At 45.1% G+C, this 54,982-nt stretch overlaps 2 protein-coding genes across 2 annotated transcripts, besides 4 other annotated features; both read left to right on the top strand.

Annotated features, from left to right (window-relative positions):
• Nucleotides 1–8,236: 8,236 nt before the first annotated feature.
• On the top strand, nucleotides 8,237–39,160 carry LOC307243691 (FERM and PDZ domain-containing protein 4-like; the record flags this gene model as incomplete). Its single annotated transcript, XM_080018601.1, has 17 exons — nucleotides 8,237–8,280; nucleotides 22,341–22,457; nucleotides 27,261–27,421; nucleotides 27,609–27,711; nucleotides 28,435–28,480; nucleotides 29,381–29,485; nucleotides 32,277–32,384; nucleotides 32,548–32,679; nucleotides 32,990–33,109; nucleotides 33,311–33,447; nucleotides 33,767–33,893; nucleotides 34,133–34,222; nucleotides 34,335–34,517; nucleotides 34,745–34,880; nucleotides 34,971–35,966; nucleotides 36,374–37,576; nucleotides 37,911–39,160. 17 exons carry the CDS (start codon nucleotides 8,237–8,239, stop codon nucleotides 39,158–39,160), a joined length of 5,058 nt encoding a protein of 1,685 aa, XP_079874727.1.
• Nucleotides 39,161–40,857: 1,697 nt separating this feature from the next.
• Nucleotides 40,858–40,891: a sequence feature (Protein overlapping with rRNA (ACYUW0_016631, ) was converted to a misc_feature.).
• Nucleotides 40,892–40,997: 106 nt separating this feature from the next.
• Nucleotides 40,998–41,091: a sequence feature (Protein overlapping with rRNA (ACYUW0_016631, ) was converted to a misc_feature.).
• A 94-nt stretch (nucleotides 41,092–41,185) lies between these two features.
• Nucleotides 41,186–41,303: a sequence feature (Protein overlapping with rRNA (ACYUW0_016631, ) was converted to a misc_feature.).
• Nucleotides 41,304–42,931: 1,628 nt separating this feature from the next.
• Nucleotides 42,932–46,117: a sequence feature (Protein overlapping with rRNA (ACYUW0_016631, ) was converted to a misc_feature.).
• Nucleotides 46,118–47,228: 1,111 nt separating this feature from the next.
• On the top strand, nucleotides 47,229–50,270 carry tlr8a (toll-like receptor 8a; the record flags this gene model as incomplete). The annotated part of the gene is made up of 1 exon (XM_080018847.1): nucleotides 47,229–50,270. One exon carries the CDS (start codon nucleotides 47,229–47,231, stop codon nucleotides 50,268–50,270), a length of 3,042 nt encoding a protein of 1,013 aa, XP_079874973.1.
• Between the last annotated feature and the right edge of the window lie 4,712 nt (nucleotides 50,271–54,982).

The following is a 54,982-nucleotide window of genomic DNA, read 5'->3' as shown; positions in this document are numbered from 1 at the left end:
TTTTTAACACATAAATCTCCAAGAAGCCTGATTGCTGTCCGGTTTAAGGCATCGCGAGTAGTTTTTTCAAGTCCCGTAAGCGCCAGCAATGTGAACAAGATACCCAAATAATGTAGGTTTCTCAACTTTCTCAACGGGACAAACCATTGAAACTGACATCACCATAGATTGGAAGTAGACTCACACTTGTGTGCTATTGTCATGCCTCATATTGCAAGACTTGGGGGATGGGGGCGGGGGGGGGGGCGCTGACAAAAGCAGAAAAGGTGAGATGGAACCGTGTTGTCCGGACTTCACAGACATTCCTCCACAACCCTGGTCAGTTTTTGGGAATAGTTGGCATGCGGCGCCATGGGAATGGGCCTTTCCTGTGGGGGCTCTGGGGAAGGGACCTGTGTGATAAGGCGACATGTGAACCAGCACTGTACGCCGGCGATAGCGGCTCCAATCAGATACGCCGCTCTGCCAAACAGACAGGGGAAATGGCGATAAGAGCCTCTCCTCCGTTTGATCCACTTATTTGGCAGCGGAGGGTTTTCCGAGCGAACCCTCCCTCACTGATTCCCATCGCACTTCCGCTCATGTCTTTTCTTTCGCAGAGGAACCATCTCCTCGGGGATCCCACTTCCATTGACCTTTGTCAAGCACCAAGCACCAAGAAGGAGCGTTCTGGAGGAACGGTATGGTTCATCTGTTCTATTAAACCGTTGTGTCGGGATATTTCCTCAAGGAAAAAGCAAGCGTTTTGTCAAGTTTGTTGGTTTGTTTTTCACCCGTATCACCCGTATCTCTTCCTGGCGCATCTAATTGCCGCCAGCGGGGCGGGGCCCCTTCTTGCATCCAGCCCGCAAAATGGTTTTCTTGTTTGTTCGGATCTAGAAGAGTTGGACTTTCTTATTTGGGTTCATGGGCAGAAGTCCAGCTCAACCCACCAAATATGTCTTCCAAAGAGACTCTCACATTATAAACAAGTTCAAACAATGGACCAAATTGTAGCTTAATGAAGTTACTGAGAATTGTTATATTCATTTCATAAATGTCATTAGCGCTGGAATTTTCTTTCTAAAGTTTGAAACATTATGGGTAAAGATTTTTCCTAAAAACAACTATTACAATTTTAGGTACTACTGGGCTTTGAATAACATTTATTGAAACATCTAATGGACAAAAAAGTATGTATTTAGTGTTTACATGCTTTTATTACAACGGATAAGTGTGGAGGTACCCTACAGTAACAGCTTGCGACTCCCATTACTGTAATCAAGTAGATTAATTTTCTCTTGGATCTCGGATTTTATTCATTCTAAAGTATTAAGAATCAAACGTAATCTACTCACTTTTTTAAGTCACTTTTATACCATCTTAGCCGTCTGTCCTCCCCTTAAAATGTAGTCTGAGAGGAGTTTGCGCACACTATCCAACAACAACAACAAAAAAACCCCAGTGAACTACACAGCCACAGTCTTACCTCTGGAATTAAGTTGCTAATTGATCTAATGTCCTATTTCGTGTGAATGTCACGGTGCGATAATTCTGCTAATTAACATTTAGGATTTGACTCAAGGCAGCACCCCGTGAGATTCTTTTCTGTTGGGCCTCTAGCTGTCTCGGCGGTGAGTAAACAACCTTAAATTGCAATACATTTCCCGATTGTTCCTCCCACTGCACTGAAATAATTGATAAAAAAAAACACGATAAAAGCGAATTAATAAGGATAAATAATTGTTCTATGTTTATCCTAACCTGTTTGTCGCTCTCAGTGGTAACGAACATATAATTATATGATATAATTCATAATCCACTTCTGGGACTGATCAAGATCAAGATCAAGAGATTATTTGTCACATACATATGCATACGGTCATACATATATGCAGTGAAATGTCATGACACCTGGTGATTACGCACAATAAGCTCTATAAGCTCTAGAAATACAAAAAATACTTAAATGTGCGAAATCGACACGAGGGTGTATTGATACTTTCAGTGCAATTTAAGGTTGTTTTTTCAATGTGTAAACAGATATAAGAGCAAAAACACTAGATGATAGTACACAGTGCTCAAATGGTTAACATATAAAATGCACTTTTATGTTATGTTCATGTTACTGCTGCAAGTATTTGATTATTAACTGTAACTTTTTGAGCTTGTACTCATATGAGTTAGTACTGCCATTGATACTTCCAATGGTGATTAGCTACGATATCTGACAAGTAATAGTATTTCCACTGGAGTACACATTTCCCAAACTCTCTCATCTCTCTGTGGATTGAGAAATAAATGCAATCCTCAGTGCATTTTGTTTTCTTTCTAATAAAGTGGACATGTACGTATTCTCACCACTAGGAGGTGGTAACAGTACACTGTTTTTTTTTAACCCAAACTTCAGACGCAGGGAATGAACCAATGACGTGTTGACTGAAGAGGGTGGCAATGTAGGGAGAAGAGAGAACCTTATTAATGTATTCATTTAAAACTGTGTAACAAGAACAACTTTATTTAGTTGGGTCATTTTGATAATTACAAGATGGCTACCCTGTACACTTCAGATAACTGTAATACACACATTATATATTATAATGTAATCATTTGATCCTTGAAAGAAAAATTGTAAATGCCTGCAAACACAAGTGTGTGTGTGTGTGTGTGTGCATGCGTGAGTGTGTGTGACGTGTCAACTATGAATAACAATATATGAATCCTATTAATCCTAAAATAGTAATAATAATTAATGCTTTGATATGAATGGCCACCAAATAAGCCTATCTTGTTACTCTCCCCTTCTACCGTATTCCCAAAAAAGCTTTGTGCGTCATCTCGGATATCTCATTGTTCTCCGTTGTTAAAGCAGAATTAATCAAATCTTTTTGACGTAGAGCAGAACAAAAGCACAGTCATTCGCAAAGAAACTGGGAAATTCTGTCAAGGAAGAGTCAACCCTCCCCCCCCACCCCCCCCAAACAGTCTGGAAAATAATATCCTTATTTCTAAAGCATGTTGACGAAATCTGGCCCACATCAAAGCTTTTTTTTTTTTTTCCTGGGCCTTCCACCATAATTGCTTCAGGGTTTTTGCCGAGTGTGTGCTACAATATTTGATCAATAAAGGAGGTGGTGGTGGTGGAGGAGGGGGTGGTATTTTAAACTGGCCCGTGGTATAAACAAACTAAAACTAAATGGAATCGCGTTGTTTCATAGTGTTCCCTGCGTCTGTCTCAAGGCCAAAAGGCCAAAAAATGGTGTTTTCTCTTCACCAGTGAGTCACGGGAAGCATTCAGACGTTGCCGGTTCGTAAAGAGTCATCTGCAGTCGGATGTTTCCCGATGAGAGTTGAAGGGCGGATGGCTCAGATATACTCTATAGCGATCCATGTGTTATGTCCCTAATTGGAGTGAGTTTCCCATCTGCCCAAATGCACGCTGTTCCACTGCCGAGGCCCCGACGCGAGGAACAACGCACTAGCTCGTGAGATACGATGACACAACACAATTTCTTTCCCTTTCGCGAAGTGTGCGATCGCAGGGAGCTATCCCCGAGTCGAGTGCTGTGATTACTCCGATTACCGTCGCTCACACTCCATAGCACACGTCTTCTGTAATGAAAGGAGGGGGGGGCGGTGGTGGAAGTAACAGCAAGAGCCAAATACAATCTGGACGCCGAGCTCCGCGTCAGCCTCCTTCAGAGAAGCGACCCGGGCGTTAGAGGTGCGAGAGTGCGGGCGTCTCACGTTTCCACTCAGCCCCGCCCCGTAGACATAACCGGGGCCACTCCGCCATTGATTTTTCCCCCCTTCTCCTTAATCCCCTTTGGCCGCTGATAGAATTTATTCCAGACCGGCAACAATTCAAGGAGCCCTGGCTCCCAACCCCTCGCTGCTGGAGTCTCCACCGCGGCGCCAAGGGGAGCAGTCTTAGTTTGCCCTCCATTAGCTCTGCTGGTCACCGTCGACCTGCTGCGGCGGGGGGAAATATGGAAATTGAAAATAGAGACGAAAATAATGGCCATTTGTATTTGGAGCGAGGGCAGCAAAAGTAAGTTGTTTTTACCAAATAAAAAAACCTTTCTACGATAATTAAATTGAAAATACTGAATGGGTGAATGAATTAATGTTCTATTACAGCTATTGATTTTAGTTTTGGCTTAAGTGCTGTTTTCCACTTCCACATATGTAAAGTAGTTTGCAGTGCGACGCATGTAAGTGCATTATTCTAATTGTGTCAATTGGATGATATTGGGATTTGCTCCCATAGGTTTTCATTATTATCATTATTTTATTACCATGAATACTCATCGGTACTAATAATTATTAGTACTAACGACTGGTACAAATAGCCATTTCTATTAACCTCACATACTGGAAGTGCAATCTTCCATTCCACGAAGCTCATGCAAATGAAAATAGAAAGTCTCTATCTGTGCAGATCTTGAAGCCAATGCGCAGAGTAATCCATTGTGTTTGTGTTATATCAGACAGTTAACTAGTGAAGCGCTCGCGGTGCCGCCCGGAGCTCGTTCCTAACCACAGCATCTGCTTGGTGACCTTAGCAGCTTTCCATGGGCACATTGATTTTCCTCCCACATTACAGATAATTGCTGGATGCTGTGAATCCTACCCTCCCAGGGCAGCGGGGAGGGGCTTCTCCAGTGCCATGACATGAGAGGCGCTTTCTGACGGAAGGAAATATGATATGCCCAAATCCCATTGACTGGAATCGACTCATGTTTACTTCCTGTCTATGGTTTGGGTTAAGATGGCATGTGTTTGACGCAATAGTGAAATGAAATTCCATCATTTATTTGATGACATAATTGGTGATGCACAATATTCTGTAAAAATATATATTTTAGAGACGGACAGACAGACAGACAGATAGACATAGACAGATAGATAGATGGATAGATAGATAGACAGATAGATAGATAGATAGGTACATAGACATAGATAGATAGATTGCTCTGTATAAACTACCTGCTATGTATTTTAAACTCTATAGACATCCAGATGGATTGATTGATATAATAATTATTATTTTGTTAATTGTAATTAATAATTTGATGATTATGATAAAACAATAATAATAATAATAATAATAATCATAATAATAATAATAATCATAATAATAATAATAATAATAATAATAATAATGCAATTAAAGAGTCAACTGAATGTAAAGACTTTGAAGTTGGTAGTTGATAATTTGTAATTACTTTCTTAGTGACGGCAAAAGTCATTAAGTTAAGGAATAAATACATTCGTAACTGTGTTGAGCCTTAGCTGCTATTTATATATTTACACCAGTTTTCTTGTTCTGCATGGAGCAACTCTCATCATTTTATGTAAATGATTGCCTCCTCTGCTTGTTATGCTCCATAAAGTCTGTCGTCTGCTGATGAGGAAGTCACTTCCTCCTCTTCTAATATGTCACGCACACAACACCGCTGATGGGTGTAAATCACGGCATCTCGTACTGGAGCCATTCTCAACCCTTTTCACATCAAGGACCCTCGATTTGATACACATTAAGGCCACGGACCCCATTTGAAATGAACTTCTCTCTGCATATACCACAATCTCAGAAGATTCACAATGTTTTAGATATGATTTTAGTCCAGGCCTCCATACCTGTCCTATTCTTGGAGATAACAGTGAGACTAGCACTTGTACATTCTGTGATGGTGCCAGCGTCTTGTAAATTAAATTATGGTGATGAACGGTTAATTATTAATCATCTTGCCTAAGCCCCCCTGGAACCCCTTGGAAGACCCCAAGGGGTCCCTGGACCCCATGTTGAGCACCACTGCCTTACAGCTTTGCACGTTTAATCTCAATTGTGTATTAAAAGTAGTATTATTCTGTACTACTATCTATTTTGGACTATTTTAGAAATAGGTTATTTTATGTATACTGTATTTTTTTTTAAATTGATTTACTATGGGGTTTTTTGAGTTAACGCTATAGCAGAAACTTAGTGCTGTGTTGTGCCATCCCGCCAGCTGGATGCAATATTTTGCTCACGCAGAACAACACATTGCATTCAACAGACTAAAGACAAAAACATGCACGTCCTATCAAGACCGCTTGAAATCACAGTTGTCGAGCCCTGAAACGAAACAACGCGCTAAAGATGATTACACAACACACAGCATTCCCCCCCGCCCCCCACTATCCCTGTTGTAAGTAGTGTGCACTGTGTGCCGTGGAAAACAGGCCACTGATGGAGGGCATGGCGGGCCAGGGGCATAGTCCGACCACATGACTGGGTGGGTTCATGTCAAGTATTTATGTCACGGGGGAATCTCTCCGTTTTGTATCTGCGTAAACCTCACTGAGCCGTTCATTTGTGCCATATGGTGGTGTGTGCAATAAAAATGGAAAAATAGAAATGTAATTGTAAGGCAAGGGGGCGTGGGAGTGGAACCAAAACTGGCCAATACCCCCCCCCCGTCAAAAAAAATCATATAATGATTAATGAATAGGTAATAACTGTTATAAAACATGATAATATTTTCGTTTTTTGTTCTCTCAATTAAATTTTCATTAGCAAGAAAAAAAATCCCTGCTTTTATAATAGCGTGACTGATTTAATGCTATGCCGCTTCACTAGTTGGGATGTGGAAATAATGGTTTTTTTGTAGGGTTTTTTTTTTGTTCCCCCTAAAACCACCATTTAAAAAAAATATAAGAATAATAAAAATGATCCCCGTGTCCCTCCAGGATCTCCTTAGAAGAGGGAAAACCTCTCTGTCCAACCCAAAGTTACGCCCTTGATTTGAAGAGAAGAGTGTTGTGTTGGATATTGTGCTTTACTAGTGTTACTGTATGTGTTGGCCAAACACCAGAGGGACTGATCCACTGAGATGCAGGGGGGGGGGGGCATCTGTCTGCATTTGTACGGTGTGTTGAATATCTACCTGTCCCACCGTCCCTCCGTGGCAGCGAGCATTATGCAATGCGTTGTCTTCACTTGCAGCAGAAAACACACGTGTCTTGGTTCATAACGGAGGGACTGCGGATACTGTTCATGCATGAGAGCAACTCCGCCGCATAATCCTGCAGGAAATTCTGCCGTCTAAAATGCTGCGGTTTTATGTGAGAATAACCTTTAAAAAAGAAAAACAAACTGCAAACTGAACATTAGGTAAGACATCATATATTATTCATGAACAGACTTCAATGCCCAAACAAATCAGCTTTTTTTTTAACAGAGGGTGGTCGAAAAGCACAACGGACTAAAAGCCGGCTCCGTCGTATCAAATTCAGGTTAAGATCTAATTCCGTGTTCTATGGGATTTGGGTTTGGCTCTTCGCAGGGCGAGAGTTGGCAGCTGGAGCTACACTCATGATAGAATTTGGATTATGCTTGAAGCTTAATTTTAATCCGCCGTGGATGGTAAAACACATGCCGTTTCCAAATATCTTGTAAAGAGAGCAGATTATTGGTGAAGATAGGTCTACTGTGTTTTTGGCTGCGTGATTTATACGAGGATAGAAAAGCGACGTGCAAGGTACGACGTGGAAAGCTGGTAACATTTCGTCGTCAAACTTTCAATGGTGTTTAGATAGTCTTTTCCCCTTTCCTCTCCATTGCTTTCATGCGTTTATCAAAATCGGGGGAGTTTATCGGCCAACATTTCTACATTGTGTCCATGTGGGTTGAAGATGGGTTGCTTTGTGGTTCCCAATTGGGGGGTTCCACAGAGGTTGCCCAAGTAGGTTGTGAGTGGGTCTGGGTTGCGGTGGGCATTGGGTCCACAAGGTCCCCATCAAAGTTAGCCCGGTCAAAACCCAGTCAAAACCCACTGGGATCTATACATTTCAAGCAACCAGACGGATGTTTTTAAGTGTGGCCTCCCATCTTTACGCGCAAACATCAACCCATTTCAGTCCAGCTGTTCAGCATTGAGCCCCCCCTTTCCACACACACACCCACCTCCACCAAACCCCCACCCCCACCCCCACCCCATGCTTTCTGAAGCACTGGCCCGGAATGTGATGCTGTTTCATTACTGAGGCAGAAGAGAGCTCAGTCTCTTCCCCGAGGGTATTGGCCGCCCGCTCGGACAAGGGCACAGTATGTGATGATAGCTGAATGGCAGGCGCGCTCGGTCGCTGACGGAGCTCCACGGCCAGCGAGCGGGAGCGCAGAGGAGCGCCGGACGAGTGCACACATCCGCGCGGGGAGGCTTCGCCAGACCCGGCCGAGAACATTTTGAGACAAGCGCTCTTGTCATCCGCGATGGACAAAGACGACAATGAACTCGGAGTCTTCACTGTCATCCAGTGAGTACAGGCAGCCAAAGACGACTTGTTGTCTCCTTCATTTACAAGTGAATCATGACTTGATTACTCACAAGCGTCCTGTCACCAACAGGAAAACAATTGTACTGAATACTGATAGGCGCGTGGCAGCAATTGGCGACTGCAGATGAGGCCTTGTTTTATTGAGGGAATGGATTTACGACAGAACGGTAAATTATTGTTGTTTTGCTAATTCATCCGCCTTTTGAAAGTATTTTTTATGAGTATATTTTTGATTGACTTTTGGCCGATGTTTGGTTTTGTCAAGCTTTTGCAAATATATTTAAAGTGACTTGGCCATCAGTGAAATTATATGAAATGTATCTGCACATAACATTTGTGAATTTCAGGTAGTTCACGCCAATCTTACTGTTACAATAATCCATATTCCCTACAGCACCCATGCTCCTTCCATCAGCTGCCGGCTGAGATTTTAGATCTGGACAATGTGTGTGACAACTTTTTTTTTTTTATTCATCATGCACTGGGAGTGCTTTAGCCTCCGTAGTATCTCTTCCCACTTCAACTTTATCAGCAAGCCTACTCAAATTGGCAAACCGAATCCATAATCTTTTGAAAGCATAGCCGAGAAACTAAGCCAGGTAACATTTCACTCCTTATCCCAATTAGTCACAGCTTATGAATATTCATGAAATACGGTTATTCATTTTTTTGAAACTATTTAATTCACTGAATAAATCAAGAGTGTCAGGCATAATTAGGCATTTACAGATTGGAAATTCTACATTTATTCGGTGCTTCGGAGGGTGGTAGATGTTGACAGGTACACAAACACCCAGACTCCAGCAGACTGCAGAAAGCAGCAGACGCTGTGGAAACTGGCGTCACAGGAAAGTTTGTTATGATGCTGCTGACACGTGGTCAGGTTGGGGCAGAGGGTAGAAATCTTACTAAATAACACTTTTCAATGCACATTAAGATACAAATTACGAAATTAATGAACGTAATTCATAAAACTGTAGGTTATAATAAAGCCTAATTCTGTGTTTGATTATATTTTGCAGAGTGCTGGCATTTCAGGAGGATTTAGTAAGACTAGACTTCATTGGTGTTGAGCAGAGTGACCTATGTAAGCAAAGTGATTATGTCCTGCTTATTTTAGCTTTGCAAAAGGAGAGCAACGTGATCCAAAGTCTGGACTTGCAAAATTTAAGCACTGGTGGGTTTTAAGTTTCCAAGCGTGGTCGAATGACCGGAATCAGCTGTTTTCCATCATATGCGGGGAGTGGGATTTTATTGGTCAAAGCTTTAGCAAAAGTCTCTCTATATCTCCCTTCTGCCTGACCCTAATATCCTGTGCCACTCATGCAGGCCTCTGGGCCACAAGCCCAAACAGACAAACATAACAGGCCGGAATACGCTGAGTCTCTCAATCCCACCACCATAGGACACAGCGTGTGCAGTCGGAGCAGACTGTCAGATATGTTCCACTCAATCACCGTGTCCTACTCAATGCCCTTTTTGTGCTCGAAAAATGACGGCTGCCTTTACCAAATGGATCGTCGGTTGCGTCAATGATCGCAAGCCAAATGTTTAATTGTGGCATGTGAGTGATGCGGCATTATCATTCGGGGTGAGATGTCCCTTCTTGTGTTTTTTTTGTTTCTTATGTGTAACCGTTTTCCTCTCGGCTTAAAAGTGAGAATCAATAATTGCGTGCAGACATAACCAAAACCGTTGTCATTTGTGCCGCTGTGCTGATCGTCTTAAGAAAGGGCAAGTGGCTGTTCTGTATTTTAGTGAAGCTATCTCATTGATGACAGCAAACAAATCATTACCCTGACAGTCCTGGGGTGGAAACGACAGCGTTCTTTATTGCATGTCTAACTCTTAGCAAAGGCACATTGAGTCACCCTCTCAAGGCTAACAAGTTGTGGCATTTTAGTATAGAATGCTTGCTATTTGTGTGGGGAAGCAGCTACATATCATAGCTTTGGATGCCTCCACCCAATCCCCAGTAGAGCTATTCCCTCTAACGTTTCCACACAGAGTGACGTTATTGATGGGATTGATATTCTGTCAGGCCCCGGCACAGAATCACACACAGTCTCTAAGGAGCATGATTGGATCAACCAATAAGTCCCTTTGGAACCCACAGATTGTGATATTAAAATATTGTTTTCACGGTGGGAAAAGAAACGATGTACTGTACACAGCACCATGAGTGTTTGTTGGTTGCGCTCACTAGCTAGTAACAGTGGCATAAATCACAGATAGTATAGATATGCAAGGGGGTTTAACCAAAAAGGTGCCTTTTACTGTGTTGTTCATATTGTGGATGGAGATATAAACTGTTTAGCTGGCACGTCACACACTAGGGTGACTAGATACGTTTGATTTATTACTGGGAGAGCTTCCTCTTATCACAAGATCTGAAGCATCACAAACGCTATCAAAGAAAAACCTAATTGATTCCTGGTCGTTTTTTGAGGGTTCCTGGTCTCTATTCTTTGATTAATGTGGGTTGATTTTTCCCACGTTGCTTAAAAAACATGCAGTAATTCATCATTTAGGTCGGGGGCTGTAATTTTTGATTATACAACGGGGAGCGTTTCTTTGGTGGGTGTCTGTATGAGTTACATAACATTCAAAGAATTCAACGCCTTATGATAAAACATGCAGGCAGTGTCAATATGAGTTCTGAAACAAGCTTCCACCACATGCTACGAAAATGCAGAAGCTTTTGTAATGTATGTGAATGCAGAGGAAATTAGATCCTTGAATTGTGCCTCTAATGTGTAGCTGATGAGCTGAATAGCTATGAATCACAGCAGCCCTCCTCTCCTCTCCCCTGAACATTGATAAATCACATTACTCAGTTCCTATTATCCTCCACGGAATCCCATATTGGTGGCCATCGAGCAATATGGCCAACAATTCTGGTAATTATTTAGAAAGAAAGCAGTGCTGATGGTGGTTTTGAGTTTGATTATGTGTGTGTGTGTGTGTGTGTGTGCGCGTGTGCGCGTGTGCGTGTGTTGGGACCAAAACAAACTAAACCCGAATTAACAAAGACCAGAAGAGAGACTAATCAGAGTTGCCCGACTGTCGTCCCTGGGCTAATCTTTGCTGTGGTCGATCAGTTCTCTGGTTCAGTTCCCGTAAAGATGTGGAAGTTAGAAGCGATTCTTCTTGATTTGGGAACTGAGCGTTTATGCCATGCTAATATAAGTAGATTGGTTCCCAGTTTGGATGAGATTTGGGCCGTCCTCCGTGTCTGGGTGCTGCACATCTCCGTTTTGTCGTGCCTGATGGCACTGACGGAGCAGCCTTGTATGAGACCCTAAAGGTTCCAGCTTTGAACCCCACCTGATGCAATAATGCTTGCTGAGGAAGATGGCTCTGAGGCTCGAGGAGGCCTCTGCCGATGCAGTAGCCCAGATAGCGCATCTCATTTTGTCCTAGGTAGAACTTCTCAGGATTTGTGTTCAGGTCTGCTTTCTCTATTGCAGCCAGCACCTTCTGCACCTGGTCCAGGTGCTCGTCCCAGGTCCTGGAGTGCATGACCACATCATCAAGGTCATTGGGCTTTGGAAGGTGGCCAGGGCACATGAAGACCAAATGGGAGAACTCTTTACTGGAAGTGGCGCGCTGTCAGTTGTGATGAAACGGGACCAACCATTCAATGAGCTTATCTTCTTGTAGCATTGGATAGCCTTCAAAGACCGCGGCTGCATTCAGGCACCTGTAGTCATGACAGGAGTCAGTTGAGCCAACAAGGAACCATAAGGGCCCTTCATCTGCTCCACTTCCTTCACAATGGCATTCTTACCTCAGGTGGAAGGAGGTGATGTCTCACCAGCATTACGGGGTTTTGAGAATCATGGATGGCTTGCATTGGAGTGTCCCAAAAATCTGTGAGGGTGAGGAGGGGCTGAGGTCCGTAGTCACCTCTGAGACAAGCGCATGGCTGGTGTGCCCAGCCCGTGTTCAGAAGGCATGGGCTCACGTGGGTTTGTGAGCCCGGGGTTCCATAGCGTTGAAGATAGCTCTTGATGGGGTGGGGCCCCACCTTTATTTTTACCAGTCACTGTAGCTTTGCTGTGGGCCCACAGCATTTACTGGATTGACTTGACCCATTCCACCAGCTCCACCATGGCAGCTATAATATAGAAACATGTTGATCCACCAGTGGGAGGGGTTAGAAGTCAGGTGAGGCCCTGCTATGGTACGCAAATTTTGTGTTTAGTTCGTCCGAAACCACGGTATGCTTAAACAGTATGTGAAAAGTACCAGGATGACATGCTAGATCTGGTCAAATATCATAGCATGCAAACGTGTAACATGCTGAATGGAAGTGGTGCAGCAATATGATGATGTAGCATGTCTGAAAAGCCATCGTTGTGTTTTGTCACATACTAAAGTACACTGGACAATAGCATGAGCATGGAGTATGTAGTATGCCATTTGGGGCACAGGGCAGATTGTGGAAGCACAAATGTTGTAACGCCATCTATAAAATCTTCATTGAAAGTCATTTTGAAAAGTCAGACCAAAGTTTTGGTGCACTGTATTGGTCCAGGGTACCCTGACGATGGGACAATACATGTCCAAATGCTATCTTTCCAGCTGGTTCCCCCTGCGACAGTGTGCTTTCTTGTCTGTAAGCATCTCTCTCTCTCCCTCTCTCTCTCCCCTGTTGACTCCATCTCTACGTATTCTTTCATTCTGAAAACGATTGGGGAGTACAATTATTTCCTGTTGTCTCCACACCTCCTGTGCCCATGTCACCTGAGCCACTCCAAACAAACACACACACAGACACATTCCCAGCGTTCCATTCCCTCTCTGCTTCCACTGTCACTCAGGTTCAGTGTGTGTGTCCCCCTCCACACTCACACCCACTTCTGTCCACCCACTTCCCCCACACCCCCCTACCCCTCTCTCTCTTTCTCTCTCTCTCTCTCTCTCTCTCTCTCTCTCTCTCTCTCTCTCTCTCTCCCTCCCTCTGGAGCTGTTTTTACTGTGTGGCTCCCGCACATTATTCCACAGCGAGGGAAATTAAATGAAGGTGGCTTAACGTAGCCAACAGAGGCATGCTTTGAATGATGTAGCTCAGCGAAGCCGCGCTGCTGGATCCTTTTCCATGGACTGTGGATTTGCGCCGCCGAGGCGAGGACACAGCAATCACTCAGCCATGCAGAAGCGCAGACAGCGGGACTAATCTCTCCACCTGACTCGTGGGAGCTCTGTGTGTGTGTGTGTGTGTGTGTGTGTGTGTGCGTGTTTGTGTGTTTTTTCCCTGAATTTATTTATTCCCTTACTGGTGAAGACAGTGGAACGATGGAGCCAGAGTGAGGTGGATGGTTGATTTGTAGCCTGGACTGCAGTCTGCAGCACAGATGGATGTGTTCAGCTTTGTGAAGATGCCGAAGCTGTCAGGGTGAGTCCCGTGAATGCCGCTGTGTGTGTGTGTGTGTGTGTGTGTGTGTGTGTGTGTGTGTGTGTGTGTGTGTGTGTGTGTGTGTGTGTGCGTGTGCGTGTGTGTGTGTGTGTGTGCCCCTGGACGGAACCTATTCATTTAAAAACTGCTGCGTTGCATTTTCAGAGCCCTTGTTTTGATGGAGGGACAAGAATTTGATGGACGTACGGAATGCTCATTTTGATGAGAAACCCACATACCACAAGCCATGGAATGACTAAGCCAAATATTAATGTTGTGATTTGCAGTTCTATGTGGAATGAATGAGCAAGTTAGGTAGGTAGGCACTAGTATGCTTCAGAAATTTTTCTTTTGTTGCATACTGCAGTCTTAGTTTTTTTTACATATATTATATTTTTATTTAGTTCTGCTTACAGAACCACAGCAGTGAAGTTTCTTTTGGGAACCTAAATTGTTGTTTTGCATCCCATATGCCACATGTAACTATCATAACTTTCTGTTATGCAGTAATAGTATCTCATAGACATCAGTCAGTGGGTGTGTTTCACTACAAGCCCTCAACAACATGGATTTTATTGGACTAAGTTCTTCTGTAGTTATATTATATACAGTACATTGTCTCATACATGTGGTGCAATAAACCCAGGTATGGGGTAAAGGCGTATCAAGTTGCTTATACTGTACATAATGACCATTATAAAAGCTACCTGTCATATAGTTTATATTCAAAGCCTCCATTGCAGTTTGGGAGAGAATTACAATGGAGTCTTTCTCTGTAATAACAGATGATGGGAGGTAAATGAGGTAGTGTTATGGTGCTGATCCTGAGTAATTCATTCATTTGCCAGGCAGACAGCTCACCTTATGCATCCATGGGTCTGCTAGATTGTGTTGATCTGCCACGGTGGGCAGTAATCCTCCTAGGGGATTTGGCTCTATCAGTAACACCACAGGCCATTGGCCGTGAATTCAGTCTATCATAAATGGGACACCTTTAATCAGATATAGACAGATCAGCCACAACATTAAAACCACTGACAGATGAAGTGAATAACATTGATCATCTTGTTCCAATGGCACCTGTCAAAGGGTGGGATACATTAGGCAGCAAGTGTCAGTCAGTTCTTGAAGTTGATGTGTTGGAAGCAGGAAAAATGTCCGAGCTGAAGGATCTGAGCGATTTTGACAAGGGTCAAATTGTGATGGCTGGATGACTGGGTCAGAGCATCTCCAAAACAGCAGGTCTTGTGGGGTGTTCCCGATATGCAGTGGTTAGTACCTTCCGGCAACAGGGTCATGGGCGCCCATGAGCTTATTGATGCGTGTGGGGAGCGAAGTCCAGCCCCTCTGGCCTGATCCCACAGAAGAGCTAATGCAACACAAATTGCTGAAAAAGTTAATGCTGCTATGATAGAAAGGTGTCAGAACACACAGTGCATCACAACTTGCTGCATAGGGGACTGCGTAGCTGCAGAGCGGTCAGAGTGTCCATGCTGACCCCTGTCCACCTCCGAAAGCACCTACTAATGGGCATGTGAGCGTCAGAACTGGACCATGGAGCGATGGAAGAAGGTGGTGCCTGGTCTGATGAATCATGTTTTGTTCTACATCATATGGATGGCCAGGGTTAGGGTCCCATCCAATCAAACATCTGTGGGATGTGCTGGAACAACAAACCTGATCCATGAGGGCCCCACCTCACAACTTCCAGGCCTAAAGGATCTGCTGCTAACGTCTTGGTGCCAGATACCACAGGACCCCTTCAGAGGTCTTGTGGAGTCCATGCCTCGATGGGTCAGAGCTGTTTCAGCGGCACGAGGAGGAGCTACACAATATTCATGGATATTAGTGGTTTTAATGTTGTGGCAGATCGGTGTACATCATATATCATCTGTTTCTTAACGCAATGTGTATCCCTTCATTCATGGATCGCTCACCTGAATGTGACGGGTCCCCGCATCAGATTACTCTTTTTACCGGAACAGAGCCGAGAGACATGAGTCATTTACCTGTTATGGTGTGGCTGATTGGGTGTTGTGCCTCAGCATGTCAGTGCTTTTCCACTGCTTGGTATTGCCTTTTCTGATGGGGAAACAACCCCGCACAGACGGTAGGCAGGGCCGTTTCATCGCACGACGGGACTTAAATGGCATCTGTAAGGATGTGACTCTCATAGGAGCACACCGACGTTAGTGCATGCAGCTCTGATTCATGACGCCACCATCACACATTTCCTAATTCCCGGGTATTCATTTATTGCCAACCAGAAGCTGCGTCGGTTGACAAGGTGCTATTTTCCCACGGCTGGTGGAACATTTTAAAGAAGAAAGCACGTGTATTTGGTTTCAGAGACACAGATGAGCCGAATTCCCTCGTCTCATCTGCTGTGTCTCCTGCCGAACACCACCAGACGATTTCAGTTCCCTTTTTTGATTTACTCCTTTCCTCACTCTTTTTTTTAATGCCGTCAGTGAACATGTCCCCCTTTCCCCCCTCGAATTGATGCGTTGTTCTTTACACCTGAGCGATACTTACCACGCGTCAAGATCTGAAGAGACGCCTCAATTGCCTTGCCGTGCTTGTTTAAGCTGCATTTTGATCTCAGCAGCCTGACATGTAAAAGGGAGGAAGTGTTCTCCTAAACCTCCTGGAAGTTGTAATTCGTATAAACAGTATAATTTGAACATTATACCATTCATATCATACATTATATATTGTAATGCTATCATTTGATCCTTGAAAGAAAAATTGTAAATGCCAACAAACAGAACTGTGTGGGTGTGTGTGGGTGTGTGTTTGTGTGTCTGAGATGTGAGAGAGAGAGAGAGAGAGAGAGGGAGAGAGAGAGAGAGAGAGAGAGAGAGAGAGAGAGAGCTATAATACATAAAAAGTATGCATTTAAAGCTAACTTGCAGTTCAATGTGTGTCTCCTTTAGTTGGAAGCCCTTACTGGGATCACGTAAGAAGAAACCGAAATGCTGGTTGGATGATCTGTTTGTTGTTTAACCTGTCAATATGTACATTTTAGTGAAGTTCCTAAACCCACTCCTCCTATAGGGGTTAAGGCCTAAATATTCCACAGAGCATCAGACAACTACAAGATGTGTCTGACATCAAAACTTCTTTTAGGAGGACATGGCTTTGGGGGAAGCACTGGGGGCTGGCTGGATGCTGAATGAAGGAAACCGTTTTATTTCATTTTTTATTCCCATTATAGAGCTTTTAGCATGAAAGCAATGAATAGCACAATGGTGTGCGACAGAATTCAAAGCTAGCTCAGTGCCCAAGGGGAAATTTCATCATTATATTCAGTTAATACTTTATAGGGAGAGCTCTGCAGCAAATCAGGCCTGGGGAGGTTGGCGTGTGATAATGAATCAGGAGATTTATGAAAGGACACAGATCGTCTCCTTTACATTCACAGTGTGTGCTCTGTGTTCGAGCTGACTGTATGGTCTCTCGGTATAAAGTAAAGAGAATCTGTGTGTGTGTACAACTTTGATTAACCCTGCGTTAGAGGACACGCCGCCGAAGGAAATATATGGCTGGCTGAGGAAGTCGTATGAATTTAGCTTCAGCGGAAAACGTGTGTGTGCATGCTTGCATGTGTGTCTGCAATATTGATTTGAATAGCACGGCGTATTGTGCTGCCTCTGAGCAGCAGGGTGATGATTTTTGCTATGCATCAATGAAGAGTGATTTTTTTGGGGGGGGTTTTGAAAGAGGAATCTATCATTTCGTCGGGTGCCGTTTGCAGCCGTTTCCCATCAGAGCTGCAGCGGGGAAGACCCATGTTTGATGTCTTGGGTCTCTTCGTTTTACAGGTAAACTACGCTAGCGGGAATCGCTTAGTCACTTCATGAAAACCAGGACGATTACAGTCGGTGGGTTGGTTCCCAAATTATCTCTTATTTTTTTCCACCGACACAGGAGCGAGACTACCGAGGAAAAAAACCTTTCTATTGAAACACCAGAGCGCTGCTCAGGATAGTACTGTTGCCCATGGCAACAACATCAGCACTTCCAAAGACAAATACGGAAATACAATATTCTGAGCTTTAGACCCATTGCAAAACATTACACAGCTTTATCCAGAAGCAGATTTCTATTTCCAATGCATGTCAGATTGGCAAAATCTGTGAACCTTGAATATGATGAATCATCAGGTAACAGGCAACAGGTTTAATTATGGTGGTGTAATAAGTAAATCTATGATTATACGATGACATTGTGAGTGTCTCAGCACCAAAAGCACTTTAAATGACAGCAGCATTATTATGGCTGAATCCATGTTGAACTCTTTGCTCTTCATCTCCAGTGAATTGGCCCCAAACGTTACCCTCCATCTCTCCGGATACTTTAGATGTGAGATATAAATAGCCCTTGTCTTGTCTTCCTGCCCTCTGTTTGGCGAGTCAATCCGAGGGCAGACATTTGTGAAACAAATGACGGCACTTTCCTGCCCCCACCAGGATGCCGGCAGTGGCAGGGGGAGCGGGGGAGCACTGGATGGCCTTTTAATCAGGACGCTTTGTCCACAGATTACCCGTCCAAACAGAACCACCGCCTTCTCCACTCGGGTCCATCTCACGTCAGTGCAGCGGGAGCGGAGCGTGACCGGCACCGATGGTCGCCCATTGTCGCGGCGCGCACGCTGTCATGCGACAGACACTGCAGGAATATGGGAAGGTCTTTGCCCCGAGGCTGAGGGATGGATGAAACGTGGGAAACGTTTGATAGGGAAGACGGCAGAAGTTGCCGTCGCTCAGCGGAGTGACAGACAGTTTGAAAAAAACAAACAAAAAAAAAAAAACAGCCTGACAGTGACATCCGAGGGAACAGCTCCCAGAACATAACGGCTTCATTATACTCCCTCTGGTTAGTTATTTTTCAGATATATATATATAAATAGATAGATAGATAGATAGATAGATAGACTAATAAGATAAAAAATATAAATGATTGGCATAATGCAATTATAAAAGTCGCAGTTTAGAAGTTTGAGTATATCAACCTCAAATGCTTCCCATATGTTCACAATCTTGAAGATTGGCCGTTTAATTATAAATATTAAATTGTATTTCTTTGTATTTGTAAAGGCACCATGTCAAGTAGTAACTTGAGCTTCAATGAATATGAATGTTTTATTTCTCTGTTTGATATTAGTAACAGACATTAGTAACTGCTATTTCCAGCAGATTGATTTGGTTATTTAACAAGTAAAAAAAATCAGGCAGAAATTAAAATCTCTGCTTGAAACATGTAATGAAGGATCTGTGACAGAAGAGATGTGCTAAAACAGCGTGGTTCCATTTCACCAATACCCGTGGATATTGTGTATATAAATGATTCAGACTGAGATGACGTGTGTTTGTGCTGGGATGCTTCGTATATAAAACATCCTCACTTCTCTCTCCTCTGCACAATGTGCTCAGCAGCCTCTTTTCTCCGCGTCGCCTGGGCCAAGTCGTGAAGACAAGGCAGGAAAGTGAAAGTGCCGTGATAATGCGGGGATCAGATTCTTCATTCAATTTTTTATAAGTGGCTGGAAAGCGATCCACGTTCTTGGGGGAGACGCTCAAATGAGGCGACGGTTTTCAAAATGACCGTCATCGATAGGTTTGGAGGACACTGCTGACAGAAGGCGACACCTTCTTAAAAGACATTAGAGCATATTATGGGAAATAATATGTTTGTTCAGTCACTGAGTCGGATATTAAGTGTGTGTTGTCTGTTGTTATTTAAGGTGACTTTTATTGTTATAACTCTGAATATCTATTGCGAGATGAGAGATGTCAATGAAGGTGAAGTTGGATTTGGTTCTGTATTTAGTTGCATGGTTGCAACTGCCAGATCCAATATATGTTGAATGCACACATTTGATGAGAAAACAACAAAGCAATAATGAATTTTTTTTATTGCATTTTACTCTCATAGGAAAAAGTTAATGTTGAAACAGCTGACATAAGGAGCCTAAATATGGATGGGTTTCAAAAAAAAAATAATCCCAAATTCCTTTAATTCTCCTCCAAAAAGTTAATTCTCCTACCTGTGACTCTTGGGTAAACTGATCATGAATTGTGCAGTGTGCGCCGCTCACTAGGTGCCCCGTTACTCAGACCTGAGCCACGGTTCGGGCATCATTTATTAATGTCTGCCGAACGATTCGGTTTCACCGGTCCGCCGCTGAACTGAAAACCTCCAGCTGCTCTGTACGCTGTTCACACTGTGACTCCATGGCATAACGCGCCTCCCGCCCTCCATTAAAGAGCGAATCAAAGATCACACTGTCCACTGCTGCCGCTCCATTAAAAAGAGAGAGAGAGAGAGGAAGAGAGAGAGAGAGAGGGCGGTGGAAGGGGGTGGTTGTCGGAAGAGAAAGAGCCAGGATGGATTTTGTGGAGCGATCTGTCAATTGGGAACGCTGTATGGCGAGCACGTCGTCTGGAAGTGTGAGTAGAAAACTCCATCATCCTAATGACTTCTAGGAAGGATTGGCGGAGCCATCAGGGGGAGACCCGTGTTGTGACAAGAAAGAGAGTCTTAGATTAATATATATTTAAAATTTGTTTTAAATGTATTCATTATTTATACTTTTTATTGTCTTTCATTGATTGTAAATCAGATATTAGAATATGCTAATTTGAATGTTCAATTACAATTAATTAATTCAATATACAGTTATAACAACTAATTATTATTATTATTATTATTATTATTATTGTTATTATTATTATTGTTATTATGATTATTATTATTATTATTATTATTATTATTATTATTATTATAATTGATGATAATAATAATACAATGTTTAAACATGAAGAGAAATGAGTGTTCTCATACAAGTGGAACAGTGAGACAAACATGCCTCCAGCAGTGTTGGACAGTTATGTGGGCAAACACACACACACACACACACACACACACACACACACACACACACACACACACACACACACACACACACACACACACACACAGTATTTTAGCTGCAGGACACATGTTCTAAATATATTCTTATACAGTAGGGCTGCCCGGCGGTCAGATAAATCCATATCCGTGTGGAAACACTGATACCCCTCAAACACATTGGGAGAGAAATCAGATTGCTTGGTCTGTGCAGAACACAGCATCAACTTAGCCCTGAACTCTGCTGTGCAGTTGTATAGAAGGAGGTAGAATTATGAGTGAATCATCTATTTACACATATCCAGATTTTTTTTTTTTTTTTTTTTTACCTCACCTTACCTCACCTGCTTCTCTGATCAGCTCAAGTGACCTCAAAAAAGCTTCTCTCAAATGTGTGTCAATGAATGGTCAGAAAAATGGACACGCACCTCACATGCAATAATTGCATGCGCACACGGGTTTCGGTGCTGGCGTTATTCTCAGTGGTACACTAACAGGGGAAACATTAAGAGGGAAGGAAAGAGGGGCTTTGAATAATAAATGCAAAGAGCCCTGTAACACAGCAGACAAGCCTTTGAAATGACATAACTTAGAGCCAGGGCTTTCATAGCATCGTCTCTCTGCAGATAAAAAAACAGGGAGGGACAAAAAAGAGGGACAGACAGCGAGAGAGTGTATGTGTTGAATGGGCAGAACGTCAACCAATTAGTGGGTTTATGCGCCGTATTCCAACCTGAACCGGTTTCGTTCCATGAGAAAGAACGGCCATGAAAGTGAGTCTTATTGGAAATCAACAGTTTTTCTTTGAATTCCAAAACGCAGGACACAGTCAGTGACTCTCTCACCCGACGGTAAAAACAGCTCATTCTGTCTGTCCTCCATCAACTCAGAACTCTTTGTGGCAGAGGAGTAAATCAAATAACTCCCCCTATTAGATTGTTTGTGTCAGCTTGTGGCTTAATGAAGATTCTGCTGACACCCGGCAACAATAACTAATTTCATGGCTCTCAAAGCGCAAGAGTGAGACACGACACCTCTCTGAGTGTCTGGCTTGCTGAATTGATTGATTTGCATTCATGGATGAATTGGTGCTCGTGAAACATTGCTTGTCCATTGCAATCAGTTATTCACCTTGACTTGCTTCAGCCTTTTGGACTTTTATGTTCACACATGTTTTTGGGGTTTATTTTTTCCAGCAAGTATTTCTTTAATTGTTTTTTTATCAGAATGAAGAAATACTCGACGCGTGGAGAGTAGAAGCTGTTGCAATTATGACATAATCGCCTTGATCGCAATTGTTTTGCATTTCAGTTGGGTTGAGTTGAGGAAAACTTTCGAAGTTTTCGAGAATTCGAATTTCGAAGCTCAGTGACAATAAACGGCTCTTCTCCATAAGGTGGATGTGTGTTAGTACACTGTTATTACACTTTTATAGGCCTAAACGATATAATACAATGATAATGGTATAAATGGAGAAAACACACAGTTCGATTATAAATCAATTATTTGTTTGATAATTAACCATAAACTACACTTTCACGATGGCGACAGTCCTATGTTGAAGAAAAGCGATTTTGGAAAGTGAATTAAGTGAATTATTTTGTTTCCTATTGACAGTGGTGGTGTGGACTGTGGATAGCAATCACAGTCTACAGCCAAACATTACGGCATTGGTACCGCCACCTCTGATCACCAACGCGTAATGCCCCCCTCCCTCTCTCTCCAGCCACAGAACCAAATCCTCGGGCTGGCCCCCTCCTGCAGGGACCTGGAGCTCCGCACAGGGACCCCCCAATGGATGGGACATGGGCTCCAGTAGAGAGGGGCGGGACTGCTACATCAAGTAAGCATGCAGAAGGCTCCGGGTGCTTATCGCCTGGTCGGGGGGGGGTCGGGTCTCTATTCTCTCTCTCCCTTTTCTCTCTCTCTCTCTCTCTCTCTCTCTCTCTCTCCCTCTCTCTTTCTTTCTTCCCCACATGTTTGGGAGGCTTTGGCAACCTGTGATTATTCTTGCCACGTCACAGCTTGCACACTTTGTCTCCATCTGTGCATGCCGAATACTGATTCCCTGCTCCTTCCACTGCTGCGCAGCTCCCGCCACTGCCCGCTCGCGTGCACACACAGACACACACACACGCGCGCGCGCACACACGCTCGCAGAGGCATACACACTTCTTGCATGAAGCCGCCTGAGCTCAGAAGAGCAGAGACGGGCTTTGCGAGGGAGAGTGTGTGCCGCTGCTGCTGCCGCTGCTGCTGCCGCTGCTGCTGCTGCTGCTGCTGCTGCTGCTGCTGCTGATGATGGAGGGATCCCCTGCAACAGGGACTGGTTTGGATGTGACACTCTCCGTCTTTTATCGGCGTCGTGATTGATCCACAGGCTGCTGTGGAGATCTGTGCGGACAGGTAAAAATAAACTCTCTTTTCATCATGCAGCATTTTATTTCTCTCAAAGTCATCTCTCATTGATCAGCCGAATGCTGCTGAGATGGTCCGGTGTAACAAGTGAGCGTTATTGTTCTGCGTTGTGTACAGCTGGATTAAGAAAAAAATACATATTCCTCTTGTGGTATCTTAAAAAACACTGAGGCGTGAGTATGCATTCACTACAGGATCTAAAAATATTTTGGCCTTCATGCACCGCCTCCAAATGCAACATTATTTACTCACTCGTTCCCCTTTTGTTATGTTGATTTCATGTGCAGTTCAATTTTTTAAAAAAAGAGCATTTTTGTATTATTTCGATTTTTTTCTTTCTATACATCTAAGTGGGAAGGAATTGTTTAGTGTGTGTGTGTGTGTGTGTGTGTGTGTGTGTATATATATATATATATATTTATATCTGTGTATGTGTGTGTGTGTGTGTGTGTGTGTGTGTGTGTGTGTGTGTGTGTGTGTGTGTGTGTGTGTGTGTGTGTGTGTGTGTGTGTGTGTGTGTGTGTGTGCGTGTGTCTGTGTGTGTGTGTGCGCGCGTGTGTGTGTATACATAGATATATATTATATTTGCTTTTGTCTTCCTTGCACAAGCGGAGATAGGAAAGTTGTCACACACGGGTTGGAGCATGAGGAGCGTGATGTCAGAAGGGTTACATAAGAGCGGAGGAACAGTGGCTGTGCTGGATGCTCAGCGTGTCGGGACGAGGCAGATCATACAGCCTCTTGGCTCCGGCTTTCTAAATTTAAAGAGCGCTCGTAAATAATCGAACGCATACGTGTGTGTACGTTCGTTCCGTTTGTCTGTGTGTGTGTGCGTGCCTGTGTGTGCGTGTGTGTGTGTATGGGTTATTGTTAGTGTGTGTGTGTGTGTGCGTGTGTGCGTGCGTGCGTGTGTGTGTGTGTGTGTGTGTGTTTGTGTGTGTGTGACTGAGCACATGTAGGCACATGAGTTCCTTGAGGATCCAGTGTAAATAAATTGTTGTATTTCTTGATTAGGAAAAAGACTAGTTTGTGTGACAGTGAGCCAAAAATAAAGCTCACCATGCACATTGGAGTTTTGGCACTCGGCAATATCAGATTTAATGGTCATTCATGGTGGGAAAATGTTGAGCAAGCGTGAAAAATGGTCAGAAATCTCCGTGTAGTGTGTTATAGTGCTCTTTAACATGGACATTCAATTTATATTAACATTATCATTTAAACGATCCTTTGAAAGTGATATTTACTTCCATGTATAAGTATATAAGCCCAGTACATTCCACACAGAGGAGTCTACATGGGAGGTATTAGATCCTCCAAGCAGCAGATCATGTCCAGGCCAGTGAGGAGGAATGACAAAGCCAAAACACTCAATCTAAAATGGCTGTGATCCACTGAGTGCAAAACAAAGCTTCTTTTTTTTCTGACTTGAAGCTTTGGAAACATGAAAGCAGCTCCTCAGGATCCTTGTCCGCACACGTCGTCATCAGATAAACCCAATGCAGCGTATAGTAATCTGTTCCCATGTAAATATAGCTCTATAGATGGAGTCGTCCTATAACAAAGGCTCCTAACCAGGGTTCTTTCTGAATCCTTGTTGGTGCGTGAAGCGCTTGCATTTCGTGCTCAGAAATTTAAGTACTGGAATACCTTGATTCAAATTTTTGTGCTGAAGGTGTGTCAAGTGTACTTGAAAGTCCTTGAGTTAAATTTGCAAGAATGAACGCGTAAACAGTAGATCTAGATAAACCTGGGTAGTTTCTAGTGGCTGCACTGGGATGCTGAGGGCCGTGAGACGCAGGGCTGTCGCTACGTCAGGAGGTTGGCCATCTTTAGCAGGTGGCCATGGTTGGGTACACTTCCTGCATGCGCAGCCCCATATGGCTCGCATTGCTTTGCAATCTGTCCTAACGCCAAGTGATATTAAGACGCCTAGTGAGATTAAAACCAACGTGCAAATCCAAACTGAATTATGTCTGAGAACCACTCAGTGAAACTCAAAGTCGTGTTGTGCCTTATGCAACACTTTTCTTTTCATTTTTAATGCGGTAATGCAGAAATGCAGTCGTGCAAGCAATGCATTAAGTTGTTGGACACAGGAAGCATCATATGGTTAATTTAGCCTTATTTTACCCCACAGAAATACATATATATTATATAAGATTTATTATAATTGTTTTTATTATAATAATAATAATAATAATACCTATTATTATTATTATTATTAGTAGTAGTAGTAGTATTAGTATAAAAACAATTATAATAAATCGTATGTAATTGTATTTCTGTGGGATAAAATAATAATAATAATAATAATAATAATAATAATAATAATAATAATAATAATAATAAATTAAAAAATAAATAATAATAATACAATTTAAATCACTATAATTGAAATAATAATATAAAAAATATAATAATATATTAATAATAAAATATAATAAAATATATGGTATATAATTCCATAGATTAAAAATGATAGCAAAAAACAATTCAATTGTATGAGGAATTAAAAAAATACAACAAATAAGACCAAAATAAACAATATAGAATGGGACTGTGTGTGTGTGTGTGTGTGTGTGTGTGTGTGTGTGTGTGTACGCACGCGTGCGTGTGTACACACATTCACACATTGCTCTATACCGCATAAGAAACTCTTTAAAAAAAATAGTGAACTTTATGATTTATTTTTTTGCTATTTACAGGTTTAAGCAGCCATTTTAAACAAACATACAGATGCCATCATAGGGTACAATTTTCTTAAAGACAACTACCAAAAAACTCTTGGAGTGAGAAGACGAGCAATGTCTAAAAATAGGACTAATTTAAAAAACTGGGTTGCTGATAAAAAGTACTTGAGATTATCATTATTTTTTAGTCTCTAGTGATTCTTTGCAGGATTGAATTGTCTCGGAGTTGCACTAAAGTTATTATCTTGCTGGTTTGTTTATACATGTAACCCTGAATTCCTTGGTTCAGTTTGGCCCAAAAATGTATTTGTTTGTTTGTTTTTTATTTGGTGCCTGCTAATCAGAGTGGACTGCGGTATGTATATTATATCATTTTAAAGCTAAAATATCTAGCACAAATAACCTAATTAATTTTGTTACGTAACTTTGAAATGGGTTATTTGTATGGACAGAAGCTCAGTCTTCAAACAAGGTAACTTTTGTTTTTAAACATATAATTGATAGAAACCAAATAATAAGTAAACTCAACACGTAATAAAATCCAAAGATATAGTATTTCAAAAACACTCAATGCAAAAAAAAATTCTAAAATAGGCGGCTATATGATTCAAAATAGTTGTAAATTGAAAACTCTTGGGCATCTTGACACCCAAGAGAGACAGTAAGATGGAGAATACAGTACATCCCTTATTGTATGAGGCCGGGTTTGACTGTTGGATTTAATAATAATAATATTATTATTATTATTATTATTCGATTTTGAATAAAAAATGAACTGTATTCCATTAGTACTGTATGGCAGGCTTCTGGAATCTAGTAGAAACCTCTTCCTTCACATATCTTGCAAGTGTGCCTCTGCTAAAGGTGACCACCAGTGTGTGTGTTCATTATCCATGCAGGCATCTCTCTCTTCATGCCTTGAAAGATTAATTGTTGGTATTTAGTGGCAAACAGTACATGTGTCAAGAATAACTGTGAATTACACACTGCTTTGTCTGCCCACGGCCCTAATTAGCTAACACTGCTGGCACCATGGAGAGCGGCTTCTGCTGCTGCTGCTACTTTGCTGCCAGATCGTAGACCAACACGGAAAAAAACACGCAGATCGCACAACACATAAAAACACAAACGTACACAACTAATTATAAGATCTCAGAGCTATGGTAAAAAAAAAAAAAAAAAAAGGAAAACTGAAATGTGTTGCTGTTGGAGCACGAGGTGAAGACAAGGTTTCAACCCTTGAAAAGAATATTGGTTTATTTCCAGATCTAGGTGGCGGGGCTCCTGGCATTGGATATTTTTTTCATGTTTGGTCTTGTTTAAAAGCATCAAATTCACTGCTGTCCCTTTTCTATTGAAAAGACAGAACACAACATCTGTTGTGTGGCCTCACACAGTTCAATCCCATTGCTTCAGAAAATATGTTTTCAGAGACAGTGTTGTGCATAAGCATATATGTATGTATATATACAGTATATATAAATGTATATATATCCGTACAAACTCAGCTATAGGAGTCCCTGTTTGTTTCCCTGCAGCCACGTCTCCCAGAGCAGCTCGCTGGAGGAGGTTCGCTTGGACGGGGACAAGTTCGTACCTCCCGCCCCCCGGAAGGTGGAGATGAGACGGGATCCGGTTCTGGGTTTTGGCTTTGTGGCAGGCAGCGAAAAACCCGTGGTCGTCCGTTCAGTCACACCAGGTAACTTTAAAAATCCGCCAGGGAGACGTGGGGAAGATGTGGATGGAGGAGAAACATGCTGGGGGGGGGTGGATCATGGATTTTTAAGAGTACCTGATCTGCCTCGGGAGCCTTGGGAATAAGGAGTAATGCTCTGACCTTGCGTCGTTTGTACCACTTAGCCCCCCTGTGTGCTGTGCGTTGGCAGGGGGCCCCTCGGAGGGCAAGCTGGTCCCAGGGGACGAGATCGTCATGATCAACGATGAGCCAGTCAGTTCGGCGCCCAGAGAGAGGGTCATCGACCTTGTCAGGTAGCATGACCGTCCAGGCGATGACAAACCCTTTTTGGGTTGAAGATTATTCACATGCTGTTATTCAGTGAATTGCGCATTATAATGCTGTGTTTTAATTACGCTTTTACTGGCCTTTCATTTCTCACGTCGTGGGTATAAGCCGGGAACTCCCCAGTATCGACTTCATAACTATAGCAATTTAAGAGGTGATATAAAATAAATGTCACTGATCAATAAAACATTTCGTCATTGAAGAGTCGCTCTTATCCAAAGTGAGAAAGTGTGAAAAGATATTAGTTAGTAGTTAATGAGCATGTATTGTAAACAACTGCACAATTTGCCGTGCCAGCGTTCACGTTATTCATGCGTCTTATCGGATTCACGCCACTGACACACGTGAAGGAGCGTCTGTGAGCGCTGGGCCCCTGCGTGACCTGCGCTACGGCTCCATAAATACTGGATGAGTGTAGTGGAAATAATGCCCACGCGGCGTCGACTCCATCAAAGTTCCCGCGGCCTTGACTGCAGCGAAGTACTCCGTAATTAGTTCTCGGAGTTACATTTATCGCAAAAAAAACCCCAAACAAACAAAAGAAAAAAATTCAAAGATTGTTTGAACTGAAACAAAATGTATTATTTTTTCCTCCTAATTAATCGCTAGACGTTGTCCGATAAATCACATAGACAGAAAGCGTAATGATGTTTTTTCTGTTTTTTTTCCCGTGCCGCCATTTCCTGCAGGAGCTGCAAGGAATCCATAGTGTTGACCGTCGTGCAGCCGTACCCAGTGAGTTCCTCCGTCGCATCGATTTCAGAGACGCAGAGCTGTTTGAATGCAGGGGGCTCGTGGAATTTTCGGCTCCGCGAATCCAACACAGTTCTAGCTGTTCTGACGAAAAGAGGCTCTTCTCACACTGTACTATCACATCCTCGGATGAACTTTACCGTGACGCCGTTTAAAAAAGAGCATGCGATGTGCCAGATGGTGCATCTCTCCTGACACTGTTAACAGTTCAGGAATTGGGTCAGTGGAGCTCGGAAATGTGTGAATAAACCACGAAATGTAGACGATAACTCTTCATTTTTAAGATTGAAGCGTGTGGGTGAAATATCCACGCGACGACTGGTGTATGTTGTGTTCGTCTCGCAAAACAAGTAAAACATAAAATGAAGTCAATAAATGCTCTCTAAGCGCTGATATTTTAGAACTTTTGGATTGAATTGTTTTCAAAAGATATCCCTGCATCCTTCATTTTGATCCGCCATTTTCCTCTGCGTCTCAGGGTCGTTGGGGGGAGACTGTGAGATTGAAATTTTTTTATAAAAAAAAAAAAAAAGTTTTTCAATGACAAAGGTTTCAACTTGAGAAGTAGTTACTCTTTGAAATGGGTTTAGTTTGCAGAAAAAAAACAAACAAAAAAAACTTTCTGGCATCCCAATAGGCGCGGGGGGGAATAAGGACAGCGTCTCCTCTAATCTGGCTCGTAATTGCTCCTATTTACCGCAAAGCACTTTGCAGGCTCAGCGCCGCACAATCACTTTAATCACACCTTCGCCGAGCGGAGAAGAGAGCTCCACGTGAAAAAAAAACAAAGATTTGGAACACGACTCATCGGCCATGACGAGTGGTCGAGCCTGTGATACTGATCATCTCTTTGTTCTGCCTTCTCTTTCCTCCTTTTGCAAGTCGCCCAAGTCAGCATTTATCAGCGCAGCCAAAAAGGCCAAGTTAAAGTCTAATCCGGTGAAAGTCCGCTTCGCCGAAGAGGTCATCGTCAACGGCCAGGTCCCGGTAAGTCACAGCGAGCGTGGGTCGGCTTAAAGGATTCTTGTTTTGAGCACGTTTCGACGCGTTCCCCACGTGCGTGGTTATTCTGCCAAGTAATTCACTTTCCTTCCACTGGCAAAAGACAATTTGGGTTAGTGGAAAACTGGAAACTATCTACAGGAATGAATGGTGGTGTGTGTGTGTGTGTGTGTGAGTGTGAGTGTGAGTGTGAGTGTGAGTGTGAGTGTGAGTGTGTGTGTGTGTGTGTGAGTGTGTGTGTGTGTGTGTGTGTGTGTGTGTGTGTGTGTGTGTGTGTGTGTGTGCGTGACAGCCTGGATGAATCATCCTCGTAAACGCTAGCCGTGCATGACCATTAACGGGGCAAAACGGATAAAGAAAAGTAATCATTAATTGATGACATGAATAGGCTCGCTCAAGTTTTACCATTTACCACGACATTCCCGCTGAGTCAGTGGAGGTCTCTGTGCTGTTTGTCTTTCAGTCCTTTCAGCTGTATTGATGTGGAGCAGTGCAGCGGGGCATGATTCACAGAAACACACAGACGTTCTCCCTCAGGGGGCTTTTTAATTTGCCCGTTCACATAAAGCAGCACGTTAATAACCAAAATCTACAACTATCCTACACACGCTTCTGCTTTTTTACTCTTTGGAGGAGCCGTGACTATTTCTCGCGCACCGGCACGTCTCACAAGCTGCCGGTGTCTGTTCTCCCCTCTCAAGTCGACAAATCAACCGGATATATTGTAAAATATGTCATATTATATTGAGTCGGAGCAGACTATTTTGTTTTATTATCATAACGGACAAGATGCGAGCTCCGGTTCGGGGTTCCCATAACGCCGTTGACCACGGGGGACTGGCAGGGGATTTCTTTAGATCGTGGACCTCCTTGGTTGCGCTTTCTATTTTACACATTTTTGGTGTAAACAGCTGGTTTCCCTCATTATCTATCCCTCCATTTCTGTCCTCTCGTTGGTATTTTTCGAGCTTATGGAGCTTGTGCGTAATCACCGGGTGTCATGACATTTCACTGCATATATGTACGACCGTATGTGTATGTATGTGACAAATAATCTCTTGAATTTGAACTTGAACTTAAAGGCTGCTGCCCGCGCTCGCTCTCACAGGAACTCGGGAATCTGTCATTCGAGTCGGTGGTCAGCGTGTTAACAGAACATAAAAACGACCGTACTTCAGCGAGTACTTCGAGACGACAGTAGGCGTGTTTTTAAATCCATACAACGGGAACGTTGCTCACCCTTCAGCGGTGGGCGCCACCATGTCGTCGTGACGTCAGGTCAGTTATCTTGGTAAACTCAGGCGCGAGCGGTGGGCCCTGAAATTCCAAGAAAAACGCCCGTTCCTTTACACTCTTCAGAGTACGAGGTTGGATTTTTCAGAGTTCAGACTTCAATGGAACGCAGCATTAGCTGTTCTACACACATGTGAGGAGCCTTACTTTCATATAGACTGATCAGCCACAACATTAAAACCACTGACAGGTGAAGTGAATAACATTGATCATTTAGTTACAATGGCACCGTTCAAGGGATGGGATGTATTAGGCAGCGCGTGAACAGTCAGTTCTTGAAGTTGACGTGTTGGAAGCAGGAAAAATGGACAAGCGTAAAGATCTGAGCGACTTTGACAAGGGCCAAATTGTGATGGCTTGACGACTGGGTCAGAGCATCTCCAAAACGTCAGGTCTTGTGGGGTGTTCCCGGTATGCAGTGGTTAGTACCTTTCAAAAGTGGTCCGAGGAAGGACAACCGGTGAACCGGAAACAGGGCCATGGGCTCATTGATGCATGTGGGGAGTGAAGTGTAGTCCGTCTGGTCCAATCCCACAGAAGAGCCACTGTAGCACAATTTGGTGAAAAAGTTAGTGTTGCTATGATAGAAAGGTGTCAGAACACACAGTGCATCACAGCTTGCTGTGGGGCAGAGTGCCCAATATCGACCCCTGTCCACCTCCCAAAGCTCCCACAATGGGCATGTGAGCGTCAGGACTGGACCATGGAGCAACGGAAGAAGGTGGTGCCTGGTCTGATGAATCACATGTTCTACATCATGTGGATGGTCGGGGTTAGGGTCCAATCCAATCAAACATCTGTGGGATGTCCTGAAACAACAATCACCTCACAACTTCCTGGACTTAAAGGATCTGCTGCTAACGTCTTGGTGCCAGATACCACAGGACCCCTTCAGAGGTCTTGTGGAGTCCATGCCTCGACCGACCAGAGCTGTTTTGGCGGTACTAGGGGGAGCTACACAATATTAAGTTCAAGTTCAAGAGATTATTTGTCACATACATATACAGTAAATACGGTCATGCATATATGAAGTGAAATGTATTCGTGGTTATAAGTGGTGGTTATAATGTGATGGCTGATCGGTTCTTTATCTTCTTTCGTTCTATATTATAAAGCAGATTTATAACCCCCCGCCAACATGACTAAGGGGGGTACCGGCACTTTTTTTTTCCCCACTTCAAGCACTGATCCTATTTTATTTCAAGGATGTACTGTACTTATTTACTAATACATTATTTATTTTAAATAATAATAAGAAGAAGAAGAAGAAGAAGAAGAAGAAGAAGAATTTATTATAATGTATAGTATAAGATTAGATAAAATAACATAATAATTATGTAATATATATATAATAATAATTCCCCGGGGAATTACAGTATAACAATTTACACCCCAAATAAGAGTTATTAATACCAAACATGCACTTGAATATGGAGTATAATAATGACATCTCATTTGTGTCTCCCTTCCATTCCCTCTCCAGGAAACGATGAAAGACAACTCTCTCCTCTTCATGCCAAATGTGCTGAAGGTGTATCTTGAAAACGGGCAAACCAAATCCTTTAAATTTGACAGTAACACGTCCATTAAGGTGAGTCGAGCTACGTGGCTCACTTTGAAAGGTTTCGAAGAGAATTGCAAAATCTTAAGGTGCAAAAATGTTAAATGTAAACTGCCATATTATTCCCAACCGTCTGTAAATCAAATATATTTTCATGTACAAATTGCATTGTCCATTTCCTCTCGTGTGAAAGGACGTGATCTTGACCCTGCAAGAGAAGCTGTCCATTAAGAGCATCGAGCACTTTTCCCTCATGCTGGAGCAGCGAGCCGACGGCTCGGCCAGCAAGCTGATGCTGCTGCACGAGCAGGAGATGCTCACTCAGGTGGGGACGGCTTTTCAAGTTTCCCCGTTTTTTTAACACCGTAGCAGCGACAAAGGCGATTACGCCGAGAGATAAGACACGGAGGCCTCTCCCCGTGCTCAGGGGAACATTAATCACTGTGACATGGCAGTTTGTCTTCACCTTCCTATCTTTATAATAAAGCCGACACGACATGTTTAAATCAACCCCCCCTGTTAAAAGTTTATCTCGGCCTAATTGTCAGCAATTTCCCGCACTCGCAAAATGAATATACTGTATATATTTTCCGGCGACCGATGGGATGTCACTTGTCGCCCTCTCGTTGCTCCAGGTGACACAGAGGCCGGGGTCGCACAAGATGAAATGCTTCTTCCGCATCAGCTTCGTGCCGAAGGACCCGGTCGAGCTGCTCAGGAGAGACGCGGTAGCATTCGAGTACCTCTACGTTCAGGTGAATGTCCGGACGACGCCCGCGATTTCCCTGAAACGCTGCGCCCGACGGCGTCTGCGCCGCTTTCTTCGGGAACGTCCGTAACGTGGCTATAGCCCCTCATGCCGTACTGTAGGTGTTGGATTGCTTTACGCGTGATGGCGAGCGGGACGATAAGTGGCGGCGTGATCCCTTCCCCGCTCATCTCTCCGTCTCCTCCAGAGCTGCAACGACGTGGTGCTGGAGAGATTTGGGTCAGAGCTGAAATACGACACGGCGCTGCGTCTGGCCGCCCTGCAGATGTACATCCTCACCATCAACACCAAGCAGTCGCAGAAGGTTTCCCTCAAGTACATTGAGTGAGTTACACATCGTGACATCGGGGGTTTTTTTTCTCGATTTTAATGATGCTCCCTTGTCTGGCATGAATATAAATATGCTAATCATCTGCCCGCGCGTCTATGGCTTGGCTGGATTATTATGCCCCGTTGAATGATTACCGTTATCGCTGTTCCTTAATCGATGCTCGGCCTCTGCCTGAGCGAGGTTATTAATCGCTGTCGGGAAATGATGAGTTGACTTGTCTTGTGTTGCTCCGGAGTGAAAGATATTTCTTGTGTGTGTATGTGTGTGTGTGTGTGTGTGTGTGTGTGTGTGTGCGCGCTGTGGCTCCTGCAGGAAGGAGTGGGGTCTGGCATTGTTCCTGCCTCCGGCGGTGCTGTCCAGCATGAAGGAGAAGAACATCAAGAAGGCCCTCACTCACATCCTCAAGACCAACCAGAACCTGGTGCCGCCCGGTAAAAAGGTACAGAACCACCCCAACCACACCTCTCCCTCTCTTTCTTTCTCTCCCGCTCTCTCTCTCTCTCTCATTGATTATGTTTTTCTGTTTCTTTCTCTTCCTTTTGCGCCGTTGCACTGAAAAGACTCATTACTGCCACCTAGAGGAATACTTAGTTGGGGCTCTAAAAAACTGCTGTTACCTCCACTGTCTGTCAGTCCGTCTGTCTGTCTGTCTGTCTAACTGTTCACTTTCCCTTGCAGCTTACTGCGTTACAGGCGAAGGTCCACTATCTGAAGTACCTCAGTGATTTGAGACTTTATGGAGGACGGGTGTTTAAATCCACACTACTGGCAAGTTACTGCATTTCGTTATCTCGCCATATTGCTGTTGAAATGTAATTGTGAATGTTTTTACTCGTGAAGTGGCTCTAATCCCGCTCACCTCCCTCGCCTGGGTCCCCAGCAAGGAGAGAAGCACAACGAGGTGACTCTGCTGGTCGGGCCCCGATACGGCATCAGTCACGTGATCAACACCAAAACCAACCTGGTGGCTCTGCTGGCGGACTTCAGTCACGTTAACCGCATCGAAATGTACACAGAGGATGAGAAGATGGTCCGGGTGGAACTCCATGTTCTGGATGTGAAGGTGAGCTCGCGGTGACCGTGCTTGATTTTCAATCAGCTCAGCTTATGAACATTTCCCTCTTTCTCTCCCGGATTGCTTTTGAAATAACAAACAAATAAATAAATAAAAACACTACTTTCAACTCCCGAGTCTATATTCTCTGCCCCTGTCACTATCACCTTATTCTCGGTTCTGCTCTCACATCCATCGTATGCTCATTGCTGTCTGCTTATCTCCCTCTTTCACAGCCCATAACTCTGCTAATGGAGTCTGTTGATGCCATGAATCTGGCCTGTCTCACGGCTGGCTACTACAGATTACTGGTGGACTCCCGGCGCTCGATCTTCAACGTGGCCAAAAGCAACAAAGAGAATACGGAAACAAGTATGTCTAAAATATTCCAAGTGATAACAAATCATTCTATACGGCGTGTTATCTCGGCACATTATGTGTTTTTTTTTTTTCCTTTTTCAGGTCATGAGGCGAGAGTGAAGCAGAACTACCAGGCCATCGAGTGGACGTACAGCACGTCCTACAAGGAGTGCACGGACAGGGGCGGCCAGCGGTGCGGCCACGAGTTCTCTGACCACGAGTGCGAATACGCGGAGCACGGGAGATGCGAGGGCGAGCCGCCGCCCGTCTACATCACCGAGATCCACCAGCCCCAGCACGCCATGCACGTGGCGGAGCGAGTGGACCGCTGCAGAAACCCCCACCCGCAGCCCCCCTATCTCAACGTCCCCAGGCCCAGACCCCAGGACTCTCCCAGGAGCGCCAAGGTCTCTTTCATTTTCGGGGATCCTCCCTTGGGCAGCGTGAATCCCCAGAACCTGGGCTACCAGAGACTGATGGACGAGAGCCCGGAGGTCGCGGACCCTCACGGCCCCGTGTACAGGCGTCTGGAGGAGGACTACAAGATGATGGATGCCATGGAGGACGGGGAGGGCTATCAGTACAACGCCAAAATCTTCGGCCCCACCGAGTGCATCGAGGAGCCGCTACTGCGGGACATCTGCTACGCCGAGACGACCGACGACGCCGAGGACGACGACGACATCAGCTGCGAGGAGGACGCCATCATGAGCGACATCGAGAAGCCCACCTTCCTCTCCCTCTCGGGCTCCAGCGACGACATCATCGACCTGACCTCCCTCCCGCCGCCGCCGGAAGGCAACAACGAGGAGGACAACGACGTGCTGCTGCACTCCCTCAACTTAGCCATCGCCGCCCCTCCCCCGGGCTTCAGGGACAGTTCTGACGAGGAGGAGCAGCAGCAGCAGCCGGGGGCCGGGGCCAGAGCCCACGTGGCCCGCGGGGATATTCCTGTGTCTCTGATTGACTCGGTGCCGACCCAGGGGGCGGAGGGCCCCGGGGAGCCCCTGGACGCTGCCGTGGTGTCCACCCTGCAGGCGCTGGAGGCCCTGGCTGCCTCTGAGGAACAGAGTCCCGTGCAGTCGGAGAGCAGCACAGGTTCTTCTTACACAATTGTAACATTTATTCATTAACACCGTGTTTCAAGCCATTCATTTTTGATTTGTTCTTGTTCATTTTTTTTTCCAATAAAGACCATTTTGTTGTATGTTTCCATATTGTGCGAGTTTCATTTCATTCTTTTAAGCACTTTGTTGCTGTATCATTGATTTTGTTGTGTTTTCTTTTTTGTGCATCTTTTTTTTTTTCATAATTTTAACATTTTGAACACTCATCATAGTTTTTACATAATGTTTTTTGACGTTGTTTCATAATTACTACTAATATAACAAGTTTTCAGATTTTTCAAGACTTACCTTGGCTTTATTGACTCTGTACTCTCTTACGCTGGTGATGCGTCTCAGATAAAGATGTTAATTGGGTGTTTGTCTTTCTGTGGCACACAGGTGTAGAAATTTCACGCGCGTTTAGTCCCGAGTCGTCCTCCGACTCTGGCAACGAGACCAACTCCTCTGAGATGACGGAGAGCTCGGAGCTGGCTTCCGCTCAGCGACACTCTGAGAACCACCTGCGGATGCACGTGGTCATGGCAGAAGGGTACCACGCCCTGAGCGAGGAGAAGACAGATTTCTTCACGCCCTGTGAGAGCGGAGCGGCTGCCATGCCTTACAACTCCCAGGACGCTCAGGAGGACAAGGCCAGATCCTCTGCCGTCTCCTCCTCGCAGATCCTCCACTCCGATGGCGGCGAGATGGAGCCGGAGACCATGGAAACCAAGTCGCTCACCGAATACTTCACCAAGATGCACATGGGCTCGGTAGTGAGCAGGCAGACAGGGAAGCAGAGGGAGGCAGACGGCGGTAAAACTGTGGGAGATTCCTGCGAATCCTCCGCCAGATCCCACATTAATCCGCAAGACTTGAGTAAAGAGGAGCTACCTCATCTAGTGGGGAAGTACAACGCATTCACCGTGAGAGATTCTCATTACATGAATCGGCTTGATTTGGGGCGAACTCACTTAAGGGAGCGGCATCAAAAATGGCAGCAGGTGCCCGGAAACAAAATGGCAGAGAATCTCTCCCCAGAATGTGTGAGTGACTCACAGGCTTCCCACACAGAGAGGTTGACGGTGAAGGGAGAGAAGCAGGACTTGGATGAAAGGAGCCAGCAGTTAAATGCCCATCTACGCTCTCCTTCCAAAGGCCCCCTCACTGCAGAGGACTTGCAGAATAATGAGCAGCAGCAAATCAAGATTGCGTCAACCGAGCCCGACATCACGCGGTTGTACGAATACCATCTGAACAAGCGCATGTCGTCCATACAGAGCGAGGGCGTCCACTCCCTCCAAAGCTCGCAGTGCTCGTCCATAGACGCCGGCTGCAGCACGGGCAGCAGCAGCTGTGCCACGCCCATGGATTCTCCCCTCTGTGCCACGGAGAACATGCACATGCTGTCAGAGTCCCCCTTCAAGGGGCTGGTGTACATGGCTGCTGAGGAGAAGGCCTATGGCCCGGCAGGCCAGAAGAAAGCCGGTCATCCCATAGATCCCACCCTTCTGAGGAAGATTCATGCAGCTACTAGTGCTGAGCCTGGTTTTGGGACCTTGCGCGACGGCAGCCATCGGATGCCCAAGATAAAGGAAACCACAGGTAAAACTAGACGGGATCTTTTCTGTGTGCCTTTGTGAATATAGCCAACACAAGTGGAAAAGGTTGTGCTCAGTATGTAGTAAAGTATATTAAGAAGCAGCTGCCAGACAGATGGTATTTAACAATCACTGACAAGTCATAGTGAAACCCTTACCTTTATATACTGTATAGTATTTACAGGAAGTAATGCAGTTTGCGTAAGAATGACAATTGTGAAATACTCTTGTCCTATAGATTATCTAGCCTAGAGGAAATATTTGGAGGAAGCAGCACTATAGTGGTTTTATAAAGATGCTTAACAATTATCTTTGTTTCCCTACTACCCCTAGTGTAGCTCGCACACAGCTGAGGAAGGCTGGGGAAGAAGACCCTTCCTTAGCTCATGAGACCAATGCAGCCACCACCACCACCACCACCACTTCACCACCATCTTTAAAGAGTAGCACAGAGCCCAGTGGGCAGATACAGGGCTGCCTAGAGGCCCACCCCCATGCCCAGTTTTATTCCTCAAGTATACTCCCATGTGAGCCTACTACTGGCAGCCTCAGGAAGCCACGCAGGGTTCGAGTGTTGAGGAGAAGCTGGAGCACCGTTACGCCAGGCGTAAGGGGCTTCGAAGCACTTTTAGAGAAGACCAAAGCTACACTCACGGGGAAGAGGAGTGGGCACGGTGTCCACTGTCAAGATCCGCCAAAACAACAAAGGCGATTCTCTGCCAAGACCTTATCCAAACTCTGGTCCCAGGGATCAGTTGCCTCCAACCCCTCTGGCAGAAGGCTCTTCAGAGGGTCCTCTGTTATGCTACCCTCCTCAACAGTGCCAAGGATGGATACCGCTGCGTGGAGGTGCAATGGACCATTCAGCCACTGCTTCCTTCGGAAGAATATGTACACTGATGGTGATGATGAAGAAGACAGGCAGACATTACCACTTCCTCCGCTATCTGGAGTCCAGGAGCAACGGCAACCTTGTGAGGAAAATCTTGCCATCTGGAAGTCAGAGCAAAAAGCTGAGCAGTCCGCCATGGCCACTGCTATAGGTGACATGAGCCTTAAAGCGAGGTTAGCCCGTGTGAGCTCGATGATGGGGAAAACCTACAGTCTGCCTTCAGGGTTAGCGGCTGCGCGCAAGGATGCCTTAGAGATTATTGGCTTGGTGCGGTGGAGCGTGGGCCAGTTGCACCGGGGTGGTGAGGCCAATGAGGCTGAACTGGAGCAGTTCTCCCAGCTGCTGCTGGTGCAGGCTAAAGCACTGGGTAGCGCCTGCAGTCAGATGGCCCTGGAGCACAAGAGTCCGGAGGAGCTGCTGCTCACTCTGACGCACAGCTTCCATACACTCTGCTGCCTGACACAAGCTTGCATGTCACTGGTGGAAGGCTTGAGCGCTGGCAAAGAGCGGCAGGAGGTGGTGGCCAAGGTGGACAAGATTGTGATGAACTATGTGTGTCTTTTAAAAGCTGCTGAGATGGCTTCAGGAAGCTCCTGCAATGACCAAAGTGTGAATGCATTGACACATCACTCTGCCACCATGTGTACTGTCGTCAACTCACTCACTCACTCTTTGAAAACACTGCTCTACAAATAAACTGTCGTGCCGTTGTTCCAATTATTGATTTCAAAGCCATACATAACGAGACATGGGTTTAGCCAACCAATGTGAACTGCTGTGATAAACTTTGCCTTGTGTATACAATATTTTAATATGTAAAGCAGAAAAAAAGAATGAATCATATTAATTATAATTAATAATAATGAATCTTTTAAAGAATTATATGAAGAAAACCTCTATAGAAAAAGATATTAACTTCACCAGTATATTTCCCTTTAGTATGTGTTCCCTGTTTCATTGAATCACCCTCACACACACAAACACAGAAATATACAGTATATATATATATATATATATATATATATACACATATATATACACATATATACATATATATACACATATATACAGTTATGTATATATACATATGTACTGTATATACAGTACATATGTATATACATACTGTATATATACTGTATATACAGTACCTATGTATATATAAATATACTGTATATATGTATATATATATTTACACAGTATATCTCATAACATTTTCAAACAAAGAGCTCTAGACAAATCATTGCAAAAGAAGCGATGTGTAAAAAAATAAATAAAAACAAGAATTGTGCATATGATCACAATATTTTTTATTTGATGGATCCACTTTGATTTTCTGAATACTTTGCACATGGTCACTGTATTCTTTTCTCCTCTTTTTTGTCAATCTAATCATAAAATATTAAAGGTTTTAAAAAATATTGCAAGTGATTCGTCGTTTCCTGGTCTTGCTTTGATCTGATTATGTCGGATGGCAGCCTCGTCACCAACGGAATTGCATTTTCATTTTATGTTTGTTTGTTTTTCTGCTATCAAGGTAATTATTTAATTATTTATTTCGCCTCTGAGGTTCGAGCACCAAAGAGCTGAGAGAGTGAACACAAGTTTGCTCTTCAAATTGCATTATTTATACTGAAAACTTGCCTTGACCCATGTTTTGTTTTATAACAGCATTCAATAATTCAGAGTATTTCACCGTTTACTCAGGCCTGGGTGGCGGTAATGCTTTTCTGCATTAATGATGATGATGATGGTCTGTTTCAGTCCTGGGGGCTGGGCAGCGTGTCTGCACGGTGGCATCAACAGTTCGATAGAATGGCCGAGTGAAGTGCACAGAAAACACAGATGGAATACACGGTGCATACATGTAACAAAGCCACAGACTCCAGCCAGCTTCACAGTCTACACAGGCCAAAGGTTTTAGGAAAATTCTGTTTCTCCTTGAAGACATTGACACTTTAACACCATTGTTTGGACTGCCCAGACACAGGACCCAGTGGTCAGCACTGTTAGTAAGTGGGGTTCAAACCCAACTGGGGCCAGGTTGACCAAATGGGGCCTTTTTAAGGGGCAATAATATGTGACACAGGAATTTTTGCTACACGCTCCTTGATACAGGCGGCTGGATTGGTCATATGGCAAATGGGCAAATACCAGAAGGACAGCCCCGCCCTTCTATGAGCCGCCAAATCCCTGCCCATCAAGCCGGTTGCGTGAAATGTGGCGTATGTAGGATCCTTTTCCCGGTGTTGCCGTGGGGGCCTGAGTCCTTCTGATTGAGGCTCACCCCGTGGACGGTGTGACGACCCTCGTCACGCCGGGGCGTGGTCTTCCCGGAGTCGGGTTGCTTGGGAATGCAGCCCAAAGCGGGTGGTAAACTCGGGCTAAATACCAGCATGAGGCCGATAGTTGAGGTACCAACAAAGTACCGTGAGGGAAAGTTGAACAGAACTATAAAGAGAGCCTTCAACAGGGCTCTCAATCCGGCAGGTTAGGCTCGGGGGATCCTCATATGTAAAGAGGATCCCCTTGTTAGGGAACTCCGCCCGGGCCCGATCGGCCCCTGTCAAGCGCATTTCCTCCGTGGCGGTGCGTCGCCAGCGGCTCTGGGTCGCCTTAGAAGAGCTCGGGTGCGAATGTGCCAGAGGGCACCGCCGACTTCACCACTTCCGGCGCTCGCCGCTTTCGCTTCGAGTTGTGTCGCTCTGGGCTCTTGTCGCTCAGAGGGTCTCACGAAACCCCGCGGCGCAACGAAAGTAAAGGCCGGTGCTTGCTGGCCGAGGTGGGATCCCAGCTCGCCGGGGCTCGGGCACACCACACCACCGCCAGGTCCATCAGGGAGGTGAAACTTGAGCGCGTGCAAAAGCTGGGACTCGACACTCGCGGTTTTATCTGGTAAATTGCTATCTCAAGCTTTGTATTTTAACATTTGGGTGGGGTTGGTGTTGGGTTTAAAAATAGCGTCTCCCCAAACGCCCGGGCCATTCTTTTAGTCCGAGACCGTCACTGATCTGGATTAAGCATTGGTCCCTGGGAGGGCTGAGCTGTAGTTGACCTACAACTCCCCATCTAGCATGGGGTCAAAATCAGAGGACGAATTTTCCCCACAGGGTTTTAATAAACACAGGAAACATAACAGACAGAATATGACTTTGCTTCAATACTCATAATTCTTCAGAAAACAGAAGAACTAATTTCCGCGTGTTCCGAGTACTATTTTGGAAATAGTACATTAACCAAGTACCAACCACAGGAGAAGTTGTGATGCCATTTTGCTCGACTTAAAGCTGCTGCTCTTCAGAAGTGAAACAGGAGCCGTTATTTCCTACTAAAATCAACACAGCGCATTGAATAATACATAATTGCCTATTCTATATACATAAGCATATTCCCTCTATCTATTTCATTTTATTTCATTTTATTTTTATTGTATTTTATTTTATTCTATATATTTTTATTTTATTTTATAAGTATTCGACTTGCTGTATTACGTTTTAGGAGTCAGTTAGTTGGGCAATTAGAAATTTTGTGTGTTATCACCGGGTGCGTTGCATTACATTTCACTGCATATATGTATGAAAGTATGTACATGTATGTGACGAATAAAAATCTTGAATCGTGAATCTTGAATTTTGAACTATAGCTGTAGCTATACCGTAGGATTTGCCACCAAAATAAAAAGCTGCACTCACATCATTGTGGAATACGGCCAAATTAATTGGTTTAACGCTTCATAACAAAAACTATTTCCATTTCGCAATAATAGGGAAGTGATAGCGTGATTATAAATAATCTCCATGCAGCCACAGGCACCTGCTACTTTCATGTCATCCCTCTGTGCGCAGCGCTGCATCACAGCCTAATGTCATAATTCTGCGAGAACCCATTCGTCTTAACAATAGAGTGACTGGAAGACCCCTTTACACCTCTCCACACTGACAATGGTCCTCATGGTAAGTGCCAATATGAGCAAAAGCCTTCACATTTTTGACACATACAGAAATTCTGCATGGCTTGTTCAAATCAAATCAAACATCTGTCCCCCCGCGTCCTTTCAATTGAAGTTAAGTGTTCGTTTTTCTCATGTGTTGGGTGTGTGCGTGTGTGTGGGGGGGGTGCAACATGGTGGCGTATAGAGTTGTATTTTTTTGAACACATATAACGTCGTTTTGAACTACTCTGTAGATTTGATGTTAACATGGGGCTACCGACGCAAATCACCATTTTCCGGGTTTCCATGGAACACAGCATCAATTCCTGCCGTCTCTCGACCCGATACAAACTCGGAGGGCTTTCTAATTGACGGGGGTCAGCCGGAGCATTTGGTGGGGCATTGCCCCCCATGCCCATGCCTAGAACCGGCCCTGGTGTTAATACAATATTTGTTGCATCAGTTGCCTGTTAACACCATACCTGACATATTGTGATTCATACCGTGTCCCTGTGTCTCATCTCCTCCGCCGCTTCCAGCTAAAAGAAGGTGTGTCTGCACGGACACGTGCTCTGCTGCTCCTCCTGTGCAGCTGCTGTTGCTGCTACCGTGTTTCCCTTTCCGCCTCCGCCAACGGCCGCTGGTACTCCAAGACCCTGCCGTGCAACGTCACCAAGGTCTCCAACGACAGCGCGGTCAAGGTGGACTGCACCGAGCAAGGACTGACCGCCGTCCCCGCCGGCATCCCCTCGAACGCCACCAACCTCACGCTCACCATCAACCACATCCCCGCCCTGAACTCCACCTCCTTCCGCGGCCTGGAGAACCTCACCGAGATCGACATGCGCTGCAACTGCGTGCCGATCCGGATCGGCCCCAAGGACAACATGTGCACTCAGAGCGTGGAGATCCAGGAGGACGCCTTCAGCGACCTGAAGAGCCTGCGGGCGCTCTACCTGGACGGGAATCAGCTCAAAAGCGTTCCCCGGGGCCTGCCGGCCAACCTGGTGCTGCTGAGTCTGGAGGTCAACCACATCTATTACATTTCCAAGGAAAACCTTTCTGATATCGGCAACGTGGAGAGTCTTTACCTCGGTCAGAACTGCTACTACCGTAACCCATGCAATGTATCCTACGAGATAGAGCCGGGGGCCTTTTTACAACTCAGCAATTTGATGCTGTTGTCCGTCAAGTCAAACAATCTGTCGTACATTCCAGCCCTCCTGCCCACGAGTCTCCGAGAGTTGTATCTCTATAACAATAACATTGAAATTGTGACCGAGGACGATTTTCGAAACTTAACCAATTTGGAAATTCTAGATATCAGCGGGAACTGTCCCCGTTGTTACAACGCTCCTTTCCCATGCGTCCCATGTCCACATAATTCCCAGCTCAAGATCAACAAAGCTGCGTTTAAGACTTTGACCAGACTAAAGATCCTACGCATGCACAGCAACTCCCTCACAAAGGTTTTTTCCGAATGGTTCGTCCACTCCAAGGAGCTGAGAGTGCTTGATCTGTCCTCAAACTTTTTAGCGGTGGCAATGGCGTCTTCTGACTTTCCAAAATGGCTCCCCAACCTGGAAGAGCTGGACTTGTCGTTCAACTACGAGCTCCAGAGGTACCCGGGCACCCTGACGCTGAATTCGAGTTTCTCCTCCCTCAAATGTCTGCACGTTCTCCGACTGCGAGGCTTTGTGTTCCAGCAACTGACCACGCAGAGCATCCGCCCTCTGGCCGAACTGAAAAAGTTGGAGGTCTTGGATCTGGGCACGAACTTCATCAAAATGGTCGATTTCAGGAGCCTCATGGAATTAAAAAGCCTCAAAATAATCAATTTGTCCGACAACAAAATCTCTTTCCAACAAGAGCCTGTGGCGGCCTCAGGAGGAGAAGCGTCGCGCCGGTCTCCGATGTCCGGTTCGGATCAGTATCAAGCCGGGGACGTGACGGAGATCCATTATTTTCGGTACGACGAATACGCCCGCAGCTGCAAGTACAAAGACAAGGAGGTGGGGATCGTGAACTCCATCGTCAAAAGACAGTGCAGCGAATTCGGCAGAACCTTAGACATGAGCAGGAACAACATCTTCTTCCTCGACTCGAGGTTTTTAAAGCTCGGCGAGCTGAGGTGCCTCAACCTCTCCGGAAACGCAATGAGCCAAAGCTTGAACGGCTCGGAGTTCGTCCATCTCGCAAACCTACAGTATCTGGACTTCTCGTCCAATCGCCTGGACCTGCTCCACCCCACCGCCTTTCAGGAACTTCAAAACCTCGTCATTCTGGACATCAGCGACAACAACCATTACTTTGAATCGGAGGGATTGACTCACATGCTCAATTTCACGACTCATCTGCCCAATCTGAAGACATTGCTCATGAATCACAACAAGATCGCAACGTCCACCAACACAGAACTGATGAGTCAGTCTCTGGAGAGACTGGAGTTTGTAGATAACCGCTTGGACATGCTGTGGAGGGACGGCGACATGAGATACATCAATTATTTCAAAAAATTAACAAATTTAAGTGTCCTCGACATCTCTCAGAATAATCTCAATTACATTCCCGTTGAGGTATTCAGTAGTTTGCCGGAAAAGCTTGTCGAGCTGTACATCAGCGACAACAAACTAAAGTCCTTTCGTTGGGGAAATTTACAAGATCTGCGTTATTTGAAAGTTCTAGATCTCAGCCGGAACAGCCTGACCACGGTTCCACGTGTGCTTTCCAACTGCACCCAATCCCTCGAGAAGCTCCTCTTGTCCGGAAACCGTATATCGGTGCTGACCCCGGATTTCCTCAAGGACGCTCACAACCTGAAATATCTGGATCTCAGTTCCAACCAGATCAAATACATCGAGAGGTCGAGCGTTCCAGACGACGTCGTCGATCAAATGGACATGCTCCTCCTGCACGGCAACAAATTTGTCTGCACCTGCAACGCCTCGTGGTTCGTGGAATGGCTCAACAGGACCAACGTCACCATCCCCAGACTGGCCACGGGCGTGACCTGTGACGAGCCGGGGGCTCACAGAGGTCACGTGGTCCTCTCTGTGGACATGCAGGCCTGCCAGTACAACTACCTATCTATCGTGCTCTACATTCTGCTGACCTCCTGCGTCCTCGGCTTCCTGACCCTGTCCGTCTCCAGCCACCTCTTCCTGTGGGACATGTGGTACCTCTACCATTTCCTTGTGGCCAGGGTCAAGGGCTACGGCCGCCCGGCCTCGCGGAGCGCCGTCTACGACGCCTTCGTGGTGTACGACAACAAGGACCCAGCGGTGTCGGAGTGGGTGACCAAGGAGCTCTGCGTTCATCTGGAGCGGCGGGGAGGAGAGCGTCCTCTCACCCTGTGCCTGGAGGAGCGGGACTGGGTCCCCGGGCGGCCCCTCATCGACAACCTCTGCCAGAGCATCCACCAGAGCAAGAGGACGGTGTTCATTCTCACCGGCGATTACATCAAGAGCGGGGACTTCAAGACGGCGTTCTACATGGCCCACCAGCGGCTGATGGATGAGAAGAATGATGTTATTGTCCTGATTTTTTTGGAGAGGATGGCCTGCTACTCCAAGTACCTGAGGCTGCGGAAGAGGCTCTACCGCCGCTCGGTGATGGAGTGGCCCACCAACCCACAGGCTCAGCCTTACTTCTGGTTCAGCCTCCGAGGTGTCCTCGCGACTGAGGGCCACAAGCAGTACTGTAACCTCTTCAAGGAGACCCTTTAAAGATATTTTGATGGTGCTTAGATTGGTTCTTGAACAACTTTTTCTAAGTGCAAAAACATAAATGTACAGTCAGTCGTTTGGAACACACAATGGCGTTTCCTGTTATTAGCACAGTATTTAACAAGCCAATATGAAAATAGAGTGGACAAAGAATGCCAGTAAAAATGAGAAGTGAAATGAGCACTCCACCAATGAACTCCACCCCCTTTTTTTATGATCTTGAACTTTTTTCATTTTGAATTACTCTGCTTATAGTAAATACATTCATTTCAACCACGGGGGACTTTTCTGCATTGTGCATGTTAAAAATAAAGCATCTGGGGAACTACTGACAAATTTACAGATAGATAGATCTATTTTATCTAGTTGTCTTTTGAGGAACCTGCGCTTGCACAATGGTGAGTTTGATATATTACAGCAATATATTTAGAATAACATTGCTGGCTATTCAACAAATGTTCATTGATTTTAGGTGGTAAGGCTCAATTAGTTTGTATTTGTGTATGGTAGTGCTGGTTTGTAAAATCATTGCTTGAATAACCACTGTGTATGTATGTGTGTACTGTAAATTGTTGAATGATTTAAATGTGAATTTTTTTACATCGATTCTTTGCTAAATCAATGACAATCTCTCAGGTTGATATGTTTAACCGACATAGATAAATTGATTTTGGTAATAAAAATAATTTAAAAGATCTTAATATTCATATTGCTTCATGAATAACAATTACATTTTTATGTTGCATTTTATTGTACTATATACATACAAAAAGTAGTTTATGGTAATAGAAATATAAATTATAAATAATAATCATCATCATCATCATCATCATCATCATCATCATCATCATCAATCTTTAAAATATATAACAGTTTTCATGCTTAAATCTTTTAATATATAATAATGAGACATAAAAACACAATGTATTTCATGAAAGATAAGATCTGATTTGCAGTGAGGAACTTTCCCAGGGAGAGCTTCTTCATTGAATTGACTATTTCCCATGTGTTGTGTAATCTGCAGAGCAGCGCCACCTGCTGGTGTCACCTGGTACTGCTGTCTATGCTGCGTCTGCATTGGATGCACCCTGCCACATGCAGCCCTACCTGGATGTCGCGGCAGTTTGGATGTGACGTCAGAACCTCTAACTCCAACATCCTGTTTGATTGTCAAGGGAGGGGTCTGAGACGAGTGCCCGTCGGTATAACCCCCAATGCCACCGTGCTGAATTTATCAGAGAACCAGATCCAGAATTTAACTGCAGACATGTTTGTCAATCTGGGAAATCTGCTTCATCTTAATCTCAACTGGGCAAACAAGAAGGGCGAGCTGAAAATAATCGATCAAAATGTGTTCCGACCCCTCACGAAGCTACGTGATCTGAGACTCAGCGGCAACTGTCTCACCGGCGTTCCACGGAACCTCCCCGCCGGTCTCCAGACCCTGAGTCTGAATACCAACAGGATCATTCGGCTGGATAACAGGAGCTTCGCCGGTGTCACAAACATCACAAAACTATCCATATCAAAAAACTGCTATTTTTGGAATAAGTGTGGGAAACCCATGACGGTCACGGATGACAGTTTTTCAGCCTTGACCCAACTCCAATTCCTGGAAGTGTCCTTCAACAACTTGACTCACGTTCCGAGGGGGCTGCCCAAATCACTGGAGAGCTTAAATTTGGGTTCCAACAAAATACAATATATTTCCCAGGATGATTTCCAAGGACTGCCTCAATTAAAGAATCTGGAAATACAGGGAAACTGCCCGAGATGTGAGAACGCTCCCTACCCCTGCTACCCCTGCCCCAACATTTCTCTCGGCATCCACGCCCATGCCTTTTCGGGCCTGAAGCAGCTCCAGCTCCTCCACTTGGGAGGCAACTCGCTCAGGACGTTAGACGACTCCTGGTTTGAGAGCCTCGGCAATCTCAAATACCTTTATTTGTCGTTCAACCTCCTAAACAACGCCATCGTGGGCGAAGTGAAGTTTTTACACAACCTTCATAGTTTGGAAAAAATGGATCTTTCGTTCAATTTCGGTCATAAATCCTACCCGCTAACAATAAAGCTTTCGGACGCCTTTTCAAAGCTCCGGTCCCTCAGCACACTGCACATGCCAGGTATTGTCTTTAAAGAAATCAAACCCGACACGCTCAGACCTCTCTACGCCCTCAAAAATCTCACGGTGTTGAACCTCGGCACCAACTTCATTGTTCGGGCTAATTCCTCTATTTTCCTTAATTTATCCCACGTGAAACTGATATACCTTGCAGAAAACCGGCTGTATCCCGTTTCGGTGAACAACGCCGCGGATCCGGGCCGGGACGAAAACACAAAGCCAAGGCATTTCATCCCGCCGCCCCTGGGTTCCTACACGAATGACTTCAAATACGAGATTTTCCAGATGAAGCAAGAGTGTTTCGACTCGGGCCGCGTGCTGTCCCTCACCTCAAACAATCTGTTCTTCATCACGCCGGAGCAGTTTGAGGGCTACGGCGACATCGCCTGCCTCAATCTGTCCAAGAACGGCTTCTCGGCGGCGCTCAACGGGACCGAGTTCTCCTCCCTGCCCAACCTGACGTACCTGGACCTGTCGTTCAACAAGGTGGACCTGGCCTACGACAACGCCTTCAAGGAGCTGCAGCGGCTGGAGGTGCTGGACCTGAGCCACAACGAACACTACTTCAAGGCCTACGGGGTGACGCACAATTTGAACTTCCTGAGGAACCTGCCCGCCCTGAGGGTGCTGAACATGAGCGACAACCACATCTCCACCCTCAGCTACAAGCAGATGTGGAGCGCGTCGCTGCAGGAGCTTCAGTTCCGGGGGAACCAGCTCGGCGTCCTGTGGAAAGAAAACGACGGCTCGTACGTCAGGCTGTTCACGAACCTCACCAATCTGACGATTCTGGACATATCTGACAACAACATGGCAAAGATTCCGACAAACGTCTACGGTCATTTGCCGCGCAACCTCACGACCCTGCGCTTGAGTCGCAACACACTGACCAATTTTGGCTGGCAGCAGCTGAGCAATTTTGACCGACTGCAGATCCTCGATCTCAGTTTCAATTTTTTAACGCACGTACCAGCTATTATTTCCGAATACACCAACACTCTAAGGACGCTCGACTTGAGCCACAATCACATTTCCCATCTGTCCGACGGCTTTTTAAAGGGCGCCACAGAACTGAAGACTCTGTTCCTGAGCCACAACAACCTGATGCTCATCAATCAAACCACCTTCTTATCCAAAGCCGACAACTACATGGAGACGCTGTTTTTGGACGCCAACCCGTTTCATTGCACCTGCGACCTGTTGGATTTCATCCTGTGGATAGAGGGCAACGACGTGAGCATCCCTCAGCTGACGACGGCGGTGAAGTGCGGGACGCCGTCGAACAGGAAGGGGCAGATACTGATCTTCTTTGACATCGACCAGTGCGTGAACGACGCTTTGGCGTTCTTGTTCTGCACTTTTTCCAGCACCCTCATTGTCCTCATCATGCTGATGGCCACGGTCGCCCACCTCTTCTACTGGGACGTGTCCTACGTTCTGCACTACCTCAAGGCCAAAATGAAGGGTTACCACGCGCTGAGCGCCACGAACAACATCTACGACGTCTTTGTGATGTACGACACCAGCGACTCCCGGGTGTCGGAGTGGGTGATGGAGCGGCTGCTGGTGCAGCTGGAGGACGAGGGCGAGCGGGAGCGCCTGTGCCTGGGGGAGAGGGACTGGCCCCCCGGGGTCCCGCTGGTCGACAACCTCACCCAGAGCATCCGCTACAGCCGCAAGACCCTGTTCGTCCTGACCGAGTCGTACGTGAGGACGGGGGCCTTCCGCCTGGCGATGTACCTGGCCCACCAGCGGCTCCTGGACGAGAACCTGGACGTGATCGTGGTTCTGATGCTGGAGCCCGTGCTGCAGCACTCGCATTTCCTCCGCCTGCGACGGAGGCTGTGCTGGAGGAGCGTGGTGGAGTGGCCCAGGACGGCGGCCGCGGAGCCCTGGTTCTGGCAGAATCTGAGGCACGTGGTCAGGGTGGACAACCAGGTGCTGTACACCAAGACCTACTCAAAGTACTTCCACCAGCGAATGCAGAAAAAGCCACAACACGTGGAATCCAGGAATGTGGGGCCGTTGTGATTTTATCCACCAGCTTTGTAAATAGAAGAAGGAATAGAAGAAAGTCATCTGTTATACTGGTCATACTGTTAAATTGTGTTTTTTTCCTTTATTTTATCAATAATTTCTGTGGTCATATGTAAATCATCTCGGCGTCCTTTTTCTAAATTTTTTTCATAGGGAGTTTTGAAGGTGCTAAAACTGTTTCACCTGATTACAACATTTTGAGTTAAAGATGACGTGTATGTGTGTGTGTGTGTCTGTGTGTGTGTGTGTGTGTGTGTGTGTGTCTGTGTGTGTGCGTGTGCGTGCGCGTGCGCGTGTGTGTGTGTGCGTGTGTGTGGAAATATGCAAACAAAATGTTTTACGTTTCATACAAATTCAAATTGCAAATAAATAAATAAATGGATGAAGAAACAACATTTCCTGGACATCTTTCTTTGTCCAAAGCTCCAAGACGAGTCAACGTCATCAACTGTCGTGGACACTCTGCAGCAAGCTCTGCCCATTAGGTATCTGTGTCTTTATCTATATCTATATCTATATCTATATATATATATATATATATATATATATATATATATATTTGTATCTATATCTATGTCTGTATCTATATATGTGTCTATATCTAGGTCTATGTCTATATCTATATATATATATATGTCTATATCTGTGTCTGTGTGTATATCTATATCTATGTCTGTTTCTATATCTATGTTTGTGTTTGTGTCTTTATCTATATCTATATCTATATCTGTATCTATCTCAATATCTATCTATAGTATAGTATAGTATAGTATAGTATAGTATAGTATAGTATAGTATAGTATAGGATAGGATAGGATAGTATATCTCCATACTCACTTCATTCACATGCACTTTACTGCACATATCGGTATGTACAAATAGCCTAATCGTAAACACAACTCTACTTCTATTTTACTCTACTTCTATTTTGTACCCCCACTGTATCACCCTTTTGAGCACTATTTTATTCTTATTTTATTCGTATTTATATCATTCTCGTCGCTGACTGCATGACGTTTTTGGAATCACTTCGTTTCAGTTGGTTGCCAGGTGGGAATTTAGGTTCCCCATCATGTTCGGTTCGAAGGCATGAAGGTATGCACATGAATAAACCTCTCTGAATCTCTGGATCTAAATCTGTGTCTGTGTCTATATCTATATTTATATATATATATGTGTGTGTGTGTGTGTGTGTGTGTGTGTGTGTGTGTGTGTGTGTGTGTGTGTGTGTGTGTGTGTGTGTGTGTGTGCGTGCGCGCGCGCGCGTGCGTGCCCATGAGTTAAAATTCCATTTTTGAAGTTCGGCCGCACGGACGCGCGCTTCCGGTTTTAAATAAAGGTTTGACGTTTTGAACCCGTTTGGTCAGGGGCGGGGGCGACGACGTCATCGGCGACGTGACGTCCTTTGCATAGGGCTCAGTATATAAGCGCTGATTCGCCCTCCTCCGGGCGCCACAGCTGCGAGACTCACGCCAGGACTCTACGCCGCCACACAACTGGTAAAAACGCGTGTTTTTGTTTTTTTTTCCCCGAAAAGTATATATATTTAAAAGTGAGCTGTCCATCGAGCAACTCGACTTTTTTTTTTTTTGAATGTTTGTTGCGTCTCCTTTAGGCGTGTCTCCCTCTTTTTTTTTTTCTTTGCCGTTTAAGCTAAAGTGACTTTCTTTTGTCCTACATAAATGTAGGCACTGCCCCCCCCCGACACCCCCCCCCCCCAAAAAAAATGCACATCTGGGGGGAAAACGTAGAAATGAGCAGTGCGTGTCTCATTGATTTTAATGAGATTATTTTAGTCGTGTGTATATATAACGAGCGCTATTGCTGTGTTATCGGCCTTGCGGATTAACCGACGTCCCGGAAACCGTTAGGTTTGAGTTTTTAAAATGTTCTGCTAAATGGGGAAACTCCCTGTTTGTGTTTGTTTTTTTCAGCCGCTCATATTGCGCGCTGCACAGGGGCTGCAGAGGCGTTGGTTCCGCCTAAGGGCCCGTAGAACACGGGCCTTCACTTTTTTTTTTTTTTTGCACAATAGTTGACACAAACCACGGTTTGTACAGCACTAAATGATGTCGTGTTTTTTTTTTTATCCTTCAGAGCCCCCTGCAATCATGTCTGACAAGCCTGACCTTGCTGAAGTCGTCGACTTTGACAAGACTAACCTGAAAAAGACCGAAACCAAGGAGAAGAACCCCCTGCCCACCCAAGAAAGTAAGAGATTCAACGTCATGCCTTTTTTTTTCTTTTTGTTTGCACGTGCATCTGACTGAATATCCTATTTCTTTCCCAGTGATTGAACAGGAGAAGGCGTCGTCATGAGTCTTCCGCCGACACGCTGTACATTCCATTTTTGTGTTTTGTCCCACCCCTCCACTTTGTAAGCTGTAATGTTGTGAAGTTGCAGTCCTGCCTTGAAAGTAGATGACTGTACGACCGGATATTTTCCTTTTTTTCAAATGGAAGAATTGAAGACGTTGGCTCAGCGGAAACGCGCCTGGGTGTCGGCGCGGGCCCTCGCTCTGCACCGCCCTTCGGTGGGTGGCAGAGCGAGCCACAGGCAACATGTACACGTCAAACTCTCCACCTGCAAAGTGGTCTCAACTCATGCAGTCTATTTGTGAATGAGTTAAATTCTGGAATGCACAAGTTGTGTTTTTTTGTTTTTTTTTTTGAAGCAAATAAACAAAATCATGTGGGATTGTTGCATTTCTTTGTTCCCAAAAATCGGCTGATACAAACTGAGACTATAGTACTATGGCATCTGGTCAAGTTTCTGTGTACATAATGGCTGGAAGGTGTTAGCAGGGATCAACGGCTTCCCCCTGCAATTTTTAGTTGCACAATCAGGGTGGGGACACTGGTAGTCTGCATGCTGGACCACTGGTTGCCCCCTAGTGGCTTTCCAACTGAACATGTAGGGGTTTGGGTTTTTTTTTTTTTTCCTGGTATCCTATGAAACAAGCCTTTCATTAGCTGTGGCTACTTGTTTTGACTGTTGGTTAGCAAAATGGCTTGCTCAGTTTCCGTTGCCTGGTCTATCTGACTATATTAACACAAATGTAACATGGCCAACTTGACGTGGTCTTCATTAGAGCAGGTTGCTGAGGCCGCAGTATCCCAACCTTAAGGGATAAATGTTGCTGGCTGTGTGCACACAGTGGGAGTTCAGCTGCATGCAGCTATTGGTTCTATTTTTCTGATCAAAGTAGGACCCGTCCCTGGTAACTCACCCCTAGCTACAGTCACACTGCTCAGAAGACGAGGTTGACAGTTCAACGTTTCCTCGGAGTTCGCTGACCAAACAATGTTGCAGCCGCTTTGGTTGAATGTCGGCGAAAATGTGTTATTGAGTGTGCACTCAGGTCTGTTTTAGCCTCGACGCTCTGCGCGGCAATGGAGGATGGCCGCCTGCCATGAAGTCCAAATTTGGTTGTTTCTGTCGTAATGGCTAGTGCTGTGGAAGTCTTGCCCTTTGAGGCCTCATTCAGTGTGTTTACCAATTCAGCCTTCACCGTCTGCCACCTGGTGGTGCGGGGGGACGGGCGGGCGTGTGCTCCCACAGCACCGGGCTGGCAGCTGCATCTTCGCAATGAGTTGAGAGGGGAGACGTGTGTGTAGAGGTGGGACCATTACATAACTTGGCATTGTAGACCATAACAGCTGTGCTGAAACGGCAACAATGGGCTGTACAGAAGCAGGGGTGTGACTTCCCATTTGTCCAGTTTGCTCACTCACATGTATTTGTGTTTTAGTACAGATACAAAATGTGGATGGTTTTGGGGGTTGTTTTTTGTTTGTTTTTTACTATTTGGAAGTACACAAGGCTATACAACGAAAACCACCTGGAAAAAGCATCGCTCCACTTTGCAAAACAAACGGACGGGGCTTACGCAAGAAAAATGTTTTCGCTGCGAATGACGCATTTCTATTCCGTGGAGATGGTATTTTGTCCATCCAACCCACACGCGTCATTTGATGAATGTTAAAAACCCACACACACAAACAACAGAACACTGTGTGTGTGTGTGTGTGTGTGTGTTTGTGTGTGTGTGTGTGAAGAGGTGATGCATGAGTCAGTCCTACACACTGTGGGATATCGGAAATGTTTCGATCCTCCACTGAGAAAATTGCTAAAATCCTAACCGGAATATGTTTCGTAATATATTTAAGAAAAGATCTCTGTGGTGGGTTTGCACATTGCAGCGGGTCTGAACAGATTATCCACGGAAACGGATGCAAAATGCCGGACGGACGACACACTGAGGGGCGATTGTGGCGAACTTGGCGCCAAGAAGCCATCTGCCGCGTTTCAGAGCAACCCCCTGTCGGTGGAGGTTTGACTGCGACGACCTCCGCGTCCCGAGTGTGCACTGCACAGCGGGACGAGGGCGTCGGAACAACAAACTTTTACCATGAGTCTGCACGGTGGAAGGGTGGATCGGTGTTGTTACCGTTATCACGATGAGGCTGTGACAGTGTCAGAGCAACTTCCCCAAAACCCCCAAGAGAGTGCTTGCAAATGTTCAGAAGTTTTTTAGTGCATATCGGTGGGTTTAAAAAGACGCTCCCTTTAAAACTGCATTCCGAGTAGTAGTAAGTAGTAAGAAGCGTTTCACATCGTGCAGCCAGGACGCCGAACAGGAAGCTCCCGCAGGTTATTTTTACAGCGCGTCGACAGGAAGCTCGAGCGTCTAGCAGCTGCCAAA

Source organism: Zeus faber (genome assembly GCF_960531495.2).
Source record: "Zeus faber genome assembly, chromosome: 18".
NCBI lineage: Eukaryota > Metazoa > Chordata > Actinopteri > Zeiformes > Zeidae > Zeus > Zeus faber.
This window is presented reverse-complemented; position numbering and strand designations above follow the sequence as displayed.